The following is a 72,089-nucleotide window of genomic DNA, read 5'->3' as shown; positions in this document are numbered from 1 at the left end:
TGCTAAATTTCCCATACTTGGGGGGGGAAACAAATTGGGCACTCTAAATTTTAAGAAAAAAAAAACTTAATCTATCCACCTTTGCCCCATAATGGATGGCGCAGTGATAATGTCACTATTCTAGGCTCAGGTTAAAGCTCAGGGGAACATGGACTCAAATCCCACAACAGCAGCATTTAAATTCAATTAATACATGTGAAACCAGTCAGAACTCCTCATGAGGAAGGAGGGCCGATGCCCTTGCCTTTGCCTCCCTAATTGCCCACCGAAGAATCCTGCTTGGCTGGCGATCAGCAGCACCACCTAAAGCTGCAGACTGGCCAGCCGACCTATCAGTTTCTCCAACTGGAGAAAATCAAATTCACAAAACGTGGAAGCTGTAATGTTCTTAAGAACAATTGTAGATAAAGTTAAAAATGATTGCTTAACATTAAATGGGGGGGGGGGTGGTAAACTATATACAACTTAACAGATGAACAACAGCAAACTCGTGCACAGGCAAGCTCCCTCCTTTACTTCCTCCAGCCAGTGTGAGGGGTCACCTGACTTTACCTTCACCTTCACAGGGGCAGCACGGTAGCATTGTGGATGGCACAATTGCTTCACAGCTCCATGGTCCCAGGTTCGATTCCGGCTTGGGTCTGTCTGTGCGGAGTCTGCACATCCTCCCCGTGTGTGCGTGGGTTTGCTCCGGTTTCCTCCCACAGTCCAAAGATGTGCGGGTTAGGTGGATTGGCCATGATAAATTGCCCTTATTGTCCAAAATTGCCCTTAGTGTTGGGTGGGGTTACTGGGTTATGGGGATAGGGCAGAGGTGCGGACCTTGGGTAGGGTGCTCTTTCCAAGAGCTGGTGCAGACTCGATGGACCGAATGGCCTCCTTCTGCACTGTAAATTCTATGTATATACTAGTGAGACTCCTAGTGGTCAGTTGGTGAATTACAACACAACCATGATATCAGTACATCCCCTTTCCTTTGAAAGAATAAATTAATACATTATCATCAGTATATTTACATGTGATATCATGAGCCTATGAGTCCAATAGTATTATATATTTTTTAAATTTTAAAACTGGTTTAGCAAATATACTTGTACGTACATATACACACACAAGAACAGCAAGCAGAGCTTGCACAAATCGTCCAAATCCACAAATTGAGTCGATTAGGTTTTCTTCTGACTCTGGCTGATCTTCTCAAAGTTTGACTTTGCTGCTCAGAACTTGTCGATTCAATGTTCTCCATGACATTCTCACGCTCAGGAACTGCTGAACTATCTGACACCGCAGCTTGCATTGATTCTGATTTTCGTCGTCCATCACGTTGTTGTGAAGGTTTTCTCTGGTTTTCAAGAGTGCGCGATGATTTCTTCTTAAAACCAACCCTTCCTCTGTCTGTGCATTGTAGGAACGAGCTGCTGCTACTTCAAGCACAATGGCTTTTTTCGACCAATTGCCTGAATCTTCTACTCTCACAATGTCATCACTATTCAGAGGTGGGAACGTTCTAGACACTCAATAAATGCTTTTGTTTCTCTTTAATGTTTTGCATTTCCTGCAGCACCGCTGCCTTCTCCTCCTTCTTTGCCAAGTATGGAAGTGTGGTGCGCAACCCTCTATTCATGCGTAACTCTGCTGGCGATCTACCATGTGACAGTGGTGATGCTCTGTAACTCAATAGTGTGAGATATGGTTCAGATTGCTTAACAATATCTTTTTCGGCTTTTCCATTGGCTCGAGGGTACAACGGACTCGACGTGACGTGATTGAAATCATACGTGACTGCAAAGTGTTGCCACTCTTTACAGCTATAACAAGGACCGTTGTCACTCGCAATGACTTGCAAAAACTGACTTGGTATGCAGTATTACACAGCTTGCCGTTATGTTTGACAGTCGAGCCATTTCGGGATACTGTGAAAAATAGTCTATGATCATTAAACAATCTTTCCCTCGTAGGTGAAAGAGATCAATAGCTACTTTCTGCCATGGTGCTGTAGGTAAATCAGATATTTGCATAGGTTCTCTTGTTTGCTTGCAACGATGTGTCTGGCATGTATCACAACTGACCACTCCCTTTCAATATCCTGATTTATACCTGGCCAGAAAACAAAGTCATGAGCTCTCCATTTACATTTTTCAATCCCAAGATGTCCTTCGTGTATCCTCTTTAGTACATCCTTGCAAAGAGATTGCGGTACGACTACAGTGTTCAAACGAAGTATCACTCCATTAATGATACTGAAATCAGATCTTATATGTAGAACTCTATACATTGACCTCTGGGCCAGTGTGAGTTGATGTTCCTCATTATCTCTTGAAGAGTTTGATCCTTCCCGGCCTCTTCTTGGATCTCACGTAGTTTCAGATCTTGTACTGGTAATAGCGTGGAAATAAGATTGACACACAGGTCGACATCCTCAGCAATCTCACCACCAATACTTTGCATCGGCACTCTCGATAATGCATCTGCTAAGAACAAATATTTGCCTGGCCTGTATATGAGATTGAAGTCACAGCGCTGCAACTTCACCTCTGAATGCACGGAGACATCTGGTTGAGGTTTTTTGATGATGTTAACCAAGGTACGATGGTTTGTCTCAGCTATGAAAGTTAGAAGCCCATAGGCGTAGTAGTGGAATTTCTCCAAACCTACAACTAAACCCAGGCATTCTTTTTCGATTTGAGCGTACCTCTGCTCTGTTGTCGTCATGGATCGTGATGTACACGCGACTGGTTTCCAATCATTATGCTGAGTTGCAGAACTGCTCCCAGAGCATCTTTGAACGTGTCTGTTGACACTTTCATCTCCTTAGATGAGTCAAAAAATGTGAGAATTAGCGTATTGGTTGGTGAAGTGTTGAGCTCCTTCCACTCTTGTTCACACTGCTCAGTCCCAGTGAAATCCATTGTCTTGTGCAGGAGGTCACGTAGATGTGTTGTTTTTGCTGACAGGTTTGTAATGAATTTCCCTATAAAATTGATCATACCCATCACTCTTAAGATGGCTTTCTTGTCGTGTGGCTTTGGCATGTTGAGAATTGCTTGTAAATTGTGCTTGTCAGGTTCAATGCTATGCAATGAGAGCTTGTCACCGAGGAATGTGACCTCAGTTGCTCCAAATTACCACTTTTGCTTGTTGAGCTTCAGCCCATTTCTCCTGACGTCGTTTGAACTTTAACCTCGTATTGAGCTCTTCGATGGTTGATCCCCAAATGATGTCATCCACGTACACATGTACACCTTTGATTGTGTGCTCCATGCCACGGCGAAAAATTTCTGATGCCGATATTATGCCAAACGGCCTTTCCAGAAAGCAGTACCGTCCAAATGGCAGCAGTATTTTGTGCTTTGTTCCTCTAGCTTTAGTTGCCAGAAACCCTGAGCTGCGTCAAGTTTCATAAAGAATTGTGCACCAGCCATCTCAGATGTGATTTCTTCCTTCAATATTCTTGTTAAGATCTTTAGGAACGATGCATATGCAAACCTAGGACTTGGCTCCCCACTCTGCAACTGGATCCTCGATTTTCTGACCAACAGACCACAATCAGTAAGAATGAACAACAACACCTTCTCCACAATAGTCCTCAACACCGGCGCCCCGCAAGGCTGCGTACTTAGCCCCCTACTCTACTCCCGGTACACACACGACTGCGTGGCAAAACTTGGTTCCAACTCCATCTACAAGTTTGCTGACGATACGACCATAGTGGGCCGCATCTCGAATAACGATGAGTCCGAATACAGGAGGGAGATAGAGAATCTAGTGGACTGGTGTAGCGACAACATCTCTCCCTCAATGCCAGCAAAACTAAAGAGCTGGTAATTGACTTCAGGAAGCAAAGTACGGTACACACCCCTGTCAGCATCAACGGGGCCGAGGTGGAGATGGTTAGCAGTTTCAAATTCCTAGGGGTGCACATCTCCAAAAATCTGTCCTGGTCCACCCACGTCGACGCTACCACCAAGAAAGCACAACAGCGCCTATACTTCCTCAGGAAACTAAGGAAATTCGGCATGTCCACATTGACTCTTACCAACTTTTACAGATGCACCATAGAAAGCATCCTATCAGGCTGCATCATAGCCTGGTATGGCAACTGCTCGGCCCAGGACCGCAAGAAACTTCAGAGAGGCGTGAACACTGTCCAGTCCATCACACAAACCTGCCTCCCATCCATTGACTCCATCCACACCTCCCGCTGCCTGGGGAAAGCGGGCAGTATAATCAAAGATCCCTCCCACCCGGCTTACTCACTCTTCCAACTTCTTCCATCGGGCAGGAGATACAGAAGTCTGAGAACAAGCACGAACAGACTAAAAAACAGCTTCTTCCCCACTGTCACCAGACTCCTAAATGACCCTCTTATGGACTGATTTCATTAACACTACACCCTGTATGCTTCATCCGATGCCAGTGCTTTTGTAGTTACATTGTATATGTTGTGTTGCCCTATTATGTATTTTCTTTTATTCCCTTTTCTTCTCATGTACTTAATGATCTGTTGAGCTGCTCGCAGAAAAATACTTTTCACTGTACCTCGGTACACGTGACAATAAACAAATCCAATCCAACCCAATCTCACCATTCTCTATCTTTACCCAAACCATGGAGTTTACCCAGTCGTAGGTTCTTCTACTTTTCTGATTACTTTCAATTTTGTCTAGCTCCTTATTGAGGTGATCCTGAAGAGGTACAGGTACTCTTCTGGGTGCCTGTATCACAGGTTTTGCATCCTCTTTGAGTTGTATCTTGTAGGTGAATGGTAGTGTACCAAAACCTGTGAACACATTGCTAAATTTGCTGATAATGGTCTCTGAATCGTTGAGAGTGTTGATCCAATCCGTTGTGGACATTATATACCAACTGCATTAGACATAATTGTTCACAGGACTGATCTCCTAATAATGAATCCAAGCCCTGGGATAAAATATAGAATGGGACGGAATAAACTATGTTCTTGTAACTATGCACCATAACATATAATGCTTGAACCATTATAATCTCCGAAATATTTTGAGATTTCTTCGCATCGGCTGAATTTTTAGATTTTTAAAATCAGTCATACTGATTAAATTGGCTTTGGCATCAGTGTTTAACTTCAATCGATCACTGTATCGTTCACTTCAAGTGGTAGCAGCCATTTGTCGCAATCAACTGCATTTATTTTAAATGGAGTATCAGTTTGCATTTTTTAAGTGCTGGGGAGGGGGGGGGGGTGGAGGAAGGGGGGAAGAACAGGCAGATGTGGAATAACAGTGGGATCTTGGGGTCCACGTACATAGATCCCTCAAAGTTGTCACCCGGGTTGATAGGGTTGTTAAGGCGTATGGTGTGTTGGCTTTCATTAACAGGGGGATTGAGTTTAAGAGCCACGAGGTTTTGCTGCAGCTTTATAAAACCCTAGTTAGACCACACTTGGAATATTATGTCCAGTTCCGATTGCCTCATTATAGGAAGGATGTGGATGCTTTGGAGAGGGTACAGAGGAGATTTACCGGGATGCTGCCTGGACTGGTGGGCATGTCTAAGGAAGAAAGGTTGAGGGAGCTAGGGCTTTTCTCACTGGAACGAAGAAGGCAGAAAGGTGACTTGATAGAGGTGTACAAGGTGATGATAAGCATATAGAGTGGATAGCCAGAGACTTTTCCCCAGAGTGGAAATGGCTGTCATGAGGGGGCATAATTTTAAGGTGATTGGAGGAAGGTACAGCGGAGATGTCAGAGGTAGGTTCTTTACACCGAGAGTGGTGGGAATGCACTGCCAGCAGAGGTGGTGGAGTCAAGAATCATTAGGGACATTTAAGCGACTTAGTCAGGCACATGGACAGCAGTAAATTGAAGGGGTGCAGGTTAGGTTGATCTTAGATTAGGATAAATGGTTGGCACAACATCGTGGGTTGAAGGGTCTGTACTGTGCTGTTCTATGTAAATAGCATAATAATGCTAGTTTGTGAGGGATTTATTTTTCTCGCTCTTTGGTCAATCTATCTTTTGAACTCTTAATTTTGCCTTGATTGCTTTTGTAAGATACTACACAGGGATTTGACACTGGTAATTTAACTCCCAAATGGAAATATGTGATATAAAATATGAAAACTTTAAAAAAATTAATAAATCTTAAATATAAAATGGTGACCATGACAACCATCGAGTGTTATACCTGGCATCCTTACGGCCCTACATGGGACCTCAGATACACAACAATGTGGTTGACTCACTGTCCTCTGAAATGGAACTCAGTTCTAGAGCAATTAGGCATGGGGACAAATGCTGCCTTTGCCAGCGACGGCCTCCCACGAAAGAAAAATATCTTTACCTAACAAAATAAAATCCAGCTTTCTCAGCCTCAATGTGTAAACATCAGTCTTTTATTCATGGAATGTTACCTGCTCAATGACCATGAGAAGGGCCTTCACGTTTTGGCATTGCTGGAGTTACAGCTGTAAATTTGTTGAAGACTATTGTCAGTCAACACTCACCATCGAGACTGGATGCACTCTACAGATTGCATATCCCAGCTAGTTTGAAGCTTGATCTAATTTCTTCCTTGAACGGAAGCACAACCCAGTCTTCATCCTGCGCCAACCTCCTCTGCCTGGCTGAACTTTTTCACTCATTCCCCACAAATAAAAAAGTGCGGCTGCAGGAACCACTATGGGTTGCACCTGTGTCTGCTCTTTTGTGGGAAATGTGGAACATTCTTTGTCCTGGTTCCTCTTCGTTCACCTCTTTTTCTGTTAAATCAAAGACTATCAGTGCTGGTCCTTGCTCTTAACACGGTAGCAAGGGCAGAACGGTAGCACAAGTGGATAGCACTGTGGCTTCACAGCGGCAGGGTCCCAGGTTCGATTCCCCGCTGGGTCGCTGTCAGTGCGGAGTCTGCACGTTCTCCGCGTGTCGCCGTAGGTTTTCTCCGGGTGCTCCGGTTTCCTCTCAGTCCAAAGACGTGCAGGTAAGGTGGATTGGCCAAGCTAAATTGCCGTGTGTCCAAAAAGGTGAGGGGTTATTGGGTTACAGGGATAGGGTGGAAGTGAGGGCTTAAGTGGGTCGGTGCACTCAATGGGCCGAATGGCCTCCTTCTGCACTTTGTTCTAATACCAAACTGGAAAATGTTGATTCCTTCATATTTCCACCCTCCCCTTCATGTTGTTCATATCGAACAAATTTTTCCCTTCCGTTTCCATTTCTGGGTATATATTAACCAAGATAACCCCACTGGTTCCCACAGGTACCTCGACTGCACTTTGTCCTACCCGGTGTCCTAGTTTCTCTGTTGATACCACCTTCCATCCAGTGCTTCTAATCTATCTATTTTCCTCAACTGAGGATTCCTCCCATCGTGGTTGATAGGGCTGTTGCCCACGTCCTTCAGATTTCCCCCACTTCTACTCTCACTCCTTCCTCTCCCTCCAGAATAGGGTTTCCCTTGTTCTCACCTTCCATTCTAGCAGCCTCCACATTCAAGAGATCATCGACCTTCATTTCCATCACTTCCAGCATGATCTTGATACCCTGCTTCACTCCTTAATCACTCCCTGCCCTTTTACCTCCTCCCTCCTGGCATCCGGGGTCCCAAAATTCCTTGCGGGTGTAACAGCTATTTACTTGTACTCCACTTGCTGCTCATGAGATGATGCCCTCTGCATTGGTGAGACCAAATTAATATTGGAATTATCACTTTGTGGACCACCTCCATGGAGTCACAAGAATGATCACTGGAATGAAGAACTTGTCGTAGGAGGAATGGTTGAGGACTCTGGGTCTGTACTCGTTGGGAGTTTAGAAGGATGAGGGCGGGGGGGGGGGGGGGGGAGAATCTCATTTAAACTTACAGGATACAGTGAGGCCTGGATAGAGTTGACATGGAGAGGATGTTTCCACTTGTAGGAAAAACTAGAACCAGAGGTCACAGCCTCAGACTGAAGGGACGATCCTTTAACACTGAGATGAGGAATTTCTTCAGCCAGAGGGTGGTGAATCTGTGGAACTCTTTGCCGCAGAAGACTGTGGAGGCCAAATCACTGAGTGTCTTTAAGACAGAGATAGATAGGTTCTTGATTAATAAGGGGCTATGGGGTTATGGGGAGAAGGCAGAATGGGGATAAGAAATATATTAGCCATGGTTGAATGGCGGAGTGGACTCGTTGGGCCAAGTGGCCTAACTCTGCTCCTAATGTGATTCGGTATTTCCATTTAAACTCTCCTCCCCATTCCCTCTCTGATGTCTGTCTCCCATATGGTCACAATGTGGGCTCAAAATACTCCTCCCCTTTCACTTCGACACTTTAGAACCTTCTGGGCTCAACATTGACTTCCTATTTAACGGAGACTAGACCCATCTTTTTACTCATCCATTAACCAACCAGTCTTCTGCCTTGCACCCTATCAGACCTTCCCCATTTCTATACTCATTTAAACCCGTTACATCTCAATGTTTTCCAGTTCTGATGAGACCATCAACTTGAAATCACCAGAGCTGCTGCCTAAGCTAAGTATTTACAACATTTTGTGCTTTCATTTCTCAGGTTTCACGAAGTAGTCAAAGACGCAAGTTCAGTGTCACTTTGCGTGGGGTGAGACTAAGGAGAAGTAAAATGCTGCTGGAATAGGGAGTTCCCAAATAAAAGTGGGGGGAAATTTGAGTGATTTGAAAACACGTGCAGTCTCAAAAATAAGTCTACAGTAACTGCAGCATACATCTAATTTGGAACATAACATTACAGGTACTAAGTTATTCAAGGAAGACACCGAGAAGACAGACATTATAAAGTTAGGAATGAGCAAAGCAATTGCAATGATCGTCCTATCATGTCCATTCTTCCCAAATGTCAGTTTTAATTTAGAATTTCAGAAATCCTAGTAGTAAACACTACATAAACTCTTTCTCTTACCTATTGTCCTGACAAACTTTATGTGAAAACAGAACTCTAGGCCAGAATAGATAAAAGCAAAATACTGTGAATGCTGGAGATCTGAAATAGAAACAAAGTGAGACAAGGTCAGCAGGTCCGGTAGCATCTGCAGAAAGAGAAACAGGAGTCAATGTTTTGAGTGCCGTATGACTCTGCCTCGGAACGGAGACTCCGTTCCGAAGAGCCATACAGGATGCAAAACGTTAACTCTCGTGTCTCTTTCCACAGTTGCTGCCAAACCTGAGTTTTTCCAGCACTTTGTTTTTAGGCCAGAGTAGATCTCTATCCTTCACATAGCACAAAATGAATAATCAACAACATCTTTAACATTTTATTTCCATTTCCCCTCCTGTTTTCCATGCAGAGCACAATCTTCGAACAAACAGCAATCGTGAAAAGTGTTCTGTGGTTGAGCTGGCAAAGAATGACAGGATTACGTAGAAAATACAGTATAGACACCGGCCATTTGTTTTGGCCTGTTCACGTGTGCTCACCAGCTTCTTAAACGATTCTTTTGTTGTTGACGAGTATTGAATCCTCAGTTCCTGTATTGTTCTAAGCAGTGACCAACTCATTTTCAGCAGCGACTTGTTTGCATTTAGTACTGGAAGTGTAAACTTTTTAAAAAATATATAAATTTAGAGTACCCAGTTTGTTTTTTTGGATTGGATTGGATTGGATTTGTTTAGTCACATGTACCGAGGAACAGTGAAAAGTGTTTTTCTGCGAGCAGCTCAACAGATCATTAAGTACATGAGAAGAAAAGGGAATAAAAGAAAATACATAATAGGGCAACATAACATATACAATGTAACTACATAAGCACTGGCATCGGATGACGCATACAGGGTGTAGTGTTAATGAAGTCAGTCCATAAGAGGGTCATTTAGGAGTCTTGTGACAGTGGGGAAGAAGCTGTTTTGGAGTCTGTTCGTTCGTCCAATTAAGGGGCAATTTAACGTGGCCAATCCACCTACCCTGCATACCGTTGGGTTGTGGGGCGAAACCCATGCAAACACGGGGAGAATGTTGAAACTCCACACAGTGATCCAGGGTCGGGATCGAACCTGGGACCTCGGCGCCGCGAGACAGCAGAGCTAACTACTGCGCCACCATGCTGCCCGGAAGTGAAAACATTTTAATACATTACCTAACCTTGCACATTAGAGTTGGAACAGCAGCATCATGCGTTTCACACAACAGTTTAATGTAATTTAGAAGTTAAAATAATCAAAATATATATACCATGAGCATTTCAGATCATTTTTGAATACCTGATTAGAACCACATACACATAAGCAATATACAAGTACGTACAAGTGCATTTTTACTATTTAATTTGTCCTTTCCTCTCCGATAGGTCTGTACTTGAGCAGTTTAAGCACTGAAATACAGTCACCCTCCCAAGTCAGTTTCACCCCCCTTCCTATTAGGGTGCAACAATTTCCATAGTCATGACGACGACCAACCATAAGGTGAGAAGGCATTGCAACATTTATGGTTTCAAATGGGAAGTGCGGTAAATACACAAGTTTCAAAAAGGAAGGCCTGGTCGTAAATCTAAAAGCAACGTATTAGTTTGAAACGAGAATCCGAAAAGCTATTGTGTGATATAACCTTAGAGGGAACACATTTATTAAAATGAAACTAATCATTCTGGGGGTGAATTTGCAACACGAACAAAATTAATTCCATGGATGTGCGTTTTGCTGCATGAAGTGTTAGCTGGCTGCGGTAAAGGCAACATTCTATTTTTTTCTCCTCCCTGCAGTGCAGTGGAATTCTCCTTGGTGCATTTATCCCTCAACCAAAATCATTAAAATAAATTATCTGGTCATTATCGTGTTGTTCTTTGTGTTACCTACAACACTGACAATTCAAACATACTGTCATCGATGATAAAGTGCTTTAGAACACCCAGAGGAAAGTGGAAGGTTCAAATAGAAATTCAGGATGTTGATACAGAATAACCCTTATGAACAGTTGCATGTGTTTAATTAGAGTTCGTTTCTGGAGAATTAGAATTGCAAAGCAGGGAATCATAGAATTTACAGTGCAGAAGAAGGCCATTCAGCCCAACGAGGCTGCACCGGCCCTTGGAAAGAGCACCCTACTGAAACCCCACGTCTCCACCCTATCCCTTTTATCCCTGCAATCCAACCTAACCTTTTTTTGGACACTAAGGGCAATTTAGAATGGCCAATCCACATAACCTGCACATCTTTGGACTCTGGGAGGAAACCCTAGCACCTGGAGGAAACCCACGCAGACGCGGGGAGAACGTGCAGACTCCGCACAGACAGTGACCCAAGCCAGGAATCGAACCAGGAACCGCGACACAACTGTGCTAGCCACTATGCTACAGTGCTGCCCATAGTTATGTTAAAACTTGCATGGAACTTAGGACAGCACACACTTGAAATATTGTGCATAATTCTGGTCTCCATATTACAACAGGTAGCAGGAGCACCAGAGACACTTGCAATAAGAAAAGGATTTACAAGTAAAACAGAACTGAATGCTCTAACCATCAGGAAAGACTGAAGTTATTTTCTCTAGAAGAGGTGTCGGAGGGGGATATAGAATTGTTGTCTTTAAAATTATTAAGGAAGTTGATAGGGTAGACGTTGGGCACATATTCCCAGTTGTGACCAATACCAGAAGCTGTAAATATAATACTACATAAATTCAGTCAAATATTCTTAACAGAAAATACTTCACCTCAAATGTGGAGAGAAACTTTTCACCACAAGGAGTAGTTGAGGCCAATAGCACAGATGCATTTAAGAGAAAGCTAGGGAAGTACATGAGTTTAAAGAGGTGAAGTAAGGTGAGAGGTGGCTTGTGTGGAGCATGAGGCCAGAGGGTCAAGTATGTGTGCTGTAAATTCTATGTAATTCCTGTGGCAGCCAAATACCTCAGCGGGGTCATGTGATAATTTGATGTCTACAGTATCTGCAGTGATGTAGAACAGAGTAAATATACTAGCTAGAATTTTTTTGAAATTCAGGAACCAAGGTGAAAGTTCAAGGCAGGGTGCACAGAATACCACCAATGTTTAAAAGTATTAAGCAAATCAGGAGGTACTAACTAATTGAATTTGGAAGCCGTTAGCAAAAACCATTGACTCAGCATTTTTGGGATGAACAATCTTTAGCTGTGATTTAACTCCAAGAAGAAATTTAGCTATTTGTGCGTGTGTGGGGTTCAATGGGAAAAGCTGCACCAGAATTAGTTATATGGAAAGAGTTTAGATCAGACAATCCCTATTACAACACTTGCTTGTCTATATAGCACATTGTGGTAAGTGGTGAAAAGTCACCTGGCATAAATGCAATTAGGCTAATGGCATGAGATTTAGTGATGAAAAAGCCACAGGCAGCAACCGGCAGTTCAACAAAATGTTGGTAAAAGTGGAATAATCATAAATGGATTTTCTAGTGGAGGTGACAAATCTGGACAACTGACATCTGATTTAATTAGTAACTTGACCATGTACTATTTGATCCATTACCAGGTTCATATCGCTAAACATGCAGGTCGGTATTGTAACAAGTTGAAGATTAAATGAGGCCACAACCACTGAATGCAAGAAATTTCACTGTACAAGTTTTATTTACACAGTTCCTGTTTTTACACTTTTAATACGTTTTCTTATTGGGACCATTTTCCTAATTCAGCCTTTATAACAAATGCAAAATAGATTCTTCTAAGGATACAAGTTTTAAAATACAGCGTAACAATACAAAACATATAGAGGATTTCAATATATTTCAACATCTCGAGCAAGGAATGTAATTATTGTATTGCAATTTTTTAAAAAACAAAATACACTTTTTTTTTTTAAAGAGAAACCCACACTTGCCCAAAAAGTAAAAATCACGACTAAACTGCAAAAGCTCGTTCAAAGTTAAAGTTTAAATCAAACTGTGAATTCTGTATTAATGTAGCAGGATTAAGTAACACACATGAGAAATTTTGAATTTTACCAATTTAAAACTATATGCCCAGTCCCAAAACACGCATTACATCTCATGATCTAAATTAACCAAAGCTGGTATTAGAGCTTTTTAAAATTTGAAATCAATGAATAAATTAAACCTAACAGCTAACATCAAGCACAGATTACAGCAAATCTTCCTGTTTGCTGTTCAAAAAAAAAATGTCAGAACTGAACTAAATTGCTAAGTACTACAACATTCGGACAAGATCTTCTTAACCCTTTCCCTTCCAAAATTACTAAATGCTTAGACAAGCCCCACCCCACCTTAAAAAAAGTCTAAATTGTGCCTTATTTAGTGTAAGGAAAACTAGTCTTCTCCCAAAACAAAAACTTATAGCTTTTTAAAATATTTCACTTCACAAGTTATCTTTAAACACTTCCAGAAAATTTCGGGAACCAAATGGATTCATAAAACATTTTGATGGGAAAGGGTTATTTCACAGAATACTGAACAAAGTCAAAGATAGAAAACTGACTGAAATTTCGCACTTATTTATAATATTAGAATGCAGTCCCACTCTGCTTACTAGAAGCTTTGGTTTAATTTGAAGTGTAGATTGCTTTACGCATCCAGTCTTCTAGTGATGAGCATACAATTGACGCCTTCTCAAACAACATACCTGTTCTTGGTTGTTGATCCACTTTTTGTGGCAGTGTCTGTATGGGACTGATAGCCAATCACTACTTTAGGAGGAAGCCCTAATCTTTCCTTGTAAATTCTCCTGTTTAGGACAAAATAAAGCACAAATAATTAGCATTTTATAATTAGCACAGAGCTGGCGCTTTCTTTGATGTTCCAAAATGGTTTCCAAATTAAATAGCAATCCACCCATCATTGTGCTTGGTTTACATTGATCACAGCATCTTTGAGCTATGCTAGCATTGCTCCCATCAAATGGTTTAATTAATCCAGTGTCAGAAACCAGATATTTCTCCCCTACTCACACTCTCTTCCGCGTTTAACATTATAAATCAAAATTTGTACATTATCTGCTCAAATTGCAACTTCTAAAGCCCAATTCAAGCAGCAGCAAATGGCAGCCTTCTTTTTATCCCCCATTCATTTGGCTGGAGAAGCAGTTACAGCTTGATGTTGAGATTAACAATTGATTCAACGGTTTAACAACAGATTCAATAGCTTCAGTTGACAGTGTCAATGGTTGTGAAGCCATCAAGAATGGATTTCTCAGGGCAGAAGTTCAGTATAAAAAGATGGTCTGACTCGGATGGCTACACTGACAATTTCAGCTGTTCCTCACATTCCACTCGTGGCCCATCCTCAAGTGCTTGAGGATTGTCCAGATTTTCCGTGGAAGGTTGAAACCTGTCATCTCGCCACTCGGGTCAGGTTGGTGATGTTTGCAGTCAACCAGGAGGTGGGCTATTGAGAGGTGGGGCTGTCACTTTGTAAGATGTGGACTGTGTCCCTGTACGTACTATGGGATTTTTGTTTGAGATCCTGTGTCAACGGGACTGCTTCGTTGGATGTCAACAGTAATGTTCTTTGAGGATGTTTTTCCTGCGGACATCAGGAGGTTCAACACAAAATGGAAATCGCTTGTCACAAGGCGGCTTCAAATGAAGTTACTGTGAAAAGCCCCTGGTCGCCACATTCCGGTGCCGGAACGGGAATTGAACACGCGCAGTGGCCTTGGTCTGCTTTACAAGCCAGCTGTTTAGCCCACTGTGCTAAGCACACACTCAAGACAAGACAGCACCCATTTTGTTGAGATAATGCTAAAATGTTATTACCTGCCTTTGGTAGGGTTGTACTCATTTGCAGCAATGCTGTAAATTGTGCGTGTAAATGAATGAATAGCAATCTGAATCTCGGGGGGGGGGGGGGGGTGATTAGTTTTGAAAAATTTGATTGCATGCTGATCATGTGATCCGACCGCACTCAGACTGGAAGCAACAACGAAATGCATTGCCAAAGTTGACTATGAAATCACAGTAAATTTTGCAAAAAACTTTCAACTGAAACAACCAAAATTGTGTAAACAAAAAGACAAGAAACATAACACAAACAAACCCTTTCTCGCTGTGGTAACAGAATTAACCTCAACTAAACCAAAATTGATGAGTTTGCCTGTAAATCGCAGTTTAGTTCTCCAATCTCACTACCTGCCAGCTTGCCTGGTTAGCATCCTTATTTCCAAATATTATTAATCATCTTTATTAGTGTCACAAGTAGGCTTACCATTAACCACTCTTTGCAATGGGGCTGTGTGTTCCTTTATCCAGCATTTTTGACATGACCAGATTACCCTCACTGACTTTCTGCACAGACTCAGTCAAGGTTACCATAATGTGGACAGCACGGTGGCTCAGTGGTTAGCACTGCAGTCTCACGGCGCCGAGGTCCCAGGTTCGAAGTCACTGTCCGTGTGGAGTTTGCACATTCTCCCCGTGTTTGCGTGGGTTTCGCCCCCACAACACAAAGATGTGCAGGATAGGTGGATTGGCCATGCTAAATTGCCCCCTAATTAGAAAACATGAATTGAGTACTCTAAATTTATTATTAAAAAGTTACCATAATGTGGTTCTGAACAATATCCAGTTTCAACTCCAATAAGCTCATAGGTTACGTCCAATTTGAGATGCATGGATGCGAGTGCACGATTAACTCCTTCTCAATCAATGATGCTCAAGTGGCAGCAATATTCAAAAAGATTGGACCTGCTTGATTCAGAACACTCAAAACTAATAAAGGTTTGTGAGCTGGTTCTCGCATTACTACATTTTCTACCTCATCACACATATTAGGCACGGTAGCAGTGGTCAGCACTGTTGCTTCACAACACCAGGGTCCCAGGTTCAATTCCTGGCTTGGGTCACTGTCTGTGTGGAGTCTGCACGTTCTCCCAGTGTCTGTGTGGGTTTCCTCCGGGTTCCTCCCACAAGACGTGCTTGTTAGGCGAATTGGATATTCTGAATTCTCCCTCAGTTACCTGAACAGATGCCGGAGTGTGGCGACTAGGGGCTTTTCACAGTAACTTCATTGCAGTGTTAATGTAAGCCTACTTGTGACACTAATAAAGATTACTACAATAATTATTATATGTGCGCAGCAATGCAATTGAGGTGGGAGACTAAACCAAATGGCACATTTGAAGGATAAACTACCTGAGATACAACCAGCTTTCTTTCCAATAAGAAACCTCAATTTGCAGATATCCTTTTAGAGGTCAGGCATTTGCAGCAATGCTGATTTCACTCTACGCACTTTAATCTATCCTAAAGATAGTTCTTATATTCCACAATAGTAGAGGATATCTGCAAATTGAGGTTTCTTATTGGAAAGAAAGCCTGGCTTAGAGGCAAAATGGCAGTTCAAGCTTCCAGAATGGCATCTTTGGGAAAACTATTAAGAGTATACAGCGACAGCAGTCAATGTTGCCTTTGTCATTCACTTACCCTATATATGTGATAGATTCTCTATTTTCACAATCAGTAGTCCATATAGCTATTTTGTCACCTTTGTTTCTAACATTAACTACTGCACCACAAGCGTCATCACTATGTTCATCAAATGCTTCTCCTATAAGGCACAGCAGCTATTTGGGGGGGGGGGGGGGGAGGAGCAGAAAGAAAGGACAAAAAGATTAAAGGAATCAGTTAATTGCAGTATCAGTTTTGCAAAGAAAACCAAAAATGTATGCATTTGATGTGCCTCTAAAACCAAGTGATAATTATCTATCATATAAGATGTTAAAATCGAAGTTCCGTCAGGTGGTAGCAAAGATCTTATTGCACAATTTTGAAGAAAAGCACAGGCATTCTCCCAATGTCCTTTCCAAAATAAATTTGAAGTACCCAATTTATTTTGTTCCCCCAATTAAAGGACAATTTGGCATGGCCAATCCACCTACTCTGCACATCTTTGGGATGTGGGGTTGAGACCCAAGCAGACACAGGATAATGTGCAAACTCCACATGGATAATGATCCGGGACTGATCCTGGGTCCTCGGCGCCGTGAGGCAGCAGTGCTAACCACTGTGCCACATTTTCCCAGTCTCCTGATCATTAAGTACTCTCAATCAATATCACAAGCAGGTTATCTGACAATATGTCATATTGCTGTTTGTGGAAGCTTGCTGGGTGCATTTCATACCTTGTAAACTTTAGGGTGTAGTCACTGTTATGTTATTATGTAGGCAAACTCCCAGGCTGATGTTGAGGGGAGAGGTTGTTATGAGAACGTGGAGCCAAAGAATGCAGAGATAAAAAGTAAATTGGACAAGAATTCCAGCAAAGGAGAGAGTAATACTTACAGTTTCTAACCAAATACGATCCAAATCTGATTTTCTCTGTTGCTTCGAAAGCGTAAGCAGCCATCTCCCTCCTCGTTTGTTTTTTTCATCCTCCCACATAGGTTCAATACCATCCTACACAGAAAACAGGGAACTCACTCCTGAACTACAAAACAAGTGTGTGAAAATTGCAAAATATGTGCCGCTAGCAGATTAATTCCCCCATCTGGAATCAAAATTGATCCCCACTGGCTGTTACTGCAGATATAGAGAACAAGTCAACCTTAAATGTCACTCACAAAAATACCGAGATGTACGCTATTCACATGTAAGAAAAGAATGGGCCAACATGTAAACTCCTGCTAAATGCAAACTTTCTGGTTATTTCTTTTGGGACATTCTTTGCTACAATTCTGCATCATAAATGATGGATAATCTTAATATACTGGAAAATAACTTCAAAACATTCCTGGGAGTTATTATTGGGGAGACTTTATTACTCTCGATGATTATAGATAAACTGTGGTAAAGGACTTTTAAAATAATTGTAATCCTCCACCATTGATTGCCATGCTGTCAAAGTTATCCATCCTCCAACTCTGGAATCCCTACACCTCTCTGCCTTGCATTTTTTTTTTTTTTAAAAACACACCATAAAACCTACCTCTGATCAAACTTTTAGTAATCCGGCTTAATATGGCTTGGTGTCAAGTTTGCTTTATAATGCTCCAGTGAAGTGCCTTGGGTCATTTCATTACATTAAAGGTGCTATGTAAACACAAGCTGTTGTGAGAGGGAAGCAGTCATTTTCGATTAAAGTTTAAAAATGGGAGACAGAGCCCAGCTAGCTGCAAATTGTAGGCAGGATCTGTGACATCCAAATTAACCAAAGTAAATTAGATTTGCCTTCCTGATCAAATTACTGAAAGAGAGGGTACAGGGAGGGATGGTGACAAATGCACTGAATGGTAAGGATCTGCCGAGCCCAACACATGCACAGAAACTGCAGAAGAAAGTGCCAGGTACAGCATGTGGGCAGAAATGACAGACGGTTCGGGGCCCAACATGTGCAGAGACTAATTAAAGAGAAATCCAGCACATAACAAACGCGTCCCAGGAATGCCTGACCCAGGATAAGCACAGGTTACAGGACGAACCTGGAAAATTCAGGATGTTTTGTCACCCTGGTATGTCATTTCTAGCAAGCGTAAATGAGTCACATTATGAACTTGCCCGATTGCAACTTTAGAACAATGCCACACAATCGCAGAATCACATCTAACAGCACATTTTCTTTTGTATTTTGCAAACGTGGGTTGATGGAGTATGGCCTGTACGCTGTCTATTACAAACTCAAGGAACATGCTTTTTGATTCTATCAGCCAATCGCAGGGACAAACAGCCCATAAATGCATCATTGCCATTTGTCTCAACTACTCCATGTGGTAACTAGTTCCTTCATCTTTTAATTCGGAGGCCCTTTGGTTTGCAAACTGTAATATTTCTAGAATTGATATTTGGGGCCTGATTTTAACACTAAGTGAATCAGGCCTCAAGGGTTGACATAAAACATTCTGTTGCCCATATACAGAGTCATTCTGTGTCTTTGGAGAGACAGCATTCACATTGTACAAGAAACATGTCTATGATGGGGAAATTTAGGTTATTATGGATCATTTTCTCTTTCTTTTAGAGTATCAGCTAAATAGTATTTAGATGTGTCTTCGTTCTACTGTATAACATTTTATTTGGAAGTTAATCTAAACAATTTCATCTTAAATGTAATACTCATTTTAAAAAAAAAATAATTTTAAAGCAAATTTTCACAAAATATCAACAACAAAATACAGAAGGAAAAGAACCCCCCCGCCCCCCCATACATAAATAATAAATTAACAGCCTTCATTCAACACAAAAGGCCAAAATACACACCCACTCAAGAAAAACGAACCAGCCCCCCCACCCCACATTGCCGCCGCTGACCACCTTCTAACGCTCTGCCAGGAAGTCTAGGAACGGTTGCCACCGCCTGAAGAACCCTTGTACCGATCCCCTTAAGGCGAATTTCACCCTCTCCAATTTAAAAAACCCCGCCATATCGCTGATCCAGGATTCCATGCATGGGGGCCTCGCATCCTTCCACTGAAGAAGAATCCTTCGCCGGGCTACCAGGGACGCAAAGGCCAAAATACCGGCCTCTTTCGCCTCCTGCACTCCCGGCTCCTCTGCCACCCCAAATATTGCGAGCCCCCAGCCCGGCCTGACCCTGGAACCTACCACCCTCGACACCGTCCTCGCTACACCCTTCCAAAAGTCCTCCAGCGCTGGGCAAGCCCAAAACATATGGGTGTGATTTGCTGGGCTCCCTGAGCACCTAACACACCTGTCCTCGCACCCAAAGAACCGGCTTATCCGTGCCCCGGTCATGTGAGTCCTATGCAGCACCTTAAAATTGTATGAGGCTGAGCCTCGTGCAAGAGGAGGAAAAGTTCACCCTCCCCAGGGCATCCGCCCACATCCTCTCGCCAATCTCCTCACCCAACTCCTCCTCCCACCTACCGTTTAGTTCCTCCACCGAGGCCTCCTCCTCCTCCTGCATCACCTGATACGTTGCAGAGATCTTTCCCTCTCCAATCCACACCCCCGACAGCACCCTGTCCTGGTCCCCCATGGCGGCAACAGTGGGAACTCCACCACCTGCCGCCGAACAAACGCCCTTACCTGCATATATCTGAAGGTGTTCCCCGGGGAGAGCCCAAACCTCTCCTCCAGCTCACCCAGGCTTGCGAACTTCCCGTCCACAAACAGGTTCCCTATCCTTCTAATACCTATCCTGTGCCAGCTCAGAAACCCTCCGTCCATCCTCCCCTGGACGGGTGGTTCACCCGAATCGGGGACCACACCGAGGCCCCCACCTCCCCCCTGTGACGTCTCCATTGCCCCCACATTTTGAGGATAGCCGCCACCACCGGGCTCGTGGTATACCTCGTTGGAGGAAGCGGCAGCGGCACCGTCACCAGCGCCTCCAGGCTCGTGCCCACACAGGACGCCATCTCCAACCTCTTCCATGCCGCCTCATCCCCCTCCATCGCCACATTGGCGGCCCAATAATACCCACAGAGGTTAGGCAGCGCCAACCTCTTCCACCCCCCCTCCCCCCCATCCCTGCACCGCTCCAGAAACACCCTTCTCACCCTTGGGGTCTTCTGCGCCCACACAAACCCCATGACGCTCCTGTTAACCCACCTGAAGAAGGCCCTAGGGATCAGGATGGGGAGGCATTGGAACAGGAACAAAAACCTCGGGAGCACCGTCATTTTAACTGACTGCACTCTACCCGCCAGGGAGTGGCAGCACGTCCCACCTCTTAAACTCCTCCTCCATCTGCTCCACCAGCCTCGTGAAGTTAAGCTTATGTAGGGCCCCCAAGCTCCTAGCCACCTGGACCCCCAGGTACCTGAAACTCCTCTCCGCTCTTTTTAGCGGGAGCTCACCAATCCCCCTCTCCTGGTCCCCCGGGTGCACTACCAACAACTCGCTCTTCCCCACATTAAGCTTGTATCCGGAGAATTCTCCAAACTCCCCAAGGATCCTCATAACCTCCGGCATTCCCCCCACCAGGTCCGCCACATATAGCAGCAAATCATCCGCATTGAGCGACACCCGATGCTCCTCCCCACCCCGCACCAGCCCCCTCCAGTTTCTCGACTCCCTCAACGCCATGGCCAGGGGTTCAATCGCCAGTGCAAAGAGCAGGGTGGACAGGGGACACCCCTGCCTCGTCCCCCAGTATAGCAGGAAATACTCTGACCTCCTTCTGTTCGTGGCCAACCTCGCCACCGGGGCGTCATACAGCAGCCTCACCCACCTGACAAAGTCCCTCCGAACCCGAACCTTTTCAACACCTCCCACAGGTACCCCCATTCCACACTCTCAAAGGCCTTCTCCGCATCCATCGCCGCCACCCCTTCCATCGCCGGCATCATTATAACATTCGAGAGCCTCCGTACACTAGTGTTCAACTGCCTCCCTTTTACGAACCCCGTCTGATCCTTCGTGTAAGGGCAGCAAGGTAGCATTGTGGATAGCACAATTGCTTCACAGCTCCAGGGTCCCAGGTTCGATTCCGGCTAGGGTCACTGTCTGTGCGGAGTCTGCACTTCCTCCCCGTGTGTGCGTGGGTTTCCTCCGGGTGCTCCGGTTTCCTCCCACAGTCCAAAGATGTGCGGGTTAGGTGGATTGGCCATGATAAATTGCCCTTAGTGTCCAAATTTTCCCTTAGTGTTGGGTGGGGTTACTGGGTTATGGGGATAGGGTGGAGGCGTTGACCTTGGGTAGGGTGCTCTTTCCAAGAACCAGTGCAGGCTCGATGAGCCGAATGGCCTCCTTCTGCACTGTAAATTCTATGATAATCTATGATGACCTGCGGCACACGGTCCTCTATCCTCATGGCCAAAATCTTTGCCAGCAACTTTGCATCTACATTTAGGAGTGAGATCGGCCTATATGACCCACAATGTAGAGGATCCTTGTCCCGCTTCAGGATCAGGGAAATCAGCGCTCTAGACATCGTCGGGGGCAGAGCCCCTCCTTCTCTTGCCCAGAAGGTCCACATACTTCTTGTAAAATTCAACCGGGTCAACCCATCCGGCCCCGGTGCCTTCCCCACCTGCATGTTCCCTATCCCTTTGACCAACTCCTCCAACCCAACCAGCGCCCCCAACCCCGCCACCTGCCCCTCCTCCACCCTCGGAAACCTCAGCCGGTCCAGGAAGCGACCCCTCCCTCCCTCTTCCAGTGGGGGCTCAGACCGGTACAGTTCCTCATAGAAGTCCCTGAAGACCCCATTGATACCCACCGCACCGTGTTTCCTCCTCCATCCCCAACTCCCCCGATCTCCCTAGATGCCTCCCGCCTACGAAGCCGGCTCGCCTTTACTCCGTATTCATATACCGCTCCCTGCGCCTTCCTCCACTGCGCCTCCGCCTTCCTGGTGGTCAACAAATCAAACTCAACCTCGAGGCTACGCCGCTCCCTAAGCAATCCCTCCTCCGGGGCCTCTGCTTACCTCCTATCAACCCTCACCATCTCCCCCACCAACCTCTCCCTCTCTCTCCTCTCCCCCCTCGCCTTGTGCGCCCTAATGGAGATCAGCTCTCCCCTGACCACTGCCTTCAGTGCCTCCCAGATCACCTCTACTTGCACCTCCCCATTGTCATTAGCCTCCAGGTACCTCTCTATACACTTCCAGACCCGCCCGCTCACCTCCTCGTCCGCCAGCAACCCCACCTCAAGGTGCCACAGCGGTCCCCCAACTCGAGGTCCACCCAGAGCGGAGCATGATCAGAAATGGCTATCGCCGAGTACTCCGTATCCTCCACCCTCGGAATCAGTGCCCTGCTCTTGACAAAAAAGTCAATCCGGGAGTAGGCCTTGTGGACATGGGAGAAGAATGAAAATTCCCTGGCCCCCGGCCTCGCAAACCTCCACGGGTCCATCCCTCCCTTTCACGAACCCAGTCTGATCCTCGTGTATGACCTGCGGCACACACTGTCCTCTATCCTCATGGCCAAAATCTTTGCCAGCAACTTTGAACCCCCTCAGCACCTTGGCCGCCGCCCGTCCTAGACCTAGAGCGATCCAATGCCGGGTCCAGCACAGTGTTGAAATCTCCCCCCCTATGATCAGGCCCCCCCGTCTCCAGGACCGTAATCCGGCCCAGCATACGCCGTATGAACTCCGCATCGTCCCAATTCGGGGCATAAACATTGACCAACACCACTCGCTCCCCGTGCAGCTTGCCACTTACCATCACATACCTACCGCCACTGTCTGCCACAATGCTCGACGCCTCGAACGACACTCTCTTCCCCACCAAGATCGCCACCCCCTGATTTTTTGCATCCACGCCCGAATGAAACACCTGCCTTACCCACCCCTTTCCAAACCTTACCAGTTCCACCACCCTCGGGTGCGTCTCCTGGAGCATGACCACATAGGCCTTTAGCCCCTTCAGGTGCGCGAACACCCGGGCCCGCTTGACCGGCCCATTCAGTCCCCTTACATTCCAGGTTATCAGCCGGATCGGGGGCTACTCACCCCCTTCCCCCGCCGACTAGCCATAGCCCTTCCTAGGCCAGCCATGTGCCCTCGCCCCCCGCCCGGCCCGTTCCCCACAGCGGCAGACCCCCGCCCCGACCTCCTCCACCAACTCCAGCTCCCCCTTAGCCATTCCAGCATCAAACCCCCCCCACACCAAAGCTGCATTGCTCCCCCATTGCATTCCCGTAAATCAGCTGACTCCTGCTGACCCCCCCCCCCCCCCCCCCAAAGTGTGGAACTTCCCCTCCCCCCGCCCCCTTGTCCACCAGCGGGATCACATCCATTCCACTCCCAGCGCGGGAGAAAAAGCCCGCACTTGCCAGCTCCGGCCCCGTCCCTTCAGCCCTAAACGCGGGAAAAAGCCTGCGCTTTCCACTCGCCCATCCCCGCCTCCCCTGGCGCAGCTCCCTTTCCAGGCCCGGTCCCACTAGCCCCAGCTCAGGCCTCCCCCCCGCGGGGCCCCATCTCCCCTACCGACCATCAACCCCCCCCCCCACCCAACGAACCTAAATCAAAACAATGCCCAATCAACCCCCAAAAAACGAAGAACCCCCCCCTCAAAACATAACCCAACAATCCCCAACCATCCCCGCCCCTTAGTCTGAGTCCAGTTGTTCAGCCTGAACAATGGCCCACGCATCCTCTGGAGACTTGAAATAATGGTGTTGATCCTTATAGGTGACCCACAGACGCGCCGGCTGCAGCATATCGAACTTCACCCCTTTCCTGTGCAGCACTGCCTTCGCCCGGTTGTAACCGGCCCTCTTCTTCGCCACCTCCGCGCGCCAATCTTGGTGGATCCGGACCTCCGTGTTCTCCCACCTGCTGCTTCGCTCCTTCTTGGCCCACCTTAACACACACTCTTGATCAGCAAACCGGTGGAACCGCACCAGCTCGCTGGGCTTGGGCCTCCTCGCCAGCACTCGGTGGGCCCCCTCCAGCTCCAATGGCCCCTGAAAGGGTCCCGCTCCCATCATGCGAATTCAGCATGGTCACCACGTCCCGCTCCCATCAGCGAATTCAGCATGGTCACCACGTAGGCCCCCACGTCCGATCCCTCCGGGAGACCCAGGATCCGCAGGTTTTTCCGCCTCGATCGGTTCGCCATCTCCTCGAACCTCGCCTGCCATTTCTCGCGGAGAGCCTCGTGCGCCTCCACCCTCACCGCCAGGCCCAGGTTCTCGTCCTCATTCTCAGAGACCTTCTGCCGGACCTCCTGGATCACCGCCCCTTGGGCCGCCTGGGTCTCCAGCAGCTTATCGATTGAAGCCTTCATTGGCTCCATCAGCTCTGCTTTCAGTTCCTTAAAACAGTGCTGGAGAAGCTCCTGCTGCTCCTGCGCCCACGCTGCCCGGTCTCTGCCCGCCGCCATCTTGGTCCTCCTCCCTCGCACCTTTCTTTGCTCCAATGACACTTTTTTTTTTTTTTTTTTTTTTTTTTTTTTAAAAATCGCCCCACTCCTGGTCCAATCCATGCACTATCGGGGGAATGTTGCTGTTCGCCTTCCCACACCGGGAAACGTCGAACAAGCGGCGTTACGGGCCCTAAAAAGAGCCCAAAAGTCCGTTTTTAGCGTGAGCTGCCGAACGTGCGACTTAGCTCCGCATAGCCGCAACCGGAAGTCACTTTAATGTAATACTCAAAGAGTATCTTCACTGCCTGGTGGAGAAGACAGGAGAACATACTACATGATCTCTGCTGCAATATCCCATGGTTAAGGGGCATTTGTTACTGCTGTGGTTCAATATCCCATTCACTGAATATACAAGACACTGTCTGCTTATAGAAGCTGCCTCTTTGGAAGCCTGGACCATAACAGATGGATATGCATTACCTAATGCTGAATCTGAAGAATCACATGATCAAAAAAAGTATGTAGTGTTGATTTTCATTTCTATAATCACCAACTAGCAACTTTCAACAGCAGTTTCGATATCAGAATGTTGGGTGGAATGCATTCCAGCACAAATAGACTCTTACTCACATCTAGTATTTGATTGGAATTCAAATCTCTCCCCACTTCACCCCAAAATAAACAGTAACAGGTCCATATAGGAATAATAATAATCTTTATTGTCGCAAGCAGGCTTACATTAACATTGCAATGAAGTTACTGTGAAAATCCCTGAGTCGCCACATTTCGGCGCCTGTTTGGGTACACAGAGGGAGAATTCAGAATGTCCAATTCACCTAACAAGCACATCTTTCGGGACTTGTGGGAGGAAACCGGAGCACCCGGAGGAAACCCATGCAGACACAGGGAGAAGGTGCAGACTCCGCACAGTGACCCAAGCCAGGATTTAATTACTGAATGTTTAGGGAAGGTATTGCCACAAAATAGGAGATAGTGCAGGTGAAGTGTAGGTGAAGAAGAGGCTTTACATGGGGCCGTTTGACTCGAAGTTGGTGGAAACTACATTGATTACATAGTCAACAACTTTGAAAAACACATTTTGGCAATAGACTGGGTTTTTTCCGGGTGTTCCGGTTTCCTCCCTCTGTCCAAAGATGTGCCGTTTAGGTGGATTGGCTGTACTAAAATTGCCCCATACTGTCCAAAGATGCGCAGGTTAGGTGGGGCTGCGGGGAGTGGCCCTGGGTAGGACTCTCTTTCAGAGTGTTGGTGCAGACTCGATGGGCCGAATGGCCCCCTTCTGCACTGTAGGGATTCCATGGAAGCTTAAAAAAAATGTTTTTTTAAATTTAGAGTACCCAATTCATTTTTTCGAATTAAGGGGCAAATTTAGCATGGCCAATCCACCTACACTGCACATCTTTGGGCAAACACGGAGAGAATGTGCAAACTCCACATGGACAGTGACAGAGCGAGGATCGGGATTCTATGGAACTTAACATGGAAACTTTAAAGCTGTCTATGAAGTGTGATTATTCAATATTTAAAAATCAACTATGTATCAACAAGACCAGGGATGTACTTCTGAGGTTGTATAAAGCTCTGGTCAGATCCCATTTGGTATATTGTGAGCAGTTTTGGGCCCCGTATCTAAGGAAGGACATGCTGGCCTTGGAAAGGGTCCAGAGGAGGTTCATAAGAATGATCCCTGGAATGAAGAGCTTGTCGTATGAGGAACGGTTGAGGACTCTGGGTCTGTACTTGTTGGGAGGTGATAGGGGACATTATTGAAACTTAGAAGATACTGCGAGGCCTGGATAAGAGTGACGTGGAGAGGATGTTTCCACTTGTAGGAAAAACTAGAACCAGAGGACACCATCTCAGACTAAAAGGACGATCCTTTAAAACAAAGATGAGGAATTTCTTCAGCCAGAGTGGTGAATCTGTGGAACTCTTTGCCGCAGAAGGCTGTGCAGGCCAAATCACTGAGTGTGTTTAAGACAGAGATAGATAGGGTCTTGATTACTATGGGGATAAGGGGTTATGGGGAGAAGGCAGGAGAATGGGGATGAGAAAATATCAGCCATGATTGAGTGGCGGAGCAGATCCGATGAGCCGAGTGGCCTAATTCTGCTCCTATGTCTTATGGTTTAATCTTCTTTTACAGTTATTAGTGCATTGAGGGGCAGCACGGTGGCGCAGTGCGTTAGCACTGCGGCCTCACGGCGCTAAGGTCCCAGGTTCGAACCCGGCTCTGGGTCACTGTCCGCGTGGAGTTTGCACATTCTCCCAGTGTTTGCGTGGGATTCACCCCACAATCCAAAATTGTGCAAGCTAGGTGGATTGGCCACGCTAAATTGTCCCTTAATTGGAAAAAATTAATTGGGTACACAAATTTTTTTTTTTTAAATTAGTGCATTGAGTGTTTAATGTTGTAACTGGAAAATGTTGTAACTGGAAAAATGGAATTTCAATGTTTTTAAGAGGATGAACATCTACTTACCTTGAAGAGAGAGTAATCGCAGCCTGATATTAAATTACTACAGAGTTGGATATGATTGTAAAGGCTGTGAGATGGAAAAGAGAAAACAATAATTAGACAGAATACAGAATATAAAATGCTGCACAGTGTTGGCCCAAGATCAACATATAGGGATAGAAACTTTCCCCATTGCATGTTACATACTTACATGTGCTGAACTTTATTGATTTGAACTGTGTGCACGTGCGCAACTCTTCAAGTACAAACTCCCCATCACCCCTCAAAGATTAAACATCCACATGTTCGTACATATTTATTGATATAGTCTTGACAAAACCAGGTCATTCTCTGCTCTTTTTACTGAACATTATATTTCTCATCTTAAGCAAATTCTCCCTCTGACAGATCTTTGTGCAAACCAAGGAAGAATCACAGGAACAATTTCCTTTTGTGAATTTTGTGTGATTGTTGTTTTAACCTCTTCATGGATGACATCAGAACCTTCTCCAGTACCTCTGCAGGATTTTCCCTATCAATGCCATTTTTTTGGGATGCAGTAACGGTACCACGGAAATATGGGCAAATTAAAGCCACCAAACAGAATTTCAACGTTTGTGATGTTTGAAAAGGAACTGGAAGGGGGTTCTTCCCATGTTGGAGTTAAACTGCCACAGGTAAAAAATCTCAGAGGTTAGGAATCATACATACGAAGCATTCAAATGAGTTTCACTTCTTCTACAATGCATGAAAGTAATTTTCGATCTTGCATTTATTTGACAGAAGACCAAACAAGGCGCAAGGCAACAGAGAACATCTTGTGCAAATCAGAAAACAGCTCCAAAACTCAAGTAAGCAAAACTAATGTGTCAAGAAGGGCCTCTTGAAAGAAGTTCATCATTTACATAGAATGATCATAACCATAGTCATATACCATATAATTTTGTATTCTCTCTCTTCCGATTTCCATATGAATAGTACTGTACACCAAAACAGTGGCACTCTGGGGACCTATATTTTCGGCCACCTCAAAACAGTGACATCAAAGCACTTATAATGAACTGCCAAGTCAACAATGCACAGCAACAGGAAATACACAGCAAGTCAGCATCTGAAAGAGAGAAGACAGGTTAATGTTTTGGATATAGCTTTTTTGTAGAATATATTGTGAATGATGAGGCTTACATCCGAAAAGTTAGCCTACTGTTACTCGCTACAAATGCTGACTGACCTTGGCATATCAAGTATTTTCGGTGTTTATTGAAGAAAACCTATATTTGCAGCTTATTCGCTCAAGACATGGCAAACTGGAAACTGGATCATCTTCCTGCCTTGTGAATTTCCTCGAGGAGTCTTGCCCTGTGGTGGTCAGTATACAGTAGGAATGGCTACCAATAATGAAAACTCCAGATATGTAAAGGTGCATTAAATCCAGAGTTTTCTAATTGTCCATCCACTAAAGAGGGCCTCTTTAAGGTAATCAAGAATGTTCAGCAGAGGGCAGCACAGTGGCAGAGAGCGTTAGCACTGCGGAGGTCACAGGTTCGATCCCGTCTCTGGGTCACTGTCCGTGTGGAGTTTGCACACTCCCAGTGTTTGCGTGGGTCTCACCCCCACAACCCAAAGATGTGCAGGGTAGATGAATTGGCCATGCGAAACTGCCCCTTAATTGGAAAAAAAATGAATTGGGTATTCTAAATTTAAAAAAAAAGAATGTTCAGCAAGCTTTTGGTGAAAGTTGAGTTTCTTAGATTGTTACTCGAGGGCAGCACGGCGGCACAGCGTTAGCACTGCTGCCTACAGCGCCGAGGGCCCGGGTTCGATCCGGCCCTGGGTCACTGTCTGAGTGGAGTTTGCACATTCTTCCCGTGTCTTCATGGGTTTCACTCCCACAACCCAAAGATGTGCAGGTTAGGTGGATTGGCCACGCTAAATTGCCCCGTAATTGGAAAAAATATAATAATTGGGTACTCTAATATATATATATATATATATATATATATATCTTTTTTTAATTGTTACTCAATAACCCATAAAACTCATTCTGCGAAGGTGAATGATACAGCCTATGAATTCAAAGTCTTTGGGATGTGGGGCAAAACCCACGCAAACACGGGGAGAATGTGCAAACTCTACATGGACAGTGACCCAGAGCCGGGATCGAACCTGGGACCTCGGCGCCATGAGGCAGCAATGCTTACCACTGCGCCACCGTGCTGCCCTATGGACTGCATTCATCTCCAATGGGTCATAGTTTAGAGTCAAATAATTACTTCCATGCTAGAAGAGTACTCAATTCATTTTATCCAAGAGGTAATTTAGTGTGGCCAATCCACCTACCCTGCACATCTTTGGGTTGTGGGGGAAAAACCCACACAAACACTGGGAGAATGTGCCAACTCCACATGGACAGTAACCCAGAGCGGGGATCGAATCTGGGGCCTCGGTGCCGTGAGGCAACAGTGCTAACCACTGCACCACCGTGTTGCCCTATACAAGTCTGCTTTTAATCATGCTTGAACAGCTTAGCATGACTCAGACCAATAACTGTTTAACTTGGACAGATCAAGGATGTCTGAAAAGGGCAGTCTTCCTGTATGTCATTTGACTCAACAAGCCACGGTAACCTATTTGAACTGGAAGATCCTCTGGTGTAATGTTGCGCTGACAATATGCCATAGAAAGCTCATGAAGTACTCGAGCAGTTCACAATCCTCACAAATAAGGTGGCTTTTACTATTTAAAATCAAGCAACTTCCCTCTGCATACTTAGGAGCTTGTAATGCTGTGGCACTTTTCAAAATTGTACCAGGGTTAACTACAGAAGGCCAACCAGCATAAAGTAAATGGAACATTCTACTTAAGTAGACTTCGCAGTTGTGTTGGCTTGGAGATTCGAGCAACCTGATGGGGTCCCTTACATATCAAACATCCAGATCAAAAATAAGACTAGCCTAACTTTTCTAATGAATCCTGCCCTATCAAGAGGCAAGACAGAGTGATTTACTGAACTATCTAAATTGTAATTTCTAGCAATAGCCTTTCATAAAGCCTCACCTTCAAAGGAAGCACTATCCAGATTAAAGTCTTTCACCCAATTTACGTAAGACTGTTTCTTGTTCAGTCATACTTCCCTTCAACACAGCAAAGTAAAGTGGAAGATAATATTTTGTCACTATGGCTTGACACACAAGACGAATGCTGGATATAATTAGAGACAATTAAAATAATAGTCTCAGAATTGGCATACCTGCATGCCAAAAAGTCAACGGGTCGATGAAGAACAAGTTGACTAATCTTCAAAGTGAAGGTGAGACTTATTAAATGTAAATAAACTGGAAGCTCAGAAGTCAATTGTCAAATCCTATTAATTTAAAGTTGTTTTCTACCAAAAAATACTTAAGTAAGGAACTTTGTGACAACTGGAAGATTTTAGGAATACTGGATTCCAAGTATAGGACAATTTAAGGTTTAAAAGCCTGGGGTTATGATGTGTTTGACTGCAGTGGTCATCTTTTTTAAAATAAAAACAATCCTGTTTTGCAAGGCCTGGGAGCTTTTCGGAGCCAGGCGGTGAAATTGACCAGAGGAATGTGTTTTGCAGTCTGGGCTAATGCCCCGTGGTTTGGATTTGGGTTTATTGCCACGTCTGCGTACAGTCCAGACAAATTGATTGGGGAAGTCCCTGGAGAATTAATTTGTTTTTCAGCTTGGGGAGATGATGTAATTGCTGAGTGGAGTGAAGAGATTCCGAGAGATATTTTGAGAAAGCTTTCAGAGGATTTGAAGTGTGATCGGTCTGACACGGAGTCCACAATTATCTCCCAGTAGGATAGTCCTAAAAAGAGTAATAATAGTTAAAGCAGAGCAGTCTTGTCTGACAAGAGGAGGCTGAAACAACCTGGTTCAAACAACTATTTTAAGACATTCACCCAGAATCTGCAAGGGTTCTGACAGGAGCCAAAACTCTGTTCTGCAAAGCAAGTATTACTCTGTGCCATGCGGATTTGAAGCTGGATTGAGAGATGTACATTTCTTTTCTTGTTGTTTAATGGGGAATTGAATAGGATTGTTTAAGGGGTAATGTATGTCATTCTTTTCGGTTGTAAAGTTTACAGTGTTTAATATTGTATTTATAATACAGTTTGGTTTTAAAAATGCCAAATCCCTATTCCTTCATGCAATCACTCCTGGAGCGAATCAGTCTTTCCACACAGTCGTACAAATAAACTAAAATATTGGGGTTTCGGTCCAGCATCTTAGCCACTGTTGGGGTCTGTCTGGGATCATAATAGTTTTGAATTCCGAGCAGAGCTGAGCAGAAAAAAACTAAAATCCTATATGGAGCATAAAAGGCTGCACTTTCCAATGTAGTTGTTACTACAATATGCAATGGGTGGCTCTGCCCAAGACAGGCAATAAGTGAACATACTGCTATGTTTACTGGCCTATGGTATTTAATGATATGAATACTACATTTTATTTCTTCTGTCATGAGATGTAGATGTCACTGCCAAGACCAGTTCCTCACCCCTAATTGCCCATGAACTGAATGGTGTACTAGTTCATTTCAGAGGGGCTGTTCAGAGTCAACCACATTGCTGTGCGTCTGGAGTTATATGTAGGTCAGATCAGGCAAGGATGGAAGATTTCTTCTCTGAAGGACATCAGTGTACCAGACAGATTTCTATACAATCGATGACAGTTGACATGGCTTTCAATTACCAATATTATTTGAATTTAAATTCCACCAGCTGCTGTGGTGTGATTTGAACCCATGTCCCCGGAGCGTTAACCTAGGCCTCTGGATTACTAGTCCAGTGACATTATCAATATCTCCCCTATCTACATGGTATTGGTGAAAAGGCTGGGGAACAAACCATGCTCCAGTCATTGATAGTATTTCGTCCATTTTATCAGTCCATTGCTTGTCACCTGGCAATGAACCATTCACATGCAGCCGTAAAGATCTGGAGCCAGGTTTCTGCATCCAAACGTTACTTGAATGACGAAAGATCGGCTGCATTAAGGACAGCCATTAAAAAAGATCCTGGCACTCAATGCAAGTCAGAATTCTGCTTTCAAGGTGTGAAGATTTCAACAGGAGCAATGCTGCAACCTACAGTCCTGGGTGGTGTCAGGGAAAACTGGCTCACGAGCTTCACAGGCTATTAAACTTCAAATCTGAACAATTTGTCTACATGTTCCCAACTAACCACAGGACTGCAAGAAGGAAAAATAGAAAAATCATTTATAGATAAATAAAAGTACTTTCTGGTTTGGTTAATTTCATACTGTTGAAGAAAGAGGGCGTAGCCATTTTCACAGCAGAACGGTTGAGACTTAGTGACAGTGACAACAGACATCAGAACAATTGATCTATGTCATTAAGGCAACTCTTACGCAGTTTGTCTCCCAAAAAAAGCTCTTCAATGTGAAGCAGCCACAGTACTGAGTACAAAATTTGAAGTGTAAAACTACTGGTCAAGTTGCAGTGCTGTCAAAAACATTGATGCCTGTGCATTTAAAGTTACATCTGTAAAATACCTTTTCATATTAATCTCAGTAAATTATGCACAAATGGACATTCTACTTGAATACTGAATTATGCAATTAAATCCTTTCAAATGAAAATCTGAAGCATTGGTGACATGCTGTGGAGTTTTCAGACAATTTGATAAGACATTTCAAATTCCACATACAAATCCGAACTGAATATGCAGTGCGACTTAATCAGCCTTCATACATATGCAACTTAAATACAAAAACAATGATTTTAACAGCAAGATACGAAAAATTATGAATTTCCTATTTAACTACCATTTTTATCATTTGTTCCAGGATCACTTTCTTAAATAGCTTTAAAAATCAGAATTGGCAGCTTAGAAATTTTTCCTGAAAATGTTGTTCAACAAATAAAATTAAATTCACTTTTGTATAACAGAAAATAACTGCCAAAGATCAGAAACTTCTAATAACAAAATAAAAGGTTAAAACTTAAGACCAAACGGGGGGCCCCAATTGGGCTGGTTGAAATGGTGGAGGGGCTGGAGGCGATGCAGTCGGGCAAGGCCCTGGGCCCGGACGGGTACCCAGTGGAGTCCTATAAAAGGTTCTCGGGAGTGCCGGGTCCATTGTTGATAAGGGCGTTTAATGAGGCTAGAAAGCGGGGGCTGCTCCCTGCCGACGATGTCACAGGCTCTGATTTCTCTCATCCTGAAGCGGGAAAAGGACCCAGAACAGTATGGGTCGTACAGGCCAATCTCCTGGCTAAATGTAGATGCCAAGATATTGGCCAAGATCCTGGCCTCGAGAATAGAGGACTGTGTGTCAGGGATGATAGGGGAGGACCAGGCGGAGTTTGTGACGGGGAGACATTTGGCAGCGAATATCAGAGGGCTATTAAATGTGATAATGATGCCCTCCGAGGGATGAGAGGTGGACGTCGCCATGGATGCGGAAAAGGCCTTTGATCGGGTGGAGTGGGAATACTTATGAGAGGCCCAGGGGCAGTTTGGGATTGGGCAGGGTTTTGTGAACTGGGTTGGGTAGCTGTACCAGGCACCGGTGGCGAGCGAACAGTGTGAGCTCAGACTATTTTAGGCTGCATCAGGGAATAAGGCAGGGATATTCACTCTTCCCACTGTTGTTTGCCGTGGCCACTGGCGATGGTGCTGAGAGCATCGAAGGACTGGCAGGGGATAGTACGGGGGAGGGGCGGAGCACAGGGTCTCGTTGTATGCAGACAACCTGCGGCACATTTTGGACCCGATTTTTGGAAGGGGGGGGGGGATTAGAGGGATTATGGGGATCCTAGAGGAATTTGGCCGGTTTTAGGGGTATAAATTGAACATGTAAAAAAGTGAGATCTTTCCGATCCAAGCATGGGGGCAGGAGAAGAGGCTGGGAGAGATGCCGTTCAAGGTGGTGGGTGAGAGCTTTCGGTATTTGGGAATCCAGGTAGCGTGGGAGTGGGAGCAACTGCACAAGCTGAATCTGGCTTGGTTGGTGGAGCAGACGAAGGTGGACTTTAGAAGGTGGGATGTGCTCCTGTTATCACTGGCGGGGACGGTGCAGACGGTGAAGATGACTGTTCGCCTGAGATTTTGTTCATATTTCAGTGTCTTCCTATTTTTATCCCCAAGGCTTTCTCCAAGAGGGTGAATATGGTGATTTCTGGGTTATGTGGAAGGGTAAAACCCCGCGGGTGAAGAAGGTGCTGCTGGAGCGGGGTCGAGGGGGGTGGGGCTGGCCCAACCGAACTTTATAAATTATTATTGGGCGGCGAACACAGCAGTGGTCAGGAAGTGGGTAGTGGTGGAAGGTCTGTGGGAGCGGGTGGAGGCAGCCTCATGTAGGGGCAATAGTTTAGGGGCAGTGTTAATGGCACCTCTGCCGTTCTCGCCGACCAGATACTCCACGAGCCCGGTAGTCGTGGCTGCCCTGAGAATGTGGGGACAGTGGAGGAAGCATATAGGGGTGGAGGGGGCGCGATGTAGGCACCAATTTGTGGCAACCACCGGTTTGCACCGGGGGAGATTTTGGGGGTGGCAGCGGGCTGGGAAAGAGCGGTTTGGGGATTTGTTTATAGATGGGGGATTCCCATGTTTGGAGGAATTGGAGGAGGAGTTTGAGCTGCCTGGTTGGAATGGGTTCCGCTACTTGCAGGCGAGGGACTTTGTGCGGAGGCAGGTTTTGACCATTCCACACCTGCCGTCCCAGGGGGTATAAGAGAAGGTAGTGTTGAAAACGGGAGTGGGGGAGGAGAAGGTATCGGAAATTTATAAAGAGTTTATAGATTGGGAGGGAGCCCTGATTGGGGAAGTGACGCGAAAGTGGGAGGAAGAACTTGGTAGGGAGTTGGAGGTCAGGTTATGGGAGGATGCCCTCAGGTGAGTCAACGAGTCCTTGTCGTGTGCCAGGCTTAGCCTGATACAATTCAAGGTGGTCCAAAGGCACACATGACTGGCCCGGATGAGCAGGTTCTTTGAAGGGTTGGAAGATAGGTGTGGGCAGTGTGCGGGTGGGCCCGCAAATAATGTCCATGTGTTTTGGGCCTGTCCGAGGTTTAGGGGATTTTGGCTGGGATATGCTGACGTCATGTCAAAGGTATTGAAGGTAAGGATGGTCCTGAGACCAGAAGTGCCGATTTTTGGCGCATCGGAAGACCCGGGGGTCCAGGGAGCGAGAGAAGCTGCTGTTTTGGCATTTGGCTCCCTGGTAGCCCAGAGATGGATCTTATTGGCATGGAGGGACTCGGAGCCCCTGAAATATGGATTATTAAATAATAATAATAACAATCTCTTATTGTCGGGGAGGCTGGTACGGAAATTGAGCCCTCGCTGTTGGCATTGTTCTGCATTACAAGCCAGCTGTTTAGCCCACTGTGCTAAACCAGCCCCTGGGTTAGCGACATGGCCGGGTTTCTCAGGCTTGAGAAGATCAAGTTCGCCCTGAGAGGATCGTGCCCGGAGGTGGCAGCCGTTTTTGATTTCTTTGTGGAAAATTAAGCTGTCGGCAGTAGGGAGGGTAAAAGAAAAGAGGGAGGCATAGGAGGTTGGATAAGGTGGGAAATAATTAGTGGGAAATTGGGATTGGGGAATTGTGTATGTAAGCCATGTTGGCTGGGTTTGGTTGCTGGTTGGTTTTTTTTCTTGAAAATTGTTAAAATTATAAATGTCTTAATAAAAACATTTTTTTTTAAATTTACGCCCAAAAGCTACTTTCATACAAAGCACAATTTTAGCAATCAAGACTTGAAATGCAAACTCTTTGTATCTGATATAATTTTTAAAAACTGACGTCACTTTCCAAATCCTCAAACTCAACCCAACTGTAGAGGATGACACCCTTGTAAGAGGGGGAGGCAAATCAGCAATTTTATGCTGCCCTGTACCTCTCAGAAGTTACACACAGTGGGCCAGTCAGCCCAATTTGTCTGGGCAGACATTTATCCTCCACAAGAGCCTTCACCCATCCCTCTTCATCTCACCCAACCACCGCATCCTTCTATTCCTTTCTCCTTCATTTGTTTATCCAGTTTCCCCTTAAATACATCCGTACTATTTGTTTTATTCCCTATTGGATTTGTCAATGACTATCTTATATTTATGGTCATTGGCTTTGATCTGCCCCCTAAGTAGAAGCTTCTTAACTCAGTGTGACCTTTTGAACCCTTTCATAATCTTAAAACCTTCAATCAGGTCACTTCTCAAGTCTTCTCGTTCCTAAAGGACTCCAACCTGTTCAGTCTTTTCTGTTAAGTATAACTGCTTAGTTGCGATATTTTTGCACTTTGTCTGCAGTGCTTCTACATCCCTTTTATATTGTGGAGATCAGAATTATGAATAGGCCACTCAGCTATGTTTAACTGAAGTTTAGTACATTTAACATTACTTTTTTAAAATTGTTTTTGCGTGATTCTCCAGAAATTAACCCAGTATTTGGTTTGCTCTTTTTAAAATTATCTTAATAACTTGTGTCACTACTTTCAGCAAATTGTGCTGTGGGACTCCTAGATCCCCTTCTTCTGCCACTCTATTTAGACTCTATTATTCAAGCAGTTTGTGCTCCTCTTATTCTTCTGATCAAAATACAATAAATTCATACATTTCTACATTGAAATTCATCTTCCAATTGCATGGTCATTTTACAAGTTTATTAATTTTGTACCTTCCTCAGTATTTACCATAACTAATTTGGGGTGATCCACAAATTTTGAAATTGTACTTCTGTTTCTCAAGTTAAAATTGTTAATGTGAACAGTGCCAGTCTAAGTAAGAATTCAGAATCCATAGTCTGTTTTCTGTTCTGTGGCCATCTTGTTGTCCACTCTACGAGCCATTGTAGACCCATAAGTCCATATGCTCTGTGCTTGGGCACAAGCTCACTATGAGGTAAAATGCCGTTTTCCTTACAATTTCACTCACATCTCTTATGTAGCTATAGGGTTTCACTAATGGTGAGATTCTTCTTTCTTTATTGAATTATATATTTTCCCAAATGCTACTGATCATCATTTAAAATATTTCTCACCGCTGTTCTCTCTCGGTCAAAATTTTTCCTATTCACCTTTCCTAGTTCCATTCGCAGCATTTCAAAATTAGCTCGTTTTCCCCAACCTTTAACTCTGGTCTTTGTTTAGCACAGGCCTTTCCAAAATAATTTTTTTAACCACATAATTTTATGAAAGCTTCTAGCTTTCCCCTAGCTTATCCCCCTGTTGCACATCATTAATAAAAATTCAAAAAATCTCTTTAGTTTCTTAGTCAAGTGAGGTGACGTTATGGGGAAAACTAGAGGGGAGGAGTTTCCTGCTCACCTAGCAGAAAAGATACTTCTCGGTTTACAATTTCATATTCTTACTTACGCCCAAAAATCTTCCACTGTGTCAAATTTGGATATCAGGCGCAGATTTGCTTGCCAAGTTTTATTTTTGTCATTTTTGAAGAACCAAAGTGCCCATCTATAAGAGAAATTGCATATGTTTAATATTGCTGAAAAATAAGACACATCAAAACTATACACTTAATAATAAAAAGTACACAAATGTTACAGAGCAGTTCTTGAAAACTCTCAAAAACTCTAAACAATGTTATGGGGTGGGGTGGGAGAAGGTGGAGAATGATCCTCAGTGCAGTAAAAGATATGAGCCTTTATTTCAAAGATGTAGGCTAAATTCTATTTCAGAGTATTGGAAATGAAGACTATGGCGGCATGGTGGTTAGCACTGCTGCCTCACGGGCACCAAGGACCCGGGTTTGATCCCGGCCCCGGATCACTGTCCGTGTGGAGTTTGCACATTCACGTGTCTGCATGGCTCTCACCCCCACAACCCAAAGATGTGCAAGGTAGGTGGAGTGGCCACGCTAAATTGCCTCTTAAATGGGGAGAAAAAATAATTGGGTACTCCAAATTTTAAATAGGAAATGAAGACAATTTTGCCTGTCGGCTGAAACATTCCTTCATTCCAGCTCAAACTCCTTCCTAATGGAAAATCTAACAGTAATAATGTCATGCCTTAAAAATGGGTACAGTAAGACATACTCTTCTGAAGTTAGGGCTAGGGGTATGTTGCTGTGATAGAACATTTAACTAAAGTGAAAAATATTCTATATGATACAACCAACCTCCTTTTACCTTAGAAAACAAAAATCACAAAAAAGGCAAAAATCCTGCAAGCAAATAATGTTATGGAGGAAAAAAGATAAAGGAACAGAGAAAATAATAATACCTCCTTGTTCCACTTATCCTTGATAGTTTGGAAAGCAATTTATTTCAAACTTGACAGCAGTTAGAACTTTCCACTCCAGGATAAGACACATTTTCAGCACTTTCAACATGCATTTTATTTCAGGTAAAGTTGATCAACATTTGAAAAATGCAAATATCAAAAAAACAAGTGCACCGAAGGGCTTTCGTGAATAAATTGAGATTCTGTAAATCACAATTAAAGTTGTCTACCACAACAACACTGCAAATTCTGGAGTTGATAATACTGCATTTACATACCATCTTATCACTTCCTCAAGATGTCTAAACAACCAATGGATTGATTTTAAATTCACTGTTACTGTTAAGTAATGAGTTAAGAAACATTGCAATTAGTTGTCTCATTTATGTTAAGTGTCCATTCATTGACACTGATATGTAAAGGGGCTTCAGGTGGGCTGTCAGGTGATGGATGGTTAGAGTTTTGTGCAAAGGCTGTTGGAATGAAATAAATGTGTGTTTGTGAAAAAGGAACAGAACTTTAGACTCTTCATATCACAGCAACTAAAACGTCTAACACTTGGTAGCAGAGGATGGTTGATGTGTAAATGTGAGGGTTGAAAGATGCAACTTTTCCAGATCAAACCAAGGAGTGAGTGAGAAAAAAAAAAAAGGGATATACGGCTGAACCGAGGATAAAGATGGCTGGATATGACTATCCTCCCTTATTTTCTGAAAGGGAATCGTACGACCAATGGAGAAGTGCAGCAGTTACGTGGACTAAGGTAACTGCTTTTGGGAAAGAGAAAACAAGGTATGGCATTGGCTCTTTCTCTACCATATGGCAGTAAAATCCGAAACAAAGTGCTTTCTGAGCTGGAATTGGAAGAGTTAGACTCAGAAGAAGGTCTGGAGACTTTATTACATTATATGGATTAGATTTATAAGAAAGAGGACTTGTTAAGTGCGTATAAAGCACCGTCGGATTTTGATAAGTTCCGGAAAATGGAGGATATCTCCATGGAAGACTATATAATGGAATTTGGCAGACTATATAAAAGGCTGCAGAAACACAATCTGGAATTTCCAGTCTGTGTTGGCCTTTAAATTTCTTGACTGTGCGAGAGTGAGCAACATGGATAGGCTCCTGGTTTTGACAGGAGTTCAGTTTACTGATAAGGATACCTTATTCGAACAGATGACAAAAGCTTTGCAAGTTTCTGGGGAAACATTCGATTCCGATAGCTCTGATGACCCAAATAGGTCAGCCTGCAATAAGGCAGAATATGGAAGATACACTACTAACAGGATGGCAAAATCGTATGGCTACGAACAGGGCTCAAGACTATAGAAGGAGACCGAGACAAGGAAATTATGAAGACAGAAACCCAGTTAGAACCTACAATTGGAAGATGAACCCCAGAAATGCACGGGGGCATGATCGATGTTACTCTCAATACTATTATGCTTTCAACTGTCCAATTCGTTATGATAGAGAGTTTGCTACGATAATCATGGCGGGAATAGAGAAGCAGGAAGGAAGGGGTGTCACACGGTGCGAGCCGAGGTCACGGGGGGGGAAGCAGAGGTCGGCCAGAGTTTGCTGACTTCTGGGAGCAACATGGGGGGAGTAATTACGCTAGCGGGGGATCTAGCGGGGGGGGTGGGAGGGGGGAATTACTGGGTTGCTGCTGCTGGGGAGAGGGGGGAGCTGGTATGGGAGGGGATGGGCGGGGGGGGCACCGCCTGGGGGAGATACAGCTGCGTGGGAACCGGGTGAGGAGCTGGAAAAAGGGGATGGCTAATCGACAAGGGGGAGGGTTAGGAAGCCCCCCAACCCGGCTGATCACGTGGAACGTGAGAGGGCTGAACGGGCCGATAAAGAGGGCATGGGTACTCGCACACCTTAAGAAACTTAAGGCAGATGTGGTTATGTTACAGGAAACGCACCTGAAACTGATAGACCAGGTTAGGCTACGCAAAGGATGGGTGGGGCAGGTGTTCCATTCGGGGCTAGATGCGAAAAACAGGGGGGTGGCTATATTAGTGTGGAAGCGGGTAATGTTCGAGGCAAAGACTAGAGTGGCGGATAACGGGGGCAGATACGTGATGGTGAGTGGCAAACTACAGGGGGAGACGGTGGTTTTGGTAAACGTATATGCCCCGAACTGGGATGATGCCAATTTTATGAGGCGGATGCTAGGACGCATTCCGGACCTAGAGATGGGAAAGCTGATAATGGGGGGAGATTTTAATACGGTGTTGGAACCAGGGCTGGATAGGTCGAAGTCCAGGACTGGAAGGAGGCCAGCAGCAGCCAAGGTACTTAAAGATTTTATGGAGCAGATGGGAGGTGTAGACCCGTGGAGATTTAGCAGACCTAGGAGTAAGGAGTTCTCGTTTTTCTCCTATGTCCATAAAGTCTACTCGCGAATAGACTTTTTTGTGCTGGGAAGGGAGTTGATCCCGAAGGTGAGGGGAACGGAGTATACGGCTATAGCCATTTCGGATCACGCTCCACACTGGGTAGACTTGGAGATAGGGGAGGAAACAGGAGGGCGCCCACCCTGGAGAATGGACATGGGACTAATGGCAGATGAGGGGGTGTGTCTAAGGGTGAGGGGGTGCATTGAAAAGTACTTGGAACTCAATGATAATGGGGAGGTCCAGGTGGGAGTGGTCTGGGAGGCGTTGAAGGCGGTGGTTAGAGGGGAGCTGATATCAATAAGGGCACATAAAGGGAAGCAGGAGAGTAAGGAACGGGAGCGGTTGCTGCAAGAACTTTTGAGGGTGGACAGACAATATGCGGAAGCACCGGAGGAGGGACTGTACAGGGAAAGGCAAAGGCTACATGTAGAATTTGACTTGCTGACTACGGGCACTGCAGAGGCACAACGGAGGAAGGCACAGGGTGTACAGTACGAATATGGGGAGAAGGCGAGCAGGTTGCTGGCACACCAATTGAGGAAAAGGGGAGCAGCGAGGGAAATAGGGGGAGTGAGGGATGAGGAAGGAGAGATGGAGCGGGGAGCGGAGAGAGTGAATGGAGTGTTCAAGACATTTTATAAAAAATTATATGAAGCTCAACCCCCGGATGGGAGGGAGAGAATGATGGGCTTTTTGGATCGGCTGGAATTTCCCAAGGTGGAAGAGCAGGAAAGAGTGCGACTGGGAGCACAGATCGAGGTAGAAGAAGTGGCGAAAGGAATTAGGAGCATGCAGGCGGGAAAGGCCCCAGGACCGGATGGATTCACAGTCGAATTCTATAGAAAATATGTGGACTTGCTCGCCCCGGTATTGACGAGGACCTTTAATGAGGCAAAGGAAAGGGGACAACTGCCCCCGACTATGTCTGAAGCAACGATATCGCTTCTCTTAAAGAAGGAAAAGGACCCGCTACAATGCGGGTCCTCTAGACCTATTTCCCTCCTAAATGTAGATGCCAAGATCCTGGCCAAGGTAATGGCAATGAGAATAGAGGAATGTGTCCCGGGGGTGGTCCACGAGGACCAAACTGGGTTTGTGAAGGGGAGACAGCTGAACACGAATATACGGAGGCTGTTAGGGGTAATGATGATGCCCCCACCAGAGGGGGAAACGGAGATAGTAGTGGCGATGGATACCGAGAAAGCATTTGATAGAGTGGAGTGGGATTATTTGTGGGAGGTGTTGAGGAGATTTGGTTTTGGAGAGGGGTATGTTAGATGGGTGCAGCTGTTGTATAGGGCCCCGATGGCGAGCGTGGTCACGAATGGACGGGGATCTGCATATTTTCGTCTCCATAGAGGGACAAGGCAGGGATGCCCTCTGTCCCCATTATTGTTTGCACTGGCGATTGAGCCCCTGGCGATAGCGTTGAGAGGTTCCAAGAAGTGGAGGGGAGTACTTAGAGGAGGAGAAGAACACCGGGTATCTTTGTATGCGGACGATTTGTTACTATATGTGGCAGACCCGGCGGAGGGGATGCCAGAAATAATGCGGATACTTGGGGAGTTTGGGGATTTTTCAGGGTATAAATTGAACATGGGGAAAAGTGAGTTGTTTGTGGTGCATCCAGGGGAGCAGAGTAGAGAAATAGAGGACCTACCGTTGAGGAAGGTAACAAGGGACTTTCGTTACCTGGGGATCCAGATAGCCAAGAATTGGGGCACATTGCATAGGTTAAATTTAACGCGGTTGGTGGAACAAATGGAGGAGGATTTCAAGAGATGGGATATGGTATCCCTGTCACTGGCAGGGAGGGTGCAGGCGGTTAAGATGGTGGTCCTCCCGAGATTCCTCTTTGTGTTTCAGTGCCTCCCGGTGGTGATCACCAAGGCTTTTTTAAAAAGGATCGAAAAGAGCCTCATGGGTTTTGTGTGGGCCGGGAAGACCCCGAGAGTGAGGAAGGGATTCTTACAGCGTAGCAGGGATAGGGGGGGGCTGGCACTACCGAGCCTAAGTGAGTATTATTGGGCCGCTAATATTTCAATGGTGAGTAAGTGGATGGGAGAGGAGGAGGGAGCGGCGTGGAAGAGATTAGAGAGGGCGTCCTGTAGGGGGACTAGCCTACAGGCTATGATGACAGCCCCATTGCCGTTGTCACCGAGGAACTACACCACAAGCCCGGTGGTGGTGGCTACACTGAAGATTTGGGGACAGTGGAGATGGCATAGGGGAAAGACTGGAGCCTTGGGGGGGTCCCCGATAAGAAACAACCATAGGTTTGCCCCGGGGGGAATGGATAGGGGATATGGAATGTGGCAAAGAGCAGGAATAACGCAACTGAAAGATCTGTTTGTGGATGGGAAGTTTGCGAGTCTGGGAGCGCTGACCGAGAAATATGGGTTGCCCCAAGGGAATGCATTCAGGTATATGCAACTGAGGGCTTTTGCGAGGCAACAGGTGAGGGAATTCCCGCAGCTCCCGACACAAGAGGTGCAGGACAGAGTGATCTCAAAGACATGGGTGGGGGATGGTAAGGTGTCAGATATATATAGGGAAATGAGGGACGAAGGGGAGACTATGGTAGATGAACTAAAAGGGAAATGGGAAGAAGAGCTGGGGGAGGAGATCGAGGAGGGGCTGTGGGCAGATGCCCTAAGCAGGCTAAACTCGTCGTCCTAGTGTGCCAGGCTAAGCCTGATTCAGTTTAAGGTATTACACAGGGTGCATATGACTGGAGCACGGCTCAGTACATTTTTTGGGGTGAAGGATAGGTGTGCGAGGTGCTCGAGAAGCCCAGCGAATCATACCCATATGTTTTGGTCATGCCCGGCACTACAGGGGTTTTGGATGGGGGTGACAAAGGTGCTTTCAAAAGTAGTGGGGGTCCGGGTCGAACCAAGCTGGGGGTTGGCTATATTTGGGGTTGCACAAGAGCCGGGAGTGCAGGAGGCAAGAGAGGCCGATGTTTTGGCCTTTGCGTCCCTAGTAGCCCGGCGTAGGATATTGCTAATGTGGAAAGGAGCCAAGCCCCCGGGGGTGGAGACCTGGATAAATGACATGGCAGGGTTTATAAAGCTAGAGCGGATTAAGTTCGTCCTAAGGGGGTCGGCTCAAGGGTTCACCAGGCGGTGGCAACTGTTCGTCGAATACCTCTCAGAAAGATAGATGGAATGGAAAAAAGAAGGCAGCAGCAGCAGCCCAGGATCTCGGGGGGGGGGGGGGGGGGGGGGGGGGGGGGGGGGAGAGGAGGAGGAGGAGGAACCAGAAGGACTCTCAGGGTTGTTAATATATACAGGTCGTTGCTACAGATAATTATATATTGGACTGTTAAATTATATTTTTGGAGAGTGTTACTTGTGATAAGGCAGTTGCCAATTAGGGTTAGTTTTCATTTTTGTTATTTATTATTTATTCATTTTCTGTTTATAAAATAGGTCATTGTTATTTGTGTTGTTATAATATTGTGCAAAGGATGCACAATGTACTGTGTTGGTTGACCAAAAATTTTCAATAAAATATTTTTTTAAAAAATAATGATAGAGTGTTTGAAGTGACACATGACACGGAAGAGTCAGAAGAGAAAAAAGATAATGACCAGGAAGAAGGCATTGTCCTATTGACAAGCAGTTTTACGCCGGTAATGAGGGTGTTGGTTGCAGAATCCTTCAACTGTGCTGTATTGGACAGTGGCTGCACATCTACTGTGTGTGGAATTGACTGGTTAAAATGTTACCTGGACTCTTTGAATGCTGAAAATTGTAACAAGGCTAAGGAATTTGAAAGGTCCACAAGTTTCAGGTTTGGGGATGATAATACTCTGAAGACGCTGAAAAGAGTGGTGATCCTTTGCAATATTGCCGGAGTGAATCATTTCATTAGCACGGATTTTGTATCAAGTGAGATACCTTTGCTTCTGAGCAGACCGTCGATGAAGAAAGCACACATGAAACTGGATATGGAACAGGATACAGCAACAGTTTTTGGAAAGACGGTGGACTTACAATTTACACAGTTGGGACACTATTGAATTCCATTACTGACAAATAATATTTCAGTAGAGTGGTTAAGGATGTGTTAATGGCAGTTGAAAATGGGACTTTAGCTGATAAAAAGCTTGTGGTATTAAAACTGCATAGGCAATTTGCACATCCGTCTCCTCGGAGGCTGAAAGATTTATTAAAGGATGCAGGGGTATGGGATGACAACTATACTAAACTGATAGAACAGATTAGTGACCGCTGTGAAGTTTGCAGGAAGTACAGAAGGACACCAGCACGACCGATAGTAACCCTACCTTTGGCCAGGGATTTTAACGACATTGTGGCCATGGACCTTAAGATCTGGGATAAAGAACAAAGAAATGTACAGCACAGGAACAGGCCCTTCGGCCCTCGAAGCCCGTGCCGACCATGCTGCCCGACTAAACTACAATCTTCTACACTTCCTGGGTCCGTATCCTTCTATTCCCATCCTATTCATATATTTGTCAAGATGCCCCTTAAATGTCACTATCGTCCCTGCTTCCACTACCTCCTCCGGTAGCGAGTTCCAGGCACCCACTACCCTCTGCTTAAAAAACTTGCCTCGTACATCTACTCTAAACCTTGCCCCTCTCACCTTAAACCTATGCCCCCTAGTAATTGACCCCTCTACCCTGGGGAAAAGCCTCTGACTATCCACTCTGTCTATGCCCCTCATAATTTTGTATACCTCTATCAGGTCTCCCCTCAACCTCCTTCGTTCCAGTGAGAACAAACCGAGTTTATTCAACCGCTCCTCAAAGCTAATGCCCTCCATACCAGGCAACATTCTGGTAAATCTCTTCTGCACTCTCTCTAAAGCCTCCACATCCTTCTGGTAGTGTGGCGACCAGAATTGAACACTATACTCCAAGTGTGGCCTAACTAAGGTTCTATACAGCTGCAACATGACTTGCCAATTCTTATACTCAATGCCCCAGCCAATGAAGGCAAGCATGCCGTATGCCTTCTTGACTACCTTCTCCACCTGTGTTGCCCCTTTCAATGACCTGTGGACCTGTACTCCTAGATCTCTTTGACTTTCAATACTCTTGAGGGTTCTACCATTCACTGTATATTCCCTACCTGCATTAGACCTTCCAAAATGCATTACCTCACATTTGTCCGGATTAAACTCCATCTGCCATCTCTCCGCCCAAGTCTCCAGACAATCTAAATCCTGCTGTATCCTCTGACAGTCCTCATCGCTATCCGCAATTCCACCAACCTTTGTGTCGTCTGCAAACTTACTAATCAGACCAGTTACATTTTCCTCCAAATCATTTATATATACTACAAACAGCAAAGGTCCCAGCACTGATCCCTGTGGAACACCACTGGTCACAGCCCTCCAATTAGAAAAGCATCCCTCCATTGCTACTCTCTGCCTTCTATGGCCTAGCCAGTTCTGTATCCACCTTGCCAGCTCACCCCTGATCCCGTGTGACTTCACCTTTTGTACTAGTCTACCATGAGGGACCTTGTCAAAGGCCTTACTGAAGTCCATATAGACAATATCCACTGCCCTACCTGCATCAATCATCTTAGTGACCTCCTCGAAAAACTCTATCAAGTTAGTGAGATACGACCTCCCCTTCACAAAACCGTGCTGCCTCTCACTAATACGTCCATTTGCTTCCAAATGGGAGTAGATCCTGTCTCAAAGAATTCTCTCCAGTAATTTCCCTACCACTGAAGTAAGGCTCACCGGCCTGTAGTTCCCGGGATTATCCTTGCTACCCTTCTTAAACAGAGGAACAACATTGGCTATTCTCCAGTCCTCCGGGACATCCCCTGAAGACAGCGAGGATCCAAAGATTTCTGCAAATAATATATTTATTTTGCATTTTGTAGGTTTAGCAACCTGATTTAGTCAATCAACGATTGTACGAAGTAATGAAAAGAAAGTAATTCTGGATCAAATAGTGGAAAAATGGATAGGGACAGGAATGGGTCCACCGGCAAAATTTCTTACGGACAATGGAGGAGAATTTGCTAATGATGAGTTTAGGGATATGCGTGAAAACATGAATATCAGAGTTATGAATGCGGCTGCAGAAAGCCCATTCAGTAATGGTGTCTGTGAAAGAAATCATGCTGTCATCGATGACATGCTTCGGCAGTACATGCAAAGAATTCATTGCAGATGGTTGGGGGCTTTTGTCCTTATCAATTAGTGTTTAGTAGAAATCCTAAAATTCCGTCCATTTTGGATGATCAGCGTCTAGCTTGGGAGGGGGCTACAATCAGCAGCACGGTTCAATTCCCGTACCAGCCTTCCCGAACAGGCGCCGGAATGTGGCGACTAGGGGCTTTTCACAGTAACTTCATTGAAGCCTACTTGTGACAATAAGCGATTTTCATTTTTTCTCCCCAATTAGCTCTGGTTTTGCTGAACATTTAAATGCATTACATAGCAGTAGAAAAGCTTTTTTGGAAGCAGAAGTCTCTGAAAGAATTTGCAGAGCTTTAAGACATAACATACGGCCATCAGATGCCGTTTTTTAGCAAGGAGGCATGGTATACTATAAGAGAGACAATTCTAATGAATGGAAAGGCCCAGGGAAGATCATAGGCATAGATAGCAAAACAATTATTTTGCAACATGGTAATCAAATTGTTAGGGTACATTCATCGAGCATAATGGGTACAGATTACAAATTTTCAAATTTAGACAGAGCAGACATGACGAGGAACCAGTTACCTGGTACGCATGTGTTACAGAACTATGAGGACCAATTAACTGATATAGACAGGGGTTCTGTGGAGAAACAGAACACTTCTGATGAATTAGAACAGGCCATTTTTCCAAAAGGGCAACTGCCAAAAGTTGGTACAAAAGTGACATACTTGCCTGAAGGGTCTAGTCAATGGAAGGATGCAACTGTTATTAGTTTAGTAGAGCAGGGAAGGCCACTGGAAAGTATAAACATTGGTTGAATGTACAGCATTCAGGGGAAGGAGTCAAGACAATGGATTGGGAAAACTAAGTTCAAAGGGAAAGATCAAGCAGTAGCAGTACAGAACGCGATACCAGGCGGGAGAGGGGACATAGTTTGTCAAGATCTCGGAACATGAGTAAGACTACGAATACTAATAGGAGTAGAAGCCCACATGCACGTAAGATTTTGGTGGCTTCAAATAAATTGGATGAAAAAGTTATTAAAGAAGCTAAACAGCAGGAATTGGATAGTTGGAGTGAATTTGGGGTATACACAGAAGTACAGGATAGGGGACAAAGAGCTCTATCCCACAGATGGATTTGCACGGAAAAGGTTCTTCCAGATGGAACTTACAAGGCAAAGGCCAGGCTTGTGGCAAGGGGATTTGAAGAAAACTTAGAGATCAGGATTTAAGGGTAGATTCACCTACAGCAGGAAAGGTTATTTTAAAGATCTTCTTGGCTCTATTAGCCACAAATGAATGCAAATCTATAGATATAAAAGCTGCCTTTTTGCATGGGCATCAGCTCCAGAGAGACATTTTTCTCCGACCTCCTAAAGAAGCAGCTAACACAGAAGGGGTACTCTGGATGTTGAACAAATGTGTATATGGATTAAATGATGCATCTAGAGTCTGGTATTTTTCGGTAAGGTCAGTTTTGTTAAAGTTAGGCTGTTGCCAGTTGAAAGCAGATCCTGCAATGTTTTACTGGCACGACAAAGGAAATCTTTCTGGCATTTTTATGATGCATGTCGATGATTTTTTGTGGGGTGGGACTAGTGATTTTGAAGCTATTGTAATCTCTGGTTTGAGGGAAGAATTCAGGGTTGGAAGTCAGGCTTCCGGTGCATTTAAATATATTGGACTGGAAATTGGACAGACTAAGTTAGGGGCAACTTTACATCAGCAATCTTATTTGGAAAGCATCAGCCCAATAGCAATTAGTCGTGGCCGAGTTTCACAAAAAGACTCAATGGTTTCAAAGATAGAAAAAGAGCAACTGCGAAGTTTAATTGGGCAACTGAACTGGTTAGGTGGACCGACTAGACCGGACATGAGTTTTGATGTCTTAGAGTTGAGTACAAAAATGAATGATCCCAAAGTGGAAGACATAATAAGAGCAAATAAAGCATTGGCCAAACTAAAAATGCAGGAGTGTGTTTTGAAGTTCCCGGTTTTAGGTGACCTTAGGCACTTGAAACTCATAGTTTATAGTGATGCGTCCTCCGCAAATTTATGTGATGGGGTTTCAAGCGCAGGTGGTTTTATAATTTTCCTTTTGGGGAGCAATGGTAAATGTTGCCCGCTTGTGTGGGAAACAAAGAAAATAAGAAAATAAGGAGTGGTAAAAAGCACTTTGGCTGCTGAGACGTTAAGCCTTGTAGAGGCGGTGGATATGGCCTTTTATGCAAGTATGATATTGACAGAAATTTTGGGATTTGGGTAATATACCTATTGACTGTCACATTGACAATAAATCCCTGTGGGAAAATGTGCACTCTACAAAAAGTGTCAATGAAAAGACGTTACAGATAGACATCGCAAGTTTGAAGCAGATGTTGGACAGAGGGGAAATAATTAAAATTATAACAAAAGCACAGTGGACCTCAGCCCCACTGTGCTTACACATGCAAATATGATAGCCAACTTACAAAGAGCAAGATTCAATAAACAGCAATCTGCCAGTTGGTTAAGGGAAGAGTCTCAATCAGGACACCAAAAGAAGAACTCCTGATCTATTTTCCATAATGCGATGGATATTTTAGGTCCATTAAGCAGGACCCTTGGTTTTATGTCTCATCTAACATTGCAGCACTTCTTCGGTACTGCATAGAAATGCCAGTCTACTTTATGTTCTAGAGGTTAGTGCAGGAAGAAAGAAATTTCTTAACAATTAAGTTCTCCACTTCTCTATCATCATGCTCAGTAATAGCCACAAAGTCTAGTATATGGAATCTTTCATAGCCAACATGAAAACTACTCGAAAAAGATCGACTTCCGGGTGCGGCGATGACCAGCTAAGTCGCACGTTTCGGCAGCTCCCGGTGGAACGGACTTTTGGGCTCTTAATAGGAGCCCCAACGGCAATTTTAACGGCTAAAAACACTGTGCGGTAAACCAGAAGGGAATCCCCCCTGGACACGGATGGAAAAAGGAGAGGAAAGTGGCCGGATTGCGGTGGATCCTCTAGAGCAGCGGCCAGGAAGGCAAGCACAAAGCAAGATGGCGTCGGAAGGTGGCAGTTTAATATGGGGCCCGGACCAACAAGAGTTCCTGCGGCGCTGCGTGGAAGAACTTAAAAAGGAGATGAAGAAGGAGCTGTTGGCCCCGATATTACAGGCAATTGAAGGGCTAAAGGAGGAGCAAAAGACCCAGGAGCAGGAGCTTCGGGTCGTGAAGGCAAAGGCTGCTGAGAATGAGGACGAAATACAGGGCCTGGTGGTGAAGACAGAGATGCACGAGGCACAACACAAAAGGTGTGTGGAAAGGCTGGAGGTGCTGGAGAATAATGCGAGGAGGAAGAATTTAAGGATTCTTGGTCTTCCCGAAGGTGCAGAAGGGGCGGACGTCGGGGCATATGTGAGCACGATGCTTCACTCGTTAATGGGATCGGAGGCCCCGACGGGCCCGCTGGAGGTGGAGGGAGCTTATCGAGTTATGGCACGAAGACCGAGGGCTGGAGAAATTCCTCGAGCCATAGTGGTGAGATTTCTTCGATATAAGGACAGAGATGGTCCTCAGATGGGCAAAGAAAACCCGGAGCAGTAGGTGGGAGAACGCGGTGATCCGCGTATATCAAAATTGGAGTGCGGAGGTGGCGAGAAGGAGGGCAAGCTTTAATCGGGCCAAGGCGGTGCTGCACAAAAGGAAGGTAAAATTTGGAATGCTGCAGCCGGCAAGACTGTGGGTCACACATCAAGGGAAACACCACTACTTTGAAACGGCAGAAGAGGCGCGGACGTATATTGTCGAGGAGAATCTGGAATAAGCGGGCTGGAAAAAGAACGTTTGAGACAAAGTGGTGGGGTGACTACGTGGGGTGAAGGGGGGGGGGGGGGGGGAAATGGGGGAAGAGATGATTTCCCAAGTTGTTAATCCTGCGACCCTGTAACTTTTCTCTCTTCCCCATGTCATGAGGATGATGAGGAGCCATTGGGGGCGGGGCCAAATGGGAAGCGCGGGCTTTGTTCCCGCGCTATGGTAACCATGGCGGGAACAGGGAAGCAGGAAGGAGGGCGCCTCGCACAGTGGGGGCCGAGGTCACGGGGGGAAGCCGAGGTCGGCCAGAGTTTGCTGACTTCTGGGAGCAACATGGGGGATGCAATTACGCTAGAAAGCGATCTAGCAAGGGGGGGGTTAACTGGGTTGCTGCTGCTGGGGAGAAGGGGGAGCTGGTATGGGGTGGGGTGGTCGGGGCGGGTGGTCGGGGTGGGAGGGCGCCGTTGGGGGGAGATACGGCTACGTGGGAACCGGGTGAGGAGCTGGTTTGAAAAAGGAGATGGCTAGTCGACAAGGGGGAGGGGTAAAGAGCCCCCCAACCCGGCTGATCACGTGGAATGTGGGAGGGCTGAACGGGCCGATTAAGAGGGCACGGGTACTCGCACACCTAAAAAGACTTAAGACAGATGTGGTTATGCTGCAGGAGACGCATCTGAAATTGATAGACCAGGTCAGACTTCGCAAAGGATGGGTGGGGCAGGTGTTTCATTCGGGGCTAGACGCAAAAAACAGGGGGGTGGCTATATTAGTGGGGAAGCGGGTAATGTTTGAGGCAAAGACCATAGTGGCGGATAGTGGGGGCAGATACGTGATGGTGAGTGGCAGACTGCAAGGGGAGGCGGTGGTTTTAGTGAACGTATATGCCCCGAACTGGGATGATGCCAATTTTATGAGGCGTATGTTGGGACGCATCCCGGACCTAGAGGCGGGAAAGTTGGTAATGGGTGGAGATTTTAATATGGTGCTGGACCCAGGGCTGGACAGATCGAGGTCCAGGACCAGAAGGAGGCCGGCTGCAGCTAGGGTGCTCAAGGACTTTATGGAGCAGATGGGAGGAGCAGACCCCTGGAGATTTAGTAGACCGAGGAGTAAGGAGTTTTCGTTTTTCTCCTATGTCCACAAAGTCTATTCACGGATAGACGTTTTGTTTTGGGAAGGGCACTGATCCCGAAGGTGACGGGGACGGAGTACACGGCTATAGCTATTTCGGACCACGCTCCACATTGGGTGGACCTGGAGATAGGGGAGGAAAAAGAACAGCACCCACCCTGGAAAATGGACATGGGATTATTGGCAGATGAGGGGGTGTGTTTAAGGGTGATGGGTGTATTGAAAGGTACTTGGAACTCAATGACAATGGGGAGGTTCAGGTGGGAGTGGTCTGGGAGGCGTTGAAGGCTGTGGTTAGAGGGGAGCTGATATCTATCAGGGCACATAAAGGAAAGCAGGAGGGTAGGGAAAGGGAGCGATTGTTGAAAGAACTTTTGAGGGTGGACAGACAATATGCGGAGGCACCGGAGGAGGGACTGTACAGGGAAAGGCAAAGGCTACATGTAGAATTTGACTTGTTGACTACGGGTAATGCAGAGGCACAATGGAGGAAGGCACAGGGTGTACAGTACGAATATGGGGAGAAGGCGAGCAGGTTGCTGGTCCACCAACTGAGGAAAAGGGGAGCAGCGAGGGAGATAGGGGGGGTGAGAGATGAGGAGGGAGAGATGGAGCGGGGAGCGGAGAGAGTGAATGGAGTGTTCAAGGCATTTTATGAAAGATTATATGAAGCTCAGCCCCCGGAAGGGAAGGAGAGAATGATGTGCTTTCTGGATCAGCTGGAATTTCCTAAGGTGGAGGAGCAGGAGAGGGCGGGACTGGGAGCACAGATTGAGACGGAGGAAGTAGTGAAAGGGATTGGAAGCATGCAGGCGGGGAAGGCCCCGGGACCAGACGGATTCCCAGTGGAATTTTATAGGAAATATATGGACTTGCTGGCCCCGCTACTGATGAGAACCTTTAATGAGGCTAGGGAAAGGGGGCAGCTGCCCCCGACTATGTCAGAGGCATCGATATCGCTCCTCCTAAAGAAGGAAAAAGACCCGCTGCAATGCGGGTCCTATAGGCCCATTTCCCTCCTGAATGTGGATGCTAAGATTCTGGCCAAGGTAATGGCAACGAGGATAGAGGATTGTGTCCCGGGGGTGGTTCATGAGGACCAAACTGGGTTTGTGAAGGGGAGACAGCTGAACACAAATATACGGAGGCTGCTAGGGGTAATGATGATGCCCCCACCAGAGGGGGAAGCGGAGATAGTGGTGGCGATGGATGCCGAGAAAGCATTTGATAGAGTGGAGTGGGATTACTTGTGGGAGGTGCTGAGGCGATTTGGCTTTGGAGATGGGTATATCAGATGGGTACAGTTGCTGTATAGGGCCCCGATGGCGAGCGTGGTCACGAATGGACGGGGGCCTGATTATTTTCGGCTCCATAGAGGGACGAGGCAGGGATGTCCTCTGTCCCCGTTATTGTTTGCACTGGCGATTGAGCCCCTGGCCATAGCATTGAGGGGTTCCAGGAAGTGGAGGGGAGTACTCAGGGGAGGAGAAGAACACCGGGTATCTCTGTATGCGGATGATTTGTTGTTGTATGTGGCGGACCCGGCGGAGGGGATCCCAGAGATAATGCGGATACTTGGGGAGTTTGGGGATTTTTCAGGGTATAAATTGAACATGGAGAAAAGTGAGTTGTTCGTGGTGCATCCAGGGGAGCAGAGCAGGGAAATAGAGGATTTACCGTTGAGGAAGGTAACAAGGGACTTCCGGTACTTGGGGATCCAGATAGCCAAGAATTGGGGTACAATACACAGGCTTAATTTAACGTGGTTGGTGGAACAGATGGAGGAGGACTTTAAGAGATGGGACATGGCGTCCCTGTCACTGGCAGGTAGGGTGCAGGCGGTTAAAATGGTGGTCCTCCCGAGATTCCTTTTTGTGTTTCAGTGCCTCCCGGTGGTGGTCACGAAGGCTTTTTTCAAGAGAATCGAGAAGAGTATTATGAGTTTTGTGTGGGCCGGGAAGACCCCGAGAGTGAGGAGGGGATTGTTGCAGCGTAGGAGGGACAGGGGGGGGTTGGCACTACCGAGCCTAAAGGACTATCACTGGGCCGCCAATGTTTCAATGGTGTGTAAGTGGATGGGAGAAGGGGAGGGAGCGGCGTGGAGGAGATTGGAGAGGGCGTCCTGCAGGGGGACTAGCCTACAAGCAATGGTGACGGCACCGTTGCCGTTCTCACCGAAGAAATACACCACAAGCCCGGTGGTGATGGCTACATTGAAAATTTGGGGGCAGTGGAGACGGCATAAGGGAAAGACGGGAGCCTCGGTGCGGTCCCCGATAAGAAATAACCATAGGTTTGTTCCGGGGAGAATGGATGGGGGATAAACTCATCGTCCTCGTGTGCCAGGCTAAGCCTGATACAATTCAAGGTGCTACACAGGGCGCATATGACTGGAGCACGGCTTAGTAAATTTTTTGGGGTAGAGGATAGGTGTGCGAGATGCTCGAGAGGCCCAGCGAATCACACCCACATGTTCTGGTCATGCCTGGCACTACAGGGGTTCTGGGTGGGGGTGGCAAAGGTGCTTTCGAAGGTGGTGGGGGTCCGGGTCGAACCAAGCTGGGGGTTGGCTATATTCGGGGTTGCAGAAGAGCCGGGAGTGCAGGAGGCGAGAGAGGCTGATGTTTTGGCCTTCGCGTCCCTAGTAGCCCGGCGCAGGATATTGTTAATGTGGAAGGAAGCCAAACCCCCGGGTGTGGAGACCTGGATAAACGACATGGCAGGGTTTATAAAGTTAGAACGGATCAAGTTCGTATTAAGAGGTTCGGCTCAAGGGTTCACCAGGCGGTGGCAACCGTTCGTCAACTACCTCACAGAAAGATAGAGGGAATGGAAAAGAAGAAGACAACAGCAGCAACCCAGGGGGGGGGGGGGGGGGGGGGGGGGGAGGAGGAACCGGACGGACTCTCAGGGAGGTCATTGTATATGTATTTTAGTACTTGTTATTGGTAATGTATATTGGATTGTTGGATTGTATCTTTGGAGAGTAACTATTTTTGACAAGGCAGTTGCCACTTGGTTTTGTTTATATATTATTTATTTATTTAAAATTGGCCACGGTTATTTATATTGCTTTGTTGTTGTTCAAAAGAAAAACTATGTACTGTTATGTTTGGCCACAAAATTTTGAATAAAATATATTTTTAAAAAACTACTCGAAAAATATTCACAAGTGGCTGATGAATGCTAAACTCCTGCTAGTTCTCTTTCTACCCAATGCATGCAAAGAAATGCATGTAACGGAAATAAATTAATTTAAAAAAATCACAAAACAGCAAGAATGGTCAGAATTGTGGACTTTCAGTCACTATTACTTTAGGAATTTGGGAAATTAACAATGTTAACAGTGAACATAAGATGAAACAAAATAACATACAAGTAACAAGACTAGCAGATGTCTGGAGGTATAAGGTGATGTGACTTGCCCAGCAACAAGACTAGCTGGCATTTAGAGACAGTGAGGTGCAATGTTCATATCAGAAACATTGTTTACTAGAAATCAGTGGGGCTAAAGAAATGATAACTTCAACCGGTAAGGAATTTGAGATGTAGACAGCTGAATTCACATCCATATCAAAGAGATTGAACGGTATAACCGCTAGAACCCTCATTGCTGAAAGAGGCTAGTTCTCCATCCAACAGAGACAGGCCAGTTCCATCTATGATCCAAGCCACATGGAATTTGAGATGTAGACAGCCAAATTAACATCCATATCAAAGATGTTGAACGGTATAACTGCTAGAACCCTCATTGCTGAAAGAGGCTAGTTCTTCATCCAACAGAGACAAGCCAGTTCCATCTATGATCCAAGCCACAGAGGCCTGTTCCAGTTAACATTTAGAGCCACAGCAGCTTGCAGGCATTTTGTGCCTTTGCTGAACCAGGTAGACGTTTTCCCAGACCTGGTCACCGAAGCAGTATTCTGTGGTAACTATGAGCTGGATTTTATCTACAGAGTTATAAAAATTGAATGTTGCTTGGGAAAAGGGGCATCTCAGTGAGTTCAGGGCATACTTTGGAAACAAGAGGTAACTTCAGATAAAATATACTTATTTTATAAATAACTATAAAATATAGTTATTAGTATACTTTAAAAAAAAATAATTTAGCCCAATTCTTTTTTTTTCCTCTCAATTAAGGGGCAATTTAGCGTGGCTAATCCACCTACCCGGCACATCTTTGGATTGTGGGGGGTGAAACCCAGAGACACAGGGAAAATGTGCAAACTCCACACGGACAGTGATCTGCGGCCGGGATTGAACCCGGGTCATCAGCGCTGTGAGGCAGCAGTGCTAACCATTGCACCACCCAGTTATTAATATACTTAAGTGTCATGGTATATATTAGTCTTTTTATTTTACTGTAATAACTATTCCTTATTAATTGTTTACACAATGACTGGACTGGTTCCTCACTGGGTTGCACATTGTTCCTTACATTATTCCAAACAAATATACACCAGTGTATAAGAACCAGTGTTTCCTTCGGGGTTTTGAGACACTCTCGCAGGTAACATCAGCAGGTCCCTAACAATTTGGTACTATGTAATCTTGCATTTACTCTAAAAGCTAGTCTGAGCGCAAAAACATATGAATGCATAGCATATTCATCTGAAATTCTCTCTAATATTTTAGTGCATTCATTAACTCATTTAAAATGTCAGAAGTTGGCAGTCTAAATGCTGAATGGAACATATCAATAGTCAATCAAAGTGGGATAGATTAATTTTAGGGTTAGCTACACGAGTCGTATAAATGCAATTATTACATACCTGCATTCTGGATCTAATCACACTTTTTAAAAGCCCATGAAGTCATCACTTTAGAAAATGAAATTTGAAAATAAGTGCCAAATTTAGAAGTCTTCATGACAGCTTTTGACAACCTGTGTGTTTGTGGAAGAGGAGCTATTTATAATTGATCACAAACCGATTAGATGCAATTTATGATGGTGTGTTGCTTTGTGAGGCAGGGGAGTTGCGACGGATTCCAAGTTGTTGCCGCTTCGAACTCAATGGAAGACAATAATGCAGCAGCATTCTTTACCATTCCATGTTGATAGCAAATGTGCTATGGTGGCTTTTTAATTAAGTCATCAATGAAAATCATCACAAATGATTTGGAGTTGTTGTTTACCTATTTTGTAGCGGATGCTTTATGTAGTGTTCGGGCTTCACTATTTCTTGACTTGCTGCCTCGGTTTTACCTTCTTCTTCTGAAGACTGGGGCTGTGTAGTGGTTTCCTGCAGAAAAAAAGAGATTATGGACAGAAATTTTAAACACACACACACAAATATTTAATAATATGAGTTACGTTGCAACAAATATTTTTAATGCACATAGTGGGTATATGAACAGCAAACGTAATATCTATAACTCCTCTAACTGACCTTGCAACTTTTGTTGGAAAGTTCACTTGTGAGAACATTTGAGTGAGGACAGGATCAGGATGCGCAGCCAAATAATCTACTGACTCAGCATCCAAGTTCACATGTTTGGGTGAAGTGCTGCAGATCTCCCAATAGAACATGTATCCCAATGGGCAGCACAATTGTGGATTTTTCTCTTTATAAAGGCAGCACCTATTTGGTTTGCAGAGCATTTGGAAACAGTGGTTGCAACATTCTTCCACTAATGTTTGTGCCAAGATTAATATTTGAAAACCCACACAAAGCTCTTTGAATGATCCAGTAAGTGAAGGTGAGCAAGACTAAGCCATACATGCCTGATGGCCTCAGATTAAATTCCTGGTGGATGATGAGGTCCCCAATCACAGTTGTAGCTTTATATTTGGCTCTGCGCCACTGGATTATGGGGGACAAAAATTAAGGTTTGACAACTATTAGAAATTAAATGTGGGAAGCACCTGTTGCAGAATTGGACGGGTGCACAATCTGTCCAGGATTTTTGTAGGCTGCCAGTTCTGCTCTCAGAAAAAAAAATCCCTTCCCTCAATCCAACATGGGGAACAAGTTTCAACGCTCCTTGACTTTTCCCTATCAGGGAGGAAGCCACACACAAGAATAATTAACAAATACAGACATTTTACAGGTGCGGCCAGGAAGAAAAATGCTAGATGGCAAAGGTGCTGAATCCACTAAACAATTTAATATATAGAAGTTTTGAATGCAAATACAAATTGACATATCCAAATCAGGTGTTTTTGAGCACAGTGAGAGATAGCACATAAGAGACAAGTGGACCCCATTTGGCTCCAGAATCAGGTGACCACTGAGCTTCAAGCTATATTAATTAGTCAGGTTCCTCTTTGGAGCTGGGCCTCCTCTACACCCACCAAGGATTTCATAATACCAGGCTTCACCTTTTCACTTATGCTTGAGGACATAAGGTCAGCCATAACGTTATGCTCAGAATTTCACATGCCTGCCAAACTAACGAACTGCGAAATACAAAACTGCCAGAAACAGAGGAGAGGGATTTCAGAACTCAATGTGCTGAGCACAGCTAACATTTCCAGAAACAAGCATTATTACATGGTAAATCTAGGCAGGGTCGCTTGCTTATGCCACGGCTGCCCGCTATTCTGTCTGATCCGCATATAATGATGCAAATAAATATACTTTGCTAGATTTGTGCTAGATCAGTGGCATCCAGCAAAAAAGTATCACAGTTATCAGAGTCTTTAGGAAGGGTGGGAGCTAATATTATTCAAGTGACTGAATATATAACTATACTTGCATCTGACTTTTTTGTCCGTTACTTAAACCCGGATCTATCCATCTGCTCCCCTCCAAGAATGCAAAATTATTTACCTTTCACAGCAACAGCAGATACATACTGATGTACTGTGCTAATACTATACAAAAGTTTCAATGTAAGCATGCCATTAGCTATAGATCAAATAGTAGCAAATGTACTGTGAAAAGGGAATGTGTAGAGTTAAATAGAAGGTAATTAGTTCATTTCTTCATGTTGGATTTAATTCACGCCACTTAAATACAGGGTGAAAATTTAAAATAAATATTTGCAGAGAAGCACGAGTTGTTAGTGTGGATGAGATCTTGGAAACTATTACAATTAGTTCCTTTTCCCAAGAACATTTTAAAGCAATAGAAATAGCAGTAGATACAGACATTAATTGCAACAGGACAAATTCATGAGAAATAGACAATTTGGGTGATTGGAGCAATATAGACAACAAATTGCATTTTTATAGTGCCTTTAACATAGTAAACTGTCCCAAGGTGCTCCACAAGAGTGTTTTCAAACAGATTTGACACCAAGCCATGTCAGGAGATATAGGAAAATGAAATGACTTAGTCAGAGATATGTTCCATTGAGAGATACATGTAGGCCGTGTATCATTGAGTAGTGCCAAGAGATCTTCTAAATCCACCTAAACAGGACAGTGGTCACCTAGACCAGATGTTTGAGTCTTTGGGGGGTGGGACTCGAACTACCAATCTTTTAACTCAGACCGAATTGTGCTACCATGTGCCAAGTGTTTACTTTAAATCAACTGATATTATTTTTAAAAGTGAAAGAAGTTAGTACTGAACCTATTTAATCAAGAGCTGAGGATTCCCAAATATATTCAAAACCACCAATTTCATTACCTGTATCTATCTGTCGAAGTGGGCAGAAATGGAAGCATGGCATTCTGCAACATTTATGAAAAAGTAAAACAATTTGTTTTAAAATGTTCAAATTTGGTCACAATTCTCAGCCTATCCAAAAAGTGCTCAATACGTTTATTGCTTATTTACAAAAAACATTTGAATTTAACTATGCATTGTAAAAAAAAAATAGAATGGAGTCCCAGCAGGATGTAATGCACAATCAAATGTAATGGTCAGCTTAATTAGTTCATGAAAATATTGTCAACAGTAATACGAGATATCTTGGCTCCAGTGGTACTTAACAAACTTATGTGTGCAATATACAAAAATATTCTTTCCACATTGTAACACCATTCGTTATTTTTAAATGGTTTTTCCTTTGGTGCTTACTATGCAACTGGAATTTAATCAGAAATCATACCGGATTGTCAAAAGACAGTCCAAGATAAGTAGTAAAACTTTAAATGAGTTAATAAAAACTTGAGTTATGTTTTAACACTTGGGCCCTCGTGTTATTTCAGAGCCAATGAATTAGCTGCTTTGTATGCAAATACAGCAGCAAACTGACACAAAATCCAACAAACAGTGAATGAGAGCAATGACATTTTTGGGGCGATATTAGGGAGGATGAATATTGGTCACAGTGTTGTTGTTCTTCAAACTGTGGCTCAAGTTTTTAAAAATCACACATCCACTTTAACAGACAGGGCCTCCCTCACTTGTACTTCTCATCTGAATAATGGCATTTTTTTTTTTTTAAATTTGGAGTACCCAATTCATTTTTCCAATTAAGGGGCAATTTAACATGGCCAATCCACCAACCCTGCACATCTTTGGGTTGTGGGGGCGAAACCCACGCAAACACGGGGAGATTGTGCAAGCTCCACACGGACAGTGACCCAGAGCCGGGATCGAACCTGGGACCTCGGCGCCGTGAGGCTGCAGTGCTAACCCACTGCGCCACCGTGCTGCCCTAATAATGGCATTTTTGACAATGCAGCAACAATTGCACTGAAGTTATCAGTCTAAATTTTGTGCTCACGTCCGAGTTGTGTAGTTGGAACCTAAGACCTGACAACGTCAAGAATACGGAGGCAAGATTACACTGATTAACAGACTGACAGCTCATCATCAAGATACAACTCCTGGTTTAAAACTATGTCAAAGTAGGCTTTGAGGAAGATACAATTAAGGGTTTTTAAATTCTGTCCAGTTGCATATTAAAGGGGCATAATTATAAAATCATTACGAATTGGGGAAAACACTAGGAAGTATTTCTGTCCAGAGCATCAAAACCCTCTGGAGCAGCGAATACAGATTTCTTACAGTCCTTCAAGAGGAACTGGACAAGTTCCTGAGACAAGAGGACATTAAGTTAAGATAGGTTTAGGATGGCTGGAAATAGAGACTCAAGTTACTGCAGGATTACTTTCAATTGCGTTAGAGGGTTGGAGAGGAATTTCCCAGTATTTTTTTTCCCTTAAATTGGCTGTTTCTGGGAATTTACATGACTGTAGGGTGCAACTTGGCATCAAACAAAGTTGGACATGGCAGGCTTACTGAACCCGGTGGTCATTTCCCACCATTTTACCTGTTTGAATGTTGCTACAATCTCAAACTAGATTACTCCTCCTCTCCATTACTACCTCCACTTCACCACCTCCATCTGTCAGATATTTAAAAATTATTCAACCACCCTCAAACTATTACAGCTGGAACACAATGTTATTGATTTTAACGTGAGGCATCAACAAACTAACTCATTTAAATTGCCACTTAAATATTGACAACTCCATATGAACAGCAAATGAGGCATTTAGAAACAAAGTATTTTGTCCTGGCATTGGGGAGGGATGGCACTGTGCAAGGGAAGATATGGTCACAGAAATATCAATGTAGAGATTATGGTTGGTTCACTGTTGAATCAAATGCATTTAGAACGGATATATTTCTGTACACTTTGCAGTTTGCTTATATATAGGGAAGGTTAATTACATAATTTCCAAGATTCCCCCTCAACTGTTTTTCTAAAGGCGGAAGTATAGTTCCATCGACACCAACAACCCAGAGTACCTCAGCCGTTCATCGTGCTCAATATGACATTGATTGCTAGCACACCTTTTAACTGTACTGGGCATCATGACCAACTCATTCTGCCTTAGTAGCAAAACAAGAAAGCGTTTAATCAAGTTCAATGGGCACATCGGTTAAATCTTTCTCTCCCTAGCAAGGTACCTCGATGCCAATTATTGCACCTTCCCCATCACCCAAATTCAAACTGACAGATCGAAGTTGCAAATATCAGGGTAAAACTAACATATTGAACGGCATCAAAAGAATTAGAAATGGAAGTATTTTGAACAGATGTTGTAGTCCCACGGTCTGCTCCTTTCAGCAATGTTCCCTCAGTTGCCCACACAACTGAATTATATGGCCATTTGCTAGATGGAGGAAAGTTACTTAATGGTTTCTACACTGCCAGAAGTAAAATCTTGTAACGATACTAAGATTATACTGCATATTTATTAATTAAGTTTTATTATTTTATATCTTTAGCATCTCCAACATATGCCAGAGAAATCTAAGCTACTTAAATGGCGGCACGGTAGCACAGTGGTTAGCAGTGTGGCTTCACATCGCCAGGGCCCCAGGTTCGATTCCCTCTTGGGTCACTGTACGGAGTCTGCACGTTCTCCCAGTGTCTGCGTGGGTTTCCTCCGGGTGCTCCGGTTTCCTCCCACAAGTCCCGAAAGACGTGCTTGTTAGTTGAATTGGACATTCTGAATTCTCCCTCTATGTACCCGAACAGGTGCCGGAGTGTGGCAACGAGGGGATGTTCACAGTAACTTCATTGCAATGTTAATGTAAGCCTACTTGTGACAATAATAAAGATTATTAAATTGAGTGAATCTTTCAGAAAATTGTCAATTTTGGGGGGGAAATGCCAATAAAATCAGAGTACAATAAGTGAATGTTGAGGTTCTCCCCCCCCGCCCCCGAATAAAGGAATACTTCAGAGCATTTAAATGCACAATCAAAATCACATTTAACTCAGTTGTCTGACTGCTCACAATCAAAATCACATTTAGCTCAGTTGTCTGACTGCTCACCCGCATATGATGAGTACGATGACGTAAAAAAAGTGAGTGAAAGGTTAATAATCTAAGTGGCATGTCATTTTACCATCTGTTGGCTGCCCCATCAGCTGTCAAATTTACACTGTAAGTGGCTGTTTCGACGTTGTCCAAAAGCCAGAAAGGTACACCATACACAATCTTCACCCCCCCCCCCCCCCCACCGCCGCAATTTGCTTCGTGTACTCAGTGAGTAGATAGAAAAATCAACACGCGAGGAATGACAGGTGCCAACTGAGCAACAGCTCTGTGGGAAGTGCAGTCATGAGGCGCAATCGTGAAGTTGTGGAAAACCTCAACTGATGGTCATATTGTGCTTGAATTGGGGGGGGGGGGGGGGGAAGAGAGAGATGCACGCTCCCTGTGATTTTCATTGACTTTTGAATGCTGCACAAGCGACGCTGTCAATTATTTTAAGCAACACCCATTAACAAAAAACTGACGATTTTTAAAAGAAAACAAGGGCAAACAGCAGGGGTCGGGGTGGAAGAGTGTGCACACTCTGTCCACCTTTAACTTTTCATTGAGGGCAGGCGGACACGTGGGGAGGATGTGGAGGAGCGGGGCTGTGTGTGCGGGGGGTTTTGTGTGTGTGTGTGTGTGTGTGTGAGGGGGGGGGGGTGAATGGGGTGGGGGTCAATGTGGGGGTGGGGGGTGAATGTGGGGGTGGGGGGAGAACCCCCTCCCCTCACACACCCCAGATAAATAACAAACATCCGCTGATGGCGGGTGGGGGATAACGGACAATCTCCCTGCTGAGCGGACTGATGGGAGGTGTGGGGGGAGGCCGGGTTTTACCCACGCCGGGAGCTTTTGAGGCCTGGCTCCAGCCGCCAGCCCAGGCGGAGCGGCCATGCTGCCGCCACCGGCCTCAAACTCTCAGCCCGTCAGGGGCGGGCGGATTTATCTCCACCCCCCTGGTCGGGCGCGAACGGTTGATGCCCGTTAATTTAACCGGTTCCCCGCCGGTGAGGGGAGCTGCTGGGTGTGTGTGAGCCCTCCCCCCGCTCTGAGGTAAATGTCACTCACCGACTCCACGGCCGCCATCTTGTGTGTGACTGCGGCCTCGAGCGCACCCGCCGACTGAGGCGGCCCGGGTCACGTGGCGCCGGCCGGCCTGGGCTCAGCCCCGCCCCACCCTGCTGTGTGCGTGCGCGCGCAGCGGCCCGGCTCGCCCCGCCTCACGCGACGGGGCCCGCGCGCTCCCTTTTCCTTTTTGAAAAGAAATGAGGCGCAAACCGGCGAGGGTGGCCCCGCCCAGCCTGTCCGCGCGGGTCCTCCTCGCCGCGCCCCCTCCGCCCCAGCCACGCCCCCAGCGCGCCGCCCCAGCCACGCCCCCTCACCTCAGCTCCATCCCCCCAGCCCCAGTGGGACCTTTGGGCTGTGGGCAGGAATTCACAGATAGCTTTTTGGGGGGGGGGGTGTCGTGTTCATCACCCAGGGGTAACACGGACTGCAACTGGATGCAGTTGTACTTGAAAGTAGACTCCAAACTTTGGTGTTAGTTCAATACATTGTTGAACTTGTTAAGCAGTGCACACAGTTCGCTGTGGGTTTGACAATCTACTAATCTAAGCGTGTTTACTATAACTAGACTAGCTCTGAGCCACCTGTAGAAGGTGCTAACTGATACATACACCCTTGAGGGGGGGGATTATTTTTGAGGTGCGGAGGACTATTCATGAGGTGGGGAGGATTATTTATGAGGTGGGGGATTCTTTTTGAGGTGGGGAGGATTATTCATGAGGTGGGGGATTATTTTTGAGGTGGGGAGGATTATTCATGAGGTGGGGAGGATTATTTATGAGGTGGGGGATTATTTTTGAGGTGGGGAGGACTATTCATGAGGTGGGGAGGATTATTTATGAGGTGGGGGATTATTTTTGAGGTGGGGAGGACTATTCATGAGGTGGGGAGGATTATTTATGAGGTGGGGGATTATTTTTGAAGTGGGGAGGATTATTCATGAGGTGGGGGATTATTTTTGAGGTGGGGAGGATTATTCATGAGGTGGGGGATTATTTTTGAGGTGGATTATTTTTGAGGTGCGGAGTGATTATTCCTGAGGTGGGGAGGAATTATTCTTGAAATGGGGGATTTTCTTGAGGTGGGGGCGATTATTGTTGAGGGAGGGGCGATTATTCTTGAGGTGGGGGATTATTCTTGAGGTGGGGAGGGATTATTTTTATAGAATTTATAGTGCAGAAGAAGGCCGTTCGGCCCATCAAGTCTGCACAGGCCCTTGGAAAGAGCACCCTAACTAAACCCATACCTCCCCACCCTATCCCCACAGCTCCACCCTATCCCCGTAACCCCACCTAACCATTTTTGGACACTAAGGGCAATTTAGCATGGCCAATCCACCTAACCTGCACATCTTTGAACTGTGGGGGGAAACCGGAGCACCCGGAGGAAACCCACACAAACACGGGGAGGGATTTTTGAGGTGGGGAGATTATTCTTGAGGGGGGATTATTCTTGAGGTGGGGAGGGAGTATTCTTGGGGAGGGATTATTCTTGAGGTAGGGACGGATTATTCTTGAGGCGGGGGAAGGGATTATTCTTGAGGAGGGGGGGCGTTGTTTTTTGAGGGGGAGGGTGGGCTTTTGGGCGGCAGAAGTGAGAGGGGGGATTTGGCGTGGAGGGTGAGGAGGGGCTTTGGGGTGGAGGGGGATTAGAAATCCAAGGACAAAAGTTGAAGTATTAGAAAAGGAGAGCAAACCCAGTGGAGTTTTATAAAATGTTCTCTGGGATATTTTTGGCCACTGTTGATGAGGACATTCAATGAGGCAAGGGAGCGTGGGGTGCTTCCCCCGACGATGTCACAGGCCACGATCTCATTGATCCTGAAGCGGGACAAGGACCCGGAGCTATGTGGGTCCTTCAGGCCGATATCCCTATTGAATGTGGACTCCAAACTGCTGGCCAAAATCTTGTCCTTTAGGATTGAAGACTGTGTTCCGGACGTGATTGGGGAGGACCAGATGGGGTTCATTAAGGTTAGGCTGTTGGTGGCCAATGTAAGAATGTGATCATGATGACCCCCAGAAGGTAGGGATGTGGAGGCAGTGGTCACAATGGACGCAGAGAAGGCTTTTGATCAGGTGGAATGGGAATATCTGTGGGAAGTACTGGGACGGTTCCGATTTGGGCGAGACTTTATTGACTGGGTCAGGTTGTTGTATCAGGTTCCTGTCGCGAGCGTACGGACGAATAGGACAACATTGGACTATTTCAGGCTGCATCTGGGGACGAGACAGGGATGCCCCCTCTCCCCACTGTTGTTCACGTTAGCCATAGAGCCGCTGGCAATTGCGCTGAGAGCCTCAAGGGGCTGGAAGGGGCTGACTGGGGGGAGTGGAACACAGAGTCTCGTTTTACGCAGACGACCTGCTCCTGTATGTATTGGACCCACTGGAGGGGATGGAAGAAATTATGAGGATTGTGGGGGAATTTGGCCGGTTTTCGGGGTATAAACTAAATATGGGGAAAAGTGAAAGGTTCGCAGTCCAGGCAAGGGGACAGGAGAGGTGATTGGGGGAGCTGCCGTTTTGGGTGGTAGGGGGAAGCTTTAGGTACCTAGGCATCCAGGTGGCACGGGAATGGGAACGGCTACACAAGTTAAATTTGGCCCGATTAGTAGACCAAATGAAGGGCGATTTTTGGAGGTGGGACGCGCTCCCGTTGTCACTTGCTGGGAGGGTGCAGACAGTGAAAATGACGGTCCTTCCGAGATTCCTGTTTGTGTTTCAGTGTCTCCCCATCTTTATTCCATGGTCCTTTTTTAAACGGGTCAATAAGATAATCACTGGCTTTGTATCGGCGGGTAAGACCCCGCAAGTTAAAAAGGGGATGCTGGAGCGCAGACGGGGGGAGAGCGGGCTGCCGAACTTTAGTAATTATTATTTAGCGGCGAATAATAGTCATGATCAGGAAGTGGGTGGTGGGGGGAGGGTCGGTATGGGAGCGTGTTGAGGCGGCTTCATGCAAGGGCACCAGTTTGGGGGCGTTGGTAACGGTGCCTCTGCCATTCCCGCCGGCACAGTACTCCACCAGCCCCATGGTGGTGGCGGCCCTGAGAGTCTGGGGGCAATGGAGGAGGCATGTGGGGGCGGAGGGAGCATTGGTATGGCCTCCAATCTGTAATAATCACCGGTTTGCCCCAGGAAGGATGGATGGAGGGTTTTGGAAATGGCAGAGAGCAGGGATTGAGAGGATGGGGGATATGTTTATAGAGGGGAGCTTTTCTAGCCTGAGGGAGCTGGAGGAGAAATTTGGATTGGCGAGGGGAATTGAATTTAGGTACCTGCAGGTGCGGAACTTCCTACGCAGGCAGGTCTCAACCTTCCCGCTCCTACCACCAAGGGGGATACAGGATAGGGTAGTTTCTAGAGTGTGGGTGGGAGAAGGGATGGTTTCTGACCTTTACAAGGAACTCATGGGGTCAGAGGAGATGCAGACCGAGGAGTTAAAACGCAAGTGGGAAGAGGAGTTAAGAGGAGAGATAGAGGGTGGTCTCTGGGCGGAAGCGTTGAGTAGATCAACGCGTCCACAACATGTGCCAGGCTCAGCCTGATACAATTTAAGGTCGTTCACCAGGCCCACGTGACAGTGACCCGGATGAGCAGGTTCTTTGGGGTAGAAGACAGGTGTGCAAGGTGTGCTGGAGGGTCAGCGAAGCATGTCCTTATGTTCTGGGCATGCCCGAAGCTTAGGGGATTCTGGCAGGGGTTTGCAGAGGTCATGTCCAAGGTGTTAAAACAAGGGTGGCACTGAATCCAGAGGTGGCGATTTTTGGAGTGTCGGAAGACCCGGGAGTCCAGGAGGAGAAAGAGGCAGACGTTTTAGCCTTTGCTTCCCTGGTAGCCTGGAGACGGATTCTATTAGCATGGAGGGACACAAAGCCCCACGACGGAGACCTGGCTAACTGACATGGCTAGCTTTCTCTGTCTGGAGAAAATCAAGTTCACCTCGAGAGGGTCAATGTTAGGGTTCGACCTAACAGCTGGAGGTGGCTGCCGTTCGTCAACTTCTTTGCGGAAAATTAACCGTCAGCAGAAGGGGATTAGATTAGTTTAGAGTAGGGGGTTAGTAAAGGTGGGACCTGTAAGGGAGGAAGACGGCTTTTGCACTATGTTTATAAATTCGTGTACATTGTTTATTTTATTGTTATAAAACCATAAATACCTCAATAAAATGTTTATTAAAAAAAAGAAAAGGATAGCAATGTAGGTAAGGACCAGCAGAGTAAGACAGGAAGGGACAGAGCTTAAAACATTGTGACTGTGGCCATCACAAGAGGGCTGGTGATAGCCGTTTGTGCATTGGTCTAGGTAACGTGCCCAGCCGAACAAAGAAACATACATCAGCGAATAAGGCCATCGCGGGGAATAGAAGTAAAAATTTAAATTAAAAGTGTATTTATCAGAATGCACAAGAAGACAGATGAATTAGTATTACAAATAAAGGTAAATGATTGAGATCTAATCGTCACGACAGTGACATGGTTACAAGGTGATTAAGTAAATATTACAGGGTGCATAATGATTCGGAAAAACAGACAGAATGGCAAAGGAGGCAGGGGTAGCCCTGATGACATTAGCACTGGTGAGAAAGAATCTGATTTCTGAAGATCATGAAGTAGAACTAGCATGGGTGGAATTTAGGAATACTAAGGACACTGTTGGGAGTAGTTCTTCGGCTCCCCTAACACTCGTTACACCGTTGGGTAAACAAGAAATTATCGGTCCCTGCAACAAAGGAAATCTAAAAATTGTCACAGACTTTAATCTGGGACAGTCAAATTGGCAAGAATAGTCTAGAAGATAGGGAAGGTGGTGGCACAGCGATATTGTCACTGCTCCAGTAATCCAGAGACCCAGGGCAACATCAGGTTCGAATCCCACCAGGGCAAGTGGTGAAATTTGAATTCAATACAAATCTGGAATTAAAAGAGTAATGATGACCATGAAACGGGGAAAGAAATCTGCCACCCTTACCCGGTCTGGCCTACACGTGACTCCAGATCTACAGCAGTGTGGATGACTCTCAAAGGTCCTGTGAAATGGAGGTCAGTTAGGGGTGGCAACAAATGCTGGCACCAGACAGCGACACCCGATGAAGGAGCTACGCTCCGAAAGCTAGTGCTTCCAAATAAACCTGTTGGACTTTAACCTGGTGTTGTAAGACTTTTTACCCTGCCCACCCCAGTCCAACGCCGGCATCTCCACATCATTAAAAGAAGAGGCTTACAATGTTGCTACTTGGGAGTGTCCTGGAAACCAGCAAAGGGCCATTAAAATGTTAATTAAAAAGGGAAACATAGAATGAGTAAAGTAGCCAGAAATATAAAAGCAGATATTAAGACCTTTTATAAGGATATCAAAAGGAAGAGAGTAGCTGCAGTAAATGTTGGTCCTTTAGAAGCAAAGGCAGGACAAATTATCATGGGAATGACAGAGACATTGAACAAATATTTTGTGCCTTCACAGCAGAAGACACAAGTTCTGTAGCGGAAATAGATGGTAATCTAAGGGCTAAAATGTGAGAAAAATAAGGAAATTAATATCAACTGAGATGTGAAACAATTGGAGAAACTTAAGGGACTAAAATCTGACAATTTCTCGGCATCTGTTGGCCTATAACCTAGCTAGGCTTCGAAAAGAAATGATGTGGAGATGCCGGCGTTGGACTGGGGTGAGCACAGTACGAAGTCTTACAACACCAGGTTAAAGTCCAACAGGTTTGTTTTGATGTCACTAGCTTTCAGAGCGCTGCTCCTTCCTCGGGTGAATGAAGTGGTATGTTCCAGAAACACATATATAGACAAATTCAAAGATGCCAAACAATGCTAGGAATGCGACCATTAGCAGGTGATTAAATCTTTACAGATCCAGAGATGGGGTAACCCCAGGTTAAAGAGGTGTGAATTGTATCAAGCCAGGACAGTTGGTAGGATTTCGCAGGCCAGATGGTGGGGGATGAATGTAATGCGACATGAATCCCAGGTCCCGGTTGAGGCCGCACTCATGTGTGCGGAACTTGGCTATAAGTTTCTGCTCGGCGATTCTGCGTTGTCGCGCGTCCTGAAGGCCGCCTTGGAGAACGCTTACCCGGAGATCAGAGGCTGAATGCCCTTGACTGCTGAAGTGTTCCCCGAGTGGAAGGGAACATTCCTGCCTGGTGATTGTTGCGCGATGGCCGTTCATTCGTTGTCGTAGCGTCTGCATGGTCTCGCCAATGTACCACGCTTCGGGACATCCTTTCCTGCAGCGTATGAGGTAGACAACATTGGCCGAGTCGCACGAGTATGTACCGTGTACCTGGTGGGTGGTGTTCTCACGTGTAATAGTGGTATCCATGTCGATGATCTGGCACGTCTTGCAGAGATTGCCATGGCAGGGTTGTGTGGTGTCGTGGTCACTGTTCTGAAGACTGGGTAGTTTGCTGCAAACAATGGTTCATTTGAGGTTGCGCGGTTGTTTGAAGGCAAGTAGTGGGGGTGTGGGGATGACCTTGGCAAGATGTTCATCGTCATCAATGACGTGTTGAAGGCTGTGAAGAAGATGACGTAGTTTCTCCGCTCATATCCCGTTCGTATGAGGGCATCTTTCAACGTCTGTAGATGTCTGTTACGCTCCTCCTCGTCTGAGCAGATCCTGTGTATACGGAGCGCTTGTCCATAGGGGATAGCTTCTTTAATGTGTTTAGGGTGGAAGCTGGAGAAGTGGAGCATCATGAGGTTATCCATGGGTTTGCGGTAAAGCGAAATGCTGAGGTGACCGTCCTTGATGGAGACGAGTGTGTCCAAGAATGCAACTGATTTTGGAGAGTAGTCCATGGTTAGTCTGATGGTTGGATGGAACTTATTAATGTCATTGTGTAGTCGTTTCAGTGATTCTTCGCCGTGGGTCCAAAGGAAAAAAATGTCATCGATGTATCTGGTGTATAACATCGGTTGAAGGTCCTGTGCGGTGAGTAGGTCCTGTTCAAACTTGTGCATGAAGATGTTGGCGTATTGGGGTGCGAATTTGGTCCCCATGGCTGTTCCGTGCGTCTGGATGAAGAACTTGTTGTTGAAGATGAAGACGTTGTGATCCAGAATGAAGCGGATGAGTTGCAGAATTGCGTCTGGAGATTGGCAGTTGTCGGTGTTGAGTACTGAGGCTGTTGCAGCAATGCCGTCGTCATGGGGGATGCTGGTGTAGAGTGCCGAGACGTCCATTGTGACGAGGAATGTTCCTGGTTCAACTGGTCCATGGGTGCTGAGTTTCTGTAGGAAGTCCGTCGTGTCGCGACAGAAGCTGGGTGTACCTTGTACGATGGGTTTCAAGATGCCCTCGATGTAGCCAGAGAGGTTCTCACACAGGGTCCCATTGCCTGAAACGATAGGGCGGCCTGGTGTGTTGGCCTTATGTATTTTCGGGAGGCAGTAGAGATCTCCAATGCGGGGAGTACGTGGGATGAGAGCACGTAGGGTGCTCTGAAGATCTGGATCCAAGGTCTTGATCAGTCTGTTAAGTTGGCGGATGTGTTCCTTGGTCGGATCTGCGGGTAACTGTCTGTAGTGTTCTTGGTTGTTCAGTTGTCGGTATACTTCTTTGCAGTAGTCCGTTCTGTTCAGTACGACCTTTGTCTGCTGGTTTGATGACGATGCTGCGGTTGGTCTTGAGAGCGCGGATGGCATTGCGTTGTGCTTGGGTGACGTTCGGGGCTGTCTTGTGAATGCGACTGATGAATCTGGCATTGACGCGACTCCTGACGGCTTGAGCATACATGTCGAGTCTAAGGCAGCGGCCTTCCGGGGGGGTCCAATTCGACTCTTTCCTCTTCGGTTGCCGCACCGCAGATCTCTCGGTCTGCTGTTCCGGTTCATTGATAGTCTGCTTGAGTTCGCTGTTGGCCTCTTGGGGTCTGTGGAAGAATTCCCGGAGCCTCATTCGCCTAATGAATTCCTCCGTGTCTGCCGCGAGACTGATGGGGTCTATTTTGGTGGTGGTGCAGAAATTGAGCCCTCTGCTGAGGACTTCGATTTCGTCTGGTTGAAGGGTGTAGTCTGACAAGTTGACAATAGATTTCCTTGTATTGTTTTCTACTGTGACACCGGGGGTGGCTTGGTTGCTGCCGGTGGTGATGCCAAGTTTCTCAAGCTTTCTGTTCTTGGTGTGCATATAGGTGGCATAGTATTGTTGTCTCATCTGTTTGGCGGTGTTCCGCAGCTGGTCTGCTGCATCCTGAGCGCAAGTTGAGAATATGGCCTCTATCTTGGTTTCCAGGTTGCGTCGTCTGCTGTAGAGCTGGCGGACGAGGTGGTTGAGGAGTGTGAGAGAGGTGCGACGGCAGAGTCTCTCAGCGTAGTCTGTGTTGTAGGTCGACTTGAGTGGGTTTGTGATCTGTAGCCCTTTCGGGATCTTGTCTGCTTTCTTGCATCTTTGTAGAAACTTAATGTCAGTGTGTATATGCGCGATCTTCCTGGAGATCCTCTCCACTTTGAGCCGGCAGTTTGCGGTGTCGATGGTAGCCATGATGTGGAGATGCCGCCGTTGGACTGGGGTGAGCA

General features: G+C 45.7%; 1 protein-coding gene across 1 annotated transcript; it reads right to left on the bottom strand.

Annotated features, from left to right (window-relative positions):
• Window positions 1–12,501: 12,501 nt before the first annotated feature.
• LOC140408295 (eukaryotic translation initiation factor 4E-like) lies at window positions 12,502–63,725 on the bottom strand. Its single transcript, XM_072495286.1, has 7 exons — window positions 63,560–63,725; window positions 56,953–57,059; window positions 37,476–37,571; window positions 27,131–27,194; window positions 17,193–17,306; window positions 16,335–16,474; window positions 12,502–13,639 (listed from the first exon to the last, which is right to left on the bottom strand). The coding sequence occupies exons 1-7, from the start codon at window positions 63,575–63,577 to the stop codon at window positions 13,525–13,527; spliced, it is 654 nt and encodes a 217-aa protein (XP_072351387.1). The 5' UTR covers window positions 63,578–63,725; the 3' UTR covers window positions 12,502–13,524.
• Window positions 63,726–72,089: the final 8,364 nt, after the last annotated feature.

The sequence above is a fragment of the Scyliorhinus torazame genome, chromosome 3, assembly GCF_047496885.1.
Source record: "Scyliorhinus torazame isolate Kashiwa2021f chromosome 3, sScyTor2.1, whole genome shotgun sequence".
NCBI lineage: Eukaryota > Metazoa > Chordata > Chondrichthyes > Carcharhiniformes > Scyliorhinidae > Scyliorhinus > Scyliorhinus torazame.
Note: the sequence above shows the minus strand (reverse complement) of the source record. Positions and strands in the feature narration are given on the sequence as shown.

What these genes read in the sequence shown, in the direction of transcription:
- LOC140408295 (XM_072495286.1), bottom strand. An exon ending in ACAGTGGAAGATTTTTGGGC is followed by an intron (nt 27,195 to 37,475) that starts GTAAGTAAGAAT and finishes TCCATCTCACAG; the next exon opens with CCTTTACAATCATATCCAAC. An exon ending in GAATCTATCACATATATAGG is followed by an intron (nt 13,640 to 16,334) that starts GTAAGTGAATGA and finishes TGTCCTAAACAG; the next exon opens with GAGAATTTACAAGGAAAGAT.